Source organism: Pinus tabuliformis, chromosome 2_2, assembly GCF_031772625.1.
Source record: "Pinus tabuliformis cultivar Carrire ecotype Pingquan chromosome 2_2, CPIR1, whole genome shotgun sequence".
Taxonomy (NCBI): Eukaryota; Viridiplantae; Streptophyta; class Pinopsida; order Pinales; family Pinaceae; genus Pinus; species Pinus tabuliformis.
Window position 1 is genome coordinate 305,181,609 of NC_142300.1, and position 72,089 is coordinate 305,253,697.

At 37.4% G+C, this 72,089-nt stretch overlaps 2 protein-coding genes across 2 annotated transcripts; both read right to left on the reverse strand.

Moving 5' to 3' along the window:
* Positions 1-17,805: 17,805 nt before the first annotated feature.
* Positions 17,806-39,691, reverse strand: LOC149192508 (protein DMR6-LIKE OXYGENASE 1-like). The gene is made up of 3 exons (XM_089404629.1): positions 39,053-39,691; positions 38,541-38,865; positions 17,806-18,302 (listed from the first exon to the last, which is right to left on the reverse strand). Exons 1-3 carry the CDS (start codon positions 39,556-39,558, stop codon positions 18,030-18,032), a joined length of 1,104 nt encoding a protein of 367 aa, XP_089260755.1. The 5' UTR covers positions 39,559-39,691; the 3' UTR covers positions 17,806-18,029.
* LOC149192509 (uncharacterized) lies at positions 32,496-33,636 on the reverse strand. Its single transcript, XM_089404630.1, has 2 exons — positions 33,289-33,636; positions 32,496-33,164 (listed from the first exon to the last, which is right to left on the reverse strand). Exons 1-2 carry the CDS (start codon positions 33,414-33,416, stop codon positions 32,669-32,671), a joined length of 624 nt encoding a protein of 207 aa, XP_089260756.1. The 5' UTR covers positions 33,417-33,636; the 3' UTR covers positions 32,496-32,668.
* Positions 39,692-72,089: the final 32,398 nt, after the last annotated feature.

Genomic DNA, 72,089 nt, shown 5'->3' on the forward strand with positions numbered 1-72,089 from the left:
AAAAGGTAAGTTGGTGAAGCAGTATCTTTTATTTGAAAATCCCTGTCTATTAATGCCAAATGGTTGATTTCCAAGTGAGGGGATGATAGGGGTCTCACGTCTAGAGAGGTCTGGGAAGACATATTTAGGAGTATAGGTATGAATTAGGCTTGTGTTTTGTTATCACCTGGATTGAACCTTAGGCTGAAGGAAGGCAATGCCAGGGTAACCACAAACCATGCTTAGCCAAGTAGCTAGCCCTACTAGGTCGGGAGAGGGCTCTCTTCATAAGGATCTCAACCAAGGTGACTGGATCAGGAAAAGGATATTAGGCTAGGTATAGTAGCACAAGGTTTGATTTGATTTTTGAAGGGGTTTTGTTGGATCAGGAGGATCCAGACAGTTAGGGCTAGGGAATTAGGTCAAAATTGATGGGTGTTCAATGGGGCAAGGTAGGCATAAGGTTTAACACTCTATGGTTTGATGGGTGAGGTGTTTTAAGACTGGTGAGAAGCTAGTAAGAGCATGTAATTACCATGGATCCTTCCTAAACTGTAGAAAACATAAAATGGTGAATATTTCCCCAAAGTAGAGCAATGATGTTATGGATTCTGCCTATCAACTTGAAAACTTTCACTTAGAAGTAATGAAATGATTAATGAAGTACACAAAACATATTAACATATGATCACAAGAGAAGAAACTGAAATAAAATTCCATACCACATGGATCCCAAAGAAATAGCTGCAATTTTTATTAATCTCCTATTAAATTGCTACAAAATGATGTACCATCAAGGCATAACCATCCAGCTGAGTCCAACCTTTACAATGAGAAAGAAGAAGAAGAGCTAATCTAATATGAGGAGCTAATCTAACCAACACTGAACAAGAAACTGGAATCTAGGCATCCTAACAACTTGCCTCTAAAAGTGAGGAAACTTATTCATTTGTGCTCAAAATGACTTTTAATCTAATGAATCTACCCTCTACTATTAATTACCCATCATATTTATAAGCCAATTCATCATTTACATTAGTAAAACATCCTCCATGAGAGAAAATCCATGAACACAGTGAAAACACAGTAAAATGGCCATCCTGTGCAAAATTTGTCCTACGCGCAGCACCACTAGTCCAACGCGTAGCGCGACTTTCAGGTCCCTTTTGGAGGCCTTCCGGACATCCAAATTGAGCTCATGATAGCTCATTGGAAATATCTTCAAGTCTACTTTCCAAAACATCTATAATTTATTCATTTTAAGCTCATTTGACCCCTCAAACGTTGATTCACCCAAGGTTTCTTCTGTGTGTCCAAAAAGTGGCAGAAAGGTCATTCTTGGGGTGTTTTTTGACTTTTTGGTGGACCAGTTCTGCCCAAAAAACTTAGCAAATGTATAGGGTGCATGTATTCATCACTATGAATCCAAAAATTCAAGCCATTTTTCCGTTGGGTGCCCCTAGGAAAAGCACAGTGCCAGTGGCGTTGTGCGTTGAGCCAAATTTTTTGTGTTTAGAATTTTCAAAATTTGCAAAAACAAAAACTCCTCCAAATTTTACCAAAATTGGTGAGCAGCACCATCATCAAGTATCCTGATGAGACAAGGAAGCTTCAGCAAGAAAACTAATCCTATCCTCCTCTTTTTTGCCTTTTAGAGCCTATCTTAGCCTTGCTTTCATATGTTTGACCCTTATATTGCAAATCTTGTTCTGGGTCCTGTAGTGGTAGGCCATGTGCCTGATGATCTGGTTGTCCCTATCGGCCTTTTGCAATAGCTTTTCTAAGTTCAAACTGACTCTTTCAAGCCAAATCTCTCTATCACCCTCAATTTCTTTCTCAATTGGAGTCAAAGTGACCGGTGCCTCTTCCTCTTGCATTGCTGACTTACCCTTGTCACCTTGTCTTTTTATCTTGAGAAGTTCCAGCTCCATGAGGACTTGCTTATCACTTAGTTGCTTGTTCTATTCTTCCATACATGTGATGACATACTTGGCTCTCTCCAAATTGTCCATCAATGCTTGGACTTGAGCCTATTTTTCCTATATGATGATGTCCTTTATTCTTGCTTCATCCTGAGCCACCAAGTCAATTGTCTCTATGCCATGGTGAATATAATGCTATCATGGCTCATCAGGCTCCGCCAAATCAAAGTCTCTTTCCTCATCATCATCAAGATCTTCCACCTGCATCTTTTCTTTCCCTTTGTGCAGTTGTTGCACCTATTCCTGCTGTGTTGATGAAGAAGGAAAAGCCCCTTCCACATCTTGTGGAGCAAGCATTTTCATATGAGTGGATGAAGAAGGCAAGGTCCCTTCCACAACAAGTGGAGCAAACACTTTCCTATCAGGTGCAAAAAATTTTCTTGTGCCCCTCTGGTATGTCTTGTAGGTCTCAGGAACCTCAATGGTTCTAGTTTCGTTGACCTTCTCATCTTTCTTGACTTGAGCATTGGCAGAAGGTCCTCCTAATTCTTGAGACACTGATGGAGGAATTTGAGGACCCCTGAAGATTTCATGAGCAATATATGTCTCCCAGGAGATGTTGAGGAGGTTAAGATGATGAAGCACAAACATCTTGATCAGGGAATAATGATAAAGACTACTCATCTGCTGAGGGTATGGATTTTTTTGTACAATGTGGGCCATGCTCTCAATATTCCTGAACAAGAAATAAGGGAGATTTAACATCCTCACTCTAGTAAAATGCATGAAAAGCCTGATGTGAAAATCTTCCCTCACAAGTGAAATATTTCATGATGATTTTCATCATGGGGGCATACTTGTCTTCAAGGAACCTGAAAGGGAAAAGCCTTTTTGCTTCATTTCTGTACCTAGGTCTGATGTAAGGCTCATAATAGTGTTCATCCAGGTCCTGTGCCTTGTACCATCTCTCCCCCACATTTGGAATCCTGGTTGCATCCGCAATAATGGAGGGTGAAACTATAAATGCCACCCTAGCAAGAGTCACCTTGTTGTCCTGAAGATTGGCTACAAAAAGCATAGTGAGCTCAGGATGGTGTTTAACTCTGTCTACCTGCTCATGGAACTCATAGCACCCTAGATGCCTGAAACAAGTGACAGCCAAATGAGAGGCCTGCAACTCTCTGAGGTTTTATGGATCTTCTCTGATAATTCTTCCTCCCTTGTGTGGTTTTCTCTGATGCCTAGGTCTATCTTCTAAACTGTCACTGTCTCCTTTGTCCATGTTTGCAAATTTTGAGGTTGTGCACTCCTAGAAAAGGGATGAAGGGGGTGAGCAAGATAGATTGGGAATATGGGAATGAGAGATTCCCTTGTGAGGAATTTAGTGGGCTAGAAAATGAATGAGAGGGTATGAATCATGAAAATGAGGGAGAGGGGCTTAGGTCCTTTTTTGAAGTATTGTTTATGGGATCAAGGACAAAGGGGTATAAAATGTTATAGAGTGATATATGGGAGGGGTTCATGGCTTTAGTGATATATGATGGGAGGAATAATAGGGACTAGGGTTTCTAGGGTATAACTAGGGAAGAATCTAGTGTTTTACATTTTCCATAGTAAATTATCTTTGAAAGCATCAATTGCAAACCAATGATGAAGTACAGGAGGAAAACTTACTTGTTTGAGGGAAGGGAGGGAAATTTTGATGTTTTTTAGGTGGCAATAAGTATTTTGGCCCTTGCTATCCCAACCCGTAGCACTTCCTACAGGCGCGTAGCGCCCTTCTTTAAGCATAGCGCCGTTGTTTTTTACACAGGGAAAACTGGTCTACGCGCAGCGCTCTGGCCTGAATGCACAGCGCCACTTCAAGCCAACTTTTAACTGCCCTCCCGATGTCTGAATTGAGCCCATGATAGCTTTTTGGAAATATCTTCCTATCTAATTTCTAGAAAATCTTGAATTTTTCAATTTGGAGCTCATTTTCCCTGTCAAATGCTCAATCTCCCAAGACTAGTCAAAATGTGCAGAATGGCGCTGCCAAAATGTAGAGTGTTGTTGCAGTCAACTTTTGGAGGTCTTCCTCAACTCCAAATTGATCTCATGATAGCTCATTGGAAAGATATCTCTGTCTAGTTATCATTTTACTCACCAAGAAATTCATTTGGACACTCTAGCTAGGATACAACTTGATTTTCCAAATGTCATGCCATAAGTGCAGCAACTCTCCTGGGACACCTGTAGTTTTGACATTTCTCCAAAACCATGACACCTATGTAAAAAAGGAAGGAGGCTTTTCTTATTGGGTCTATGGTGGACAAAAACCTCTCTCACGTTTGTCAAATTCATCTTTTCTTGCTCAAAAACATCATTTGAATAAAACTTATCACGATATGTGGAATAGGGGATTTGTAGAAATGAAGGGAAACGAAGGGGATAAGGGGATTCTAAATTCTTGAGAAAATTTTTGGAAGTAGGGGGAGATGTTTAAGGTAATTTGAAAGTATCGCAAGGAGAACAGTGGGGCAGTAGGGGGAGATGTTAGGAAGTAGGGGAAAGTGGAATTTCAAGGATTGAGTGAGAGGAAGGGGTCCAAAAGGGAAAAACACAGGCCTAACCTAGTAAAGTGTCAAATTGTAGCAATAGGCTAGGGTTTGTGGGAAAATGATGAATTTGAGGGATATCAGTGATGGGAAGTGTTTAAAAAGGTATATTAAGGATAGGGGAAGGTGTATGAGCATCAGGATACAAGTTTTGTTGATGATTTGACCATCCAAAAAAAATTACCTTCAAAACCCTAGGAGAGGGAAATGAGCCTTACCTAAGCACAACTGAAGCACAAACAAGGTGTAAAATGACCCATTGGAACCTGAAATAATGATGAAAACTCTTTGAATGAGGGTGCACTCAGATGAATGGTGACATGAACCAATACTTGGAAGACTTTGGAAGGAGTGAAAACAAATCCTAGACCTAATACCCAGTGACCAAATTTTTACTTGAAGACTCACTGAAATGAAAAAAATTGACTTTGATACGCTAAGACCACTTTATAAGAGCATATTTGATCACTGGTGGCAGTATGCAAAGACTGAAACTAACATTGGCTCCATTGGGGATGGTAGCTCCTTGGAGGTGCCAAGAACACCGTAGACCAAGTAGCCTTATCCATTGAGCATGGAGTAAAAAAAACTCAATCTGAAATACATGATTGAATATTGATGACTCAAAGACACAAACTGACTTTTAATCAACTAAAAACTAACTTGATACTAAAACACAACTGACAAACTGGAAAAGATGCTCAAAATGGAGTTTATTCAATAAAACCTACTCTAACTGTTCCATTCATCACCTGATCAAGTGAAATGAAACAACCAATGCAACCAAGTAAATATTCTGGCTGTTGTTTGAATTCTTCACAAGTGTTTGCTTATGAGCAAGAAAAGAGAACTACTGAAATGCAACTCCCATGAAAACTTGTGAACATATCCAAATTTTCCCAGATTGGGTAATATGGATTCTCTATCTGACTCCAAAAATACTGCATAAGGATCTTGAAATTCATGTGCACTGGGACTTAGCTCATCCAAAGGATTACTTTGCTTCTCCTCATACCATGAATGCAAACTTTCATATGAGTTTTGTGACGAGACTCCTGCTAAAAATGACAAAGAAACCGGTTGCCAAATCAAGTTTGTATCAATAATTTTTTCAAGCTCAAAGTTAGCTAATGGAGAAGGACTTTCACTGCAGATATCATCCAACGCATCAACTATTGGATCATGAAAAACTTGAAAAGACTGTTGCAACCCATTTTCTATTGGTTCCAATGAGATTGCATTATTTTCTACAGGCTGCTCATCCTTTATTGAAGACATACTATGCAAATTTCCCTTCAAAAACTGAAATGATTCAAAACATAATGGTATAGAATCATCTTGCATCATTTGAGAATATGTTCCAGCTTCCAAGTCTTCATCTGCAACCTGACATTCAATGGCATTCAGAGGCTGCAAATCTAGATATGAGAAGTCTTGAACAAGGATTTCATTGCCCTCTAGATGGTCAAGATCAAAACTTATCAATGATTGATTTCTGATTGCACGAAAGTTGTCTCTGATGAACTGAAATGAAGTAAAACAAAAAGGAAAAGATCCTTCACTTACTTCAAAATTTTCTACACTTTCCTCCTCACTTCCATAGCTGATACGCATCGGCTGATCACTGTATTCGAGCTACCTAAAATGAACTTCCTCCTTCCACAAACCAGTTGTTGATTGTCTGCAAGACTAGCTTCTGTTTGGAGAACATAATCATCATCATACTGATCAAACTTAGGCAAATCATCAGTATAAAACACATCATCAAGCATACATGTCAAATCAACAAATCTCTCTTCTCCAAGATGATCTATAAAACAATCATTATCAGATCTATGACAACTGGGAGAAGAAATAAAATGTTTTGGATTAGCCACTTCTTCTTCAATCAACGAGCCATGGTCTTGAACATCATACTCATTCCTTGTGGTGATTGTTTGCATCATCTCTTCCACTTCACTTACCAAAATGTCGAACTTTACCTCTAAAGATATCGATTCCTATGGATCTATGTTCTTCATCTTTTCTTCCTTTGACTTTGCCCTTCTGATCAACAGATTAGCCTCTACAACTACTGCACTGTTTTCATCTCTTCAAGTGTTGCAAGGTTCCTTTCTCTCAGCTGCAACTCCATTTCCAGATCAAAGGCATCTGGGTAGTGCAAGAGAGCGGATCCAGGAGGAGGCCTTATATTAGCAGGCATCGAAAAATAGACTTGGTTAAACCTAGGAGAAAACTGTTGTACTGTCTCCCCTGGCAGTCTTTTGAGCTGGTTATACTCTTCTAGAATCAAGAAAGGGTTTTTCTTTACCACCCACTTGTCGAGGAAAACTTTGACGAACTATTGGAAATCTGAGATGCTCGCATCCGGTAGGGTTTTGAACCAACTCTTGAATTTGCCTTGCAAAGAAAGAGCAAAAAACCTAAAACTAACATCCTCTTCATCAACTTCAAAAAGGTCAAGAAAAGACTCAAAATTCAGTACATGTCTCTCAGCGGTAATGTTGTCACATTCACCATCAAATCTTGGTAGATATAGGTAATGATTTTTAGGGAAAGCATGGGATATAGGAGGTAAAATCAGAGGCTTGTATCTATCTAGAATTTTATAAGGTATAGGAGTATATACAAAGGCTGTAGAATTATTCTTGATCTCTTGAGGCTCATCAGTTTGAAGACAGTCATCATAAGATTCAGAAGAAGGGTCTTGATCAAGATTAAAGGCATGCGAATATTTTGTATTTACAATCTTCAAAGGGAAAGAATCAAATGCAGGGCTAGGATCTTTTCTCAAATACAATATACTTTGTAAAGCCTTCTTGACATTCTCGGGAAAAGAGAAAAAATAATTTATAACAAAGAACATAATTTCTTGGATGAAATTCCAACTTGAATACCCGATCTTTCCATATTGTCCTTTCATGTTTTTGCTGGTCAGGTTCATCCTCCAGTGGAGTCCTTGGATCTGATCTTAAAACTAATTTAGAGTCACCAGGTGAATGGTTTCAGCCTTCCAGTGTTTGATCATTGCCCACCATCAACAATCAGATCTGAACTTGATACATTTTGTTGAGGAACATAAAACTATGTTCCCCAGTATGGTCACCACTATGTTATCACCTGGATTGAACCTCAGGCTGAAGGAAGGCAATGCCAGGGTAACCACGCTTAGCCAAGTAGCTAGCCCTACTAGGCTGGGAGAGTGCTCCATCCGTGAGGATATCAGCTAAGATGATTGGATCAGGAAAAGATTATTAGGCTAGGTCTAGTAGCATAAGGTTTGATTTGATTTTGAAGGGGTTTTGTTGGATCAGGAGGAGCCAGATAGTTAGGGCTAGGGAATTAGGTCAAAATTGTTGGGTGTTCAATGGGGCAAGGTAGGCATAAGGTTTATCACTCTAGGGTTTGATGGGTGACGTGTTTTAAGATTAGTGAGAAGCTAGGAAGATCATGTGATTACCATGGATCCTTCCTAAAATGTAGAAAACATAAAATGGTGAATATTTCCCAAAAGCATAGCGGTGATGTTATGGATTCTGCCTATCAACTTGAAAATGTTCACTTATAAGAAATGAAATGATTAATTAAGTACACAAAACATATTAACATATGATCATAAGAGAAGAAACTGAACTAAAACTCCAGACCACATGGATCCCAAAGAAATAGCTACAATTTTTATTAATCTCCTGCTAAACTGCTACAAAATGATGTATCATCAAGGCATAATCATCCAGTTTAGTCCAACCCTTTACAATGAGAAAGAAGAAGAAGATATAGACATTGTTTCAACCTCCTCCCATCCTCAGGGTTCGAATCCCTAAGATGAGGAGCTAATCTAACCAACACTGAACAAGAAATTGGAATCTAGGCATCCTAACAACTTGCCTCTAAAAGTGAGGAAACTGATTCATTTGTGCTCAAAATGACTTTTAATCTAATGAATCTACCCTCTACTACTAATTACCCATCATATTTACAAGCCAAGTCATCATTTACATTAGTAAAACATCCGCCATGAGAGAAAATCCATGAACACAGTGAAAACAAAGTAAAATGTCCATCCTGTGCAAAAGTTATCCTACGCGTAGCGCCACTGGTCCAACGTGCAGCGCCACTTTCAGGTCCCTTTTGGAGGCCTTCCCGGCATCCAAATTGAGCTCATGATAGCGCATTGGAAAGATCTTCAAGTATTCTTTCTAAGACATATAGAATTTCTTCATTTGAAGCAATTTGACCCCTCAAAAGGTGATTCTCCCAAGGCTACTTTTGTGTGTCCAAAAAGTGGCATAAAGGTCATTTCTGGGGTATTTTTGACCTTTTGATGGACCAGTTCTGTCCCAAAAACTTAGCAAATGCATAGGGTGCATGTACTCATCGCTCTAAATCCAAAAATTCAAGCCATTTGTCCATTGGGTGCCCCTAGGAAAAGCGCAGCGCCAGTGGCGTTGCGCATTGAGCCAAATTTTTTGTGTTTAGAATTTTCAAATTTTGCAAAAAACAAAAACTCCTCCAAATTTTACCAAAATTGGTGAGCAACACTATCATCAAGTATCCTGATGAGCCAAGGAAGCTTCAATAAGCAACCTAAGCCTATCCTCCTCTTTTTTGCCTTTTAGATCCCGTCTCATCCTTGCTTTCATCTGTTTGACCCTTATATTGCAAATTTTGTTCCGGGTCCTGTAGTGGTAGGGCATGTGCCTGATGATCTAGTTGTCCCTATTGGCCTTTTGAAATAGCTTTTCTAAGTGCAAATTGAATCTTTCAAGCCAAATCTATCTATCACCCTCAATTTCTTTCTCAATTGGAGTCAAAGTGACCAATGCCTCTTCCTTTTGCATTGCTGACTTACCCTTGTCACCTTGTCTTTCTATCTTGAGAAGTTCCAACTCCATGAGGACCTGCTTATCACTCCGCTACTTGTTCTCTTGTTCCAGATATGTGATGACATACTTGCTCTCTCCAAATTGTCCATCAATGCTTGGATTTGAGCCTCTTTTTCCTGTATGATGATGTCCTTTATTCTTGCTTCATCCTGAGCCTCCAAGTCACTTGTCTCTATGCCATGGTGAATATAATGCTATCCTGGCTCATCATGCTCCGTCAAATCAAAGTCTCTTTCCTTCTCATCATCAAGATCTTCCACCTGCATCTTTTCTTTCCCTTTGTGCAGCTGTTGCACCTGTCCCTGTTGTGTTGATGAAGAAGGCAAAGCCCCTTCCACATCCTGTGGAGCAAGCATTTGCTATGAGTGGATGAAGAAGGCAAGGTCCCTTCCACACCAAGTGGAGCAAACACTTGCCTATCAGCTACAAACAATTTTCTTGTGCCCCTATGGTATGTCTTGTAGGTCTCAGGCACCTCAATGGTTCTAATTTCTTTGGCCTTCTCATCTTTCTTCACCTGAGCACTGGCAGAAGGTCCTCCTGATTCTTGAGACACTGATGGAGGAATTTGAGGACCCTTGAAGATTTCATGAGCAATAAATGTCTCCCAGGAGATGTTGAGGAGGTTAAGATGATGAAGCACAATCATCTTGATCAGGGAATAATGATAAAGACTACTCATCTGCTGAGGGTATAGCTTTTTCTGTACAAAGTGGGCCATTCTCTCAATATTCTTGAACAAGAAATAAGGGAGATTTAGCATCCTCATTCTGGTAAAATGCATGAGAAGCCTGATGTGATAGGTGTATAGTCTGGAAAATCTACCCTCACAAGTAAAATATTTCATGATGATTTTCATCATGGGGGCATACTTGTCTTCAAGGAACCTGAAAGGGAAAAGCCTTTTTGCTTCGTTTATGTACCTAGGTTTGATGTAAGGCTCATAATAGTGTTCATCCAGGTCCTGTGCCTTGTACCATTTCTCCCCCACATTTGGAATCCTGGTTGCATCCGCAATAATGGAGGGTGAAACTATAAATGTCACCCCAGCAAGAGTCACCTTGTTGTCCCAAATATTGGCTACAAAAAGCCTAGTGAGCTCAGGATGGTGTTGAACTCTCTCTACCTACTCACAGAACTCATAGCACCTTAGATGCCTAAAACAAGTGACAACCAAATGAAAGGCCTGCAACTCCCTGAGGTTTGATGGCTCTTCTCTGATAATTCTACCTCCATTGTGTGGTTTTCTCTGATGCCTAGGTCTATCTGCTAAACTGTCACTGCCAGTGTTTTCCTCCTCCTCATAGTCTTTGTTTCCTCTGTCCATGTTTGCAAATTTTGAGGCTGTGCACTCCTAGAAAAGGGATGAAGGGGGTGAGAAAGAGTGATTAGGAATAAGGGAATGAGAGATGACCTTGTGAGGAATTTGGTGGGCTAGAAAATGAACGAGAGGGTATGAATCATAAAAATGAGGGAGAGGGGCTTTGGTCCTTTTTTGAAGTATTCCTTATGGGATGAAGGACAGCAGGATATAAAATGTTATAGAATCATATAGGGGAGGGGCTCAGGGCTTTAGTGATAGGTGATGGGAGGAATAATAGGGATTACAGTTTCTAGGGTATAACTAGGGAAGAATCTATGATTTTACATATTCCATAGTAAATTATCTTTAAAAGCTTCAATTGCAAACCAATGATGAAGTACAGGAGGAAAACTTACTTGTTTGAGGGAAGGGAGGGAAATTTTGATGTTTTTTAGGTGGCAGGAGGTCTTTTGGCCCTTGATGGCCCAACGCATAGTGCTTCCTATAGGTGCACAATGCCCTTCTATAAGTGCAACACCGTTGTTTTTTACACAAGGAAAACTGGCCTATGTGCAACGCTCCGTCCCTATGTGCAGCGCTGCGGCCTGAACGCGCAACACCACTTCAAGCTGACTTTTAACTACCTTTCCGATGTCCAAATTGAGCCCATGATAGCTCGTTGGAAATATCTTCCTATCTACTTTCCAGAACATCTTGAAATTTTCAATTTGGAGCTCATTTTCCCTGTCAAAAGCTCAATCTCCCAATACTAGTCAAAATGTGCAGAATGAGGCTGCAAAAATGCAGAGTGTTGTGGCAGTCAACTATTGGAGGTCTTCCTCAACTCCAAATTGAGTTCATGATAGCTCATTGGAAAGCTCTCTCTTTCTAGTTATCATTTGAATCATCAAGAAAGTCATTTGGACATTCCAGCTATGATACAACTTGATTTTCAGAAGGTCACTCCAGAAGTGCAGCAACTCTCCTGTGACACCTGTAGTTTTGACATTTCTCCAAAACCATGACACCTGTGTAAAAAATGAAGGAGGTTTTTCTTCTTAGGTCTATGGTGAAAAAACACCTCTCTCACTTTTGTCAAATTCATCTTTTCTTGCTCTACAACATCGTTTTAATAAAACCTATCAGGATATGTGGAACAGGGGATTTGTAGAAATGAAGGGAAATGAAAGGGATGAGGGGCTTGTAAATTCTTCAGAAAATTTTGGGAAATAGGGAGAGATGTTAGAAAGCAGGGGAAAGTGGAATTTCAAGGATTAAGTGAGGGGAAGGGGTCCAAAAGGGCCTAACCTATAAAAGTGTTAAATTGTAGCAATAGGCTAGGGTTTGTGGGAAAATGATGAATTTGAGGGATATCAGTGATGGGAAGTGTTTAAAAAGGTATATTAAGGATAGAGGAAGGTGTATAAGCATCAGGATACAAGTTTTGTTGATGATTTGACCATCCAAGAAAAATTACCTTCAAAACCCTAGGAGAAGGAAATGAACCTTACCTAAGCACAACTGAAGCACAAACAAGGTGTAAAATGACCCATTCGAACCTGAAATAATGATGACAACTCTTTGAACGATGGTACACTCAGTGGAATGGTGACATGAACCAATACTTGGAAGACTTTGGAAGGAGTGAAAACAAATCCTAGACCTAATACCCAGTGACCAAATGTTCATTTGAAGACTCACTGAAATGAAAAAATTTGACTTTGACACCCTAAGACCACTTTATAAGAGCATATTTGATCGCTAATAGTAGTATGCAAAGATTAACACTAACATGGTTGCTGCAGAAGTAAGGTTTGGAAGCTCTGGTTCAGTGAGAGGGTAATTACAGTTTGCAAAAGAAGGGCTTTGGGTATTCAAGTGAATTATTCTTCAATTTAGACAAATGTTAATTAATTTCAATTAATTAATCTTTTAATTGGAGTGTACACTTTCAAGTTAAAGAGTCGTTCTGGTTTTCCTAAGAATTCCTGGAATTTGGTGGTATGGGCTACAAACTGGTTTCAATGGTGAATGCAGAGGGTACGGTTGCTTCAGTTGTGAACTGGATGCTCTAGAGCTTCTTCAGGTGGCATACGATAGTCAATTTTGGTTGCAGAGGTTCAGGATGTCGCAGAATGGCTTGAGTGACATTCACAGTGAAAACAAGCGAAAAGGGTGAAATGGGGCTTCTTCGGCCTTTTAACCGGCAACGGTTACATTTTGGCGTGGAATTTACAAATGAACAGTGGATGGCTTTTGGTCTGGGTAGGGAGGCGGTTTTTTTGGGCCATCGCACCGCTTTTGGAGGGCAGGCGGTATTTCATTGCGAGCACGTGATCTAACCTAGGGCTGCCACGTAGCAGAATAGTGCCCAGGCAAAACCATGAATCTCATGTGCTCTTGGGCTACTAACGGTCGGATGGTGAACGTGTGCGATATGGATGCGCATCGTCGGATCTAGGGGTGGGAGATCGGATGGCTGTCGTGTGGTTGAGCTTCATGGAGGGAATTGGGAAAAGGATTTGTGGGGCCCGGAGTTTAATTACAAACAATTGTAATAAATTAATACAATAAAGTCGGGGTTTAATATAAGCCGCGGGTTTATTAAAGTGGGACCAAGGGTTATTGTGGCGGGGTTTTAGCCATTGAAACTTAATTTTCTAATATTCTATTGCTCACAGTGTATCTTGGAAGCAGGGCAAGGCTCTTCTAATAGAATATCAACGCAAACCCTTATGGCATAAGGTTCGACAAGACTCAACTTTTTCCTATTTCTACTACACCTCATAGAGGCTCCTGTGTGCTACCACATTCTCTTTCTCTTTACTGGTGGAGCCACAGCTACCAACCAACAAGAAAAAGACTAGCATGGTAGAGGGAAAACTTTCTTGAGGAACCTTCTATCTACTAAATAAAATGACCCAGAAAAATGTTTCTAACCATACGCACAGGCATCAGTGCACTTGTAGAAATGTGATATTTGCAAGGGTTTATAATGTTATAAGGAATTGAGAGCCACTGGATATATCCACAACTCTTCCTTTCTGTACCATCTTTTGGGTGTGGAGCCTAATTATCTTTTGCATTCAAAGGTATCAGCGCATTGGACCCCAGTTCGTAATGGGGCGGCAACGTCGCCCGTAAAATATTCCCTGCGGGGGGGTCCAAGGGGGGCGGCTGCGACCTTTGGGAGCCCCCCCCTGATGAGGGGATCTGGGGCAGTGCCCCCGAAGTTAAGAATAGAAGTAAAATTGCCTTGTAAAATGTTGTAATTTCGTAATCAATCTGGGTCGTTCATTGGGCAGAGATCTGATGGTAGAAGTTATGTTTAACTTAGAGTTTTTTGCCCTAAAAGGCAACCCCTCGCTATATATGAGGGAATTGTATTGTGTCTATGTATATCTGTATTCTAAGTGAAGAAGAGAAAGGAGATTGAGAGCGAAGAGGGAATTACAACGGATCTGTGGTAGGTTGTATCTCTTTAGTTTGCTGGATAATATAAAAAGCACTGGTTGTTTCTCCGTGGACGTAGCCCAAACTGGGTGAACCACGTATATCTGTGTCTCTCTTGTTTTATGTGTTTTCTGTGTTTATATTTCTGCAATATTTTGTGTGTTCCATTGCTCTGTAATATAGAATTCTCTAACACCATCTGTGAATTAATTGAAAATATGTTTTGTTTTTATAGAAAAACAAGTGCCCTTCTACATCCAACTAACATCAGAAAACCCTACGTTGTATAACATTATTTTGGCACTTTTGAATGTACTACTAATCCTCTAAGAAAACTAGTAAAACAATGTCGCTGATTGGTTGTCGTGATTTCAAGTGTCATTTTATTAATAGAGAATATCTTTTGTTTTAATTGAAAAATAAGTGCCTTCTGTAGCCAAATAGAATTGGAAAACACTATGCTCCATAACATGATTTTCGGACTTTTCAATGTACTTCTGGTCTTTCAAAGAAACTAGGAACATTTATGGATAAGAAAGAGCATGTCAAATCACTGCAACTGCCTCATGTGTTGAAAAGAATTATGCATTATCAGATTTTGCTAACTAATCCTCTAAGAAAACTCATAGAACAATGTAATTGTTTGATTACCATGCTTTCAGTTTCTATTATATTACTGATAGCTTCTATACTTGGAACTTCTCCATTACTGAAGTAATACTACTGTTTTCATGGTAATTGGTGAATGGATAATTTCTAAGCATTTTTTGGGCAAGACTCAAGATCGAATCACAACCGCTACCACTATTCATCTCAATATCAAGATATTCAAATTTTTCCTCTCCCTAGGGCTTATAATATTTGCCATACAAGCTGATGTCTCTCAAGAGAATAGAACCCCTGTCTAGAGGGAAAATTAAACCCACTAACTACCACTCGAGCTATTGTCCTTGACTTCCATAGTAATAATACATTTTATATATGGACTTGTATTTAGTTTACTCATGTCAGATGGATTGAGATCATAATATATCACAGATAAATTTAAGAGAGATAGAATATAGAGGAAATGAACAACTCTCATGTGAGCCCAGCTCAGCCTGATTAGATTTATTCACCAAATCATTTGTACATAAAGAAGATTAGAAATCTGTTGAGGAAATTAAACAAGTTCCTCAAAAATAAGATCTAATCTAACTAATCACAACCAATAGCTAATAATGAAATAATCTCTAGAATTATACCTTTCTCCATTATTCTAAGTATTATTATTTCCCAATTCAAAATATCTTTCCCAACCAAAATTAACCATTTGCAAGAAAATTAAACCTCTAACTACCATTCGAGCAATTGTGCTTTACATTCCTTGATAACAATGCATTTTATGTATTAACTTGTATTTAGTTTACTAATATCACATAGCTTGAGATCATAACAGTTCGAAGTATTATTTAACCATTTGCAAGACGAACTGATTTTTTAGTTATAAATCTGTACCAGATAACAGAGTACTAACATGACAATTTTTAGTAGTCTATAGCCCTCAAATGTAAAAACTATATACAATATTGAGTTTACTAATATCACATTGCTTGAGATCATAACAGTTCGAAGTATTATTTAACCATTTGCAAGACGAACTGATGTTTTAGTTTTAAATCTGTACCAGATAACATAGTACTAACATGACAATTTTTGGTAGTCTATAGCCCTCAAATGTAAAAACTATAAACAATACTGAAGGAAAAAAAGCCATGTCAAATCAACGGCCTCATGGATTGAAGAACGCTGTGAATTTTGAAATTTATAGTTTTTCCAACCGATCTTCTTTAAAAAAGAAAATTAAGCTTGGACGCCAAAATATAGATCATACATAATATATGAGATATAATGCAAATTATACATATTGTAAAATGATACAGATGATTGGGTATCATCATTTCAGTTGTTATTATCAATGATAGGTTCTATATTTCAACTTTTCCATCCTCCTTGGTAATGCTACATCGTATCTGCAAAGTTGTATCTGGTTTATTAAGTTAATCACGCTACATGGCTTGAGAGTGTATCCTATTAGTATTTCCATATTCCAACTATTGGTCCCCAATCAAAACCAGCCATTTGTGGGATGAACTATTGTTTTACTTCTAAAACTGTACCAGAAATCACACTACCAAAAGCATTCACACTACCAAAAGCATTTTTGACAGCTTTCAGTCCTCATTTGGGGAAAGATTGGTCTATCTGAGGTGCTTCTAATCATATCAGGAGATTGCGGCCTGGAAACAATTAAAATAAAATACATGAACTACAAAGTAAACATATTCTTGGCATAAAGTTTTCTATAAGATATATAAACTATTTATAAGACACCTTTGTCATTCAATGTAGCTCTGATTTATCCAAGCAACTAAAATACAAATAAAGTATTGCTTCAAATGATGTTTCACTGGTCTAGACTGTAGAGAGTTCTTCATATTTCTTTTGACGAGTGCGTTAAAATGTTCGTTGACAAGCATCAATGTGTTTGTTCTATATTCTTGCTCAGACTGACTATTCTATGAATTAGAGGGTTAAATTATGATCCGTCCCCTCCCCTCCTGATTACTAGGGGGCTTAAGCTCTTCAGTGGACACAAGTTTGTCTATCTTTCACGGGCTATGCAACTCAGAGTTCCAATGACATCCATCTTTGCCTACTTCGAATCAGATAATAATATAATTTTATGAATGTCCACAAACAACCAAGGGATAGGTCAATTGGACTAGAGAGTAGAGTACAAATTTTGGTTAATCAGAAAAGAAAAATGGGAGTTTTTCAATCAGAGATCAAGCTTTGGTACACAACATCTTCCTTCATTGTGAATGTCTCTTTGATGTCTTTCTAACATGCAGTTAGATCTGAAAAGGAAAATGTGACAAATCATAAAGTTTTACCAGTGATGAACATTTGACAATGAAAAATGTTGGAAAGTGAAGCTGCTCAAAGATGCTCTACTGGTTTATTTCCTTCCATTAGGACTTCTTTGTCACTATCAGGAGCCTTCAATGCCACCCAAGATTACTCCTCAGGGACCTATTAGTCCAGACCACTCTCTAGAGGACATTATTCGTTAGGCACTCAGTGCTGACATCTACACCATTCACTCAGATGATGAGCAGAGCCAACTTCATCCCTCCTCCCATGGCAGCTACAACTCAATCCATGATATGTTTCTTGACAGGCTGTCCTTCACTTTACAGAGTTTTCTTTCTTGAAATATAGTTATGTCAATTCATTTCCGGTTATTCTTATACTCAATTCTCCTTTCATTTTCACTCATTTTAGTGGGCTGTCTTTTGCAATCCCCTGTTTTGCTGGGCTACTTTTGCTGGTTGTAGACAGCAGTTCCTTTGACCTATGTTGCTCTTGAGAAGGCATTAATACAATTTTCAACTTTCAAGGTTTTAATGAAAAAAGCTTTCAAGAAAATGGACGATAAAAGGAATGAAAATTTTCAAGTTTGGTCTTTTTTAGAACATGTCAGAGCCAATACCCACACCCCAGGATTGGTACCACTTATCTGAAAATTATTTTCCAAACAAATAGTTAAAAATGTGATCTATTTCTACTTCGCTAAAATTCATGTCCATCAAGAAATGGATTTCAACAAGCTGCCAGAAATATTTACCATAAACTGCCCACGTCATCATTAATGTGGCAAATGGGACTATTATGTATTAGTTCATGAAGAAAAACAAACAGTGAATTCCATGTACAACAGTATTTTAACCGATGAATGATGCAAACTATAAGAGGTTACCAAAATTACAGAAAGTGGTACGAACAACCAATTATAGGGGGTTAAATACAAAAGCTTAAAAATACTAAACATAGTAAGATAACGATCTCATTCAGAGGAATTTTCGGAAATATAAAAGTGATGGATTTGAAGATTCTCAGTGCCCAAATTCTTGAAATTGCTGTGGCCTCTGCTCTCGATGAACTCCCCCCAACAGTATTCTCTATATTTGGGTGGATTTTTCTCATTGACTAAATCAGGTACAGGTCCCACCATCACATAATGCGAAGGATTTAAAAAGAATGGGATAGAAAACCTTTCCTTCTTGTCATTCACCACCACCCTATGTTCTACACTTGCATATTTGTCATTGCTCCAAACCTGCACAACACAAAATCCCCAAAAAGGCTTATTTCTATGAAAAATGTAGGGTGCTTAAAACAAAATAAGATACTTCTAACGCAACGCTGACAGAATGAATGTAAGCTATATATGAATTTGTCATTGCTCCAAACCTGCACAACACAAAATCCCCAAAAAAGGCTTGTTTCTATGAAAACTGTAGGGTGCTTAAAACAAAACAAGTTACTTCTAAGGCAGCACTGACAGAATGAATGTAAGCTATATATGGCCATTCACTCATAGACCAATATCTTTTACTTCCAAACTAATGCATGTACTTAGCCAAATATATCTTGCACAAAACATTTTGTTGAAGCTTGTTTCTTCTGGTTTCACTTGTAAATAAAGAAAAACATCATCATTTCATTAACATAGACAACTGATTATTTAAATTGTGCAATCTATTTCAATTAAGAACGAAATTTCTTGTTTTGGTCCTTGGAAATGGCAGTTCTGTTATGCTGGACAGTTACATCATACATGGCTTTGAACATTTCAGATTGGAGATATCCCGAGGACTATGCTGCATATCATGAATTTGTATTGGGAAAGAGTAAGAAAATTTTGCTGCAATTTATACTACTCCACAAACCCATCCAATCATAGCATACTTTCAGTCATAGGATTCTCCAGAATATGGTTATGAATTTCCAATCATCCAAGGTTTCTGATTTTCCAAGAGTTTGCCTTGCTCATGCTTTACACTTTCTTAAGAGGCAGTACCACTGCAGGCGCTGGTGTGGGTGGGATTCTTCCCACAGCAGTCAGTCATTCTGTTTTCCAAACAAAAAGAATAAGAAGATAGCCATGCCTGTAAGAGGACGTCTTTGAGGTAAAAAAATCTTTGTCAATGTATCATCGGTGAGAAATTCTGCTTGTTCCAAACAAGGCAGCGTCCTTGTCACTGCTACAGTTATATGAAACATAAAGAACGATCCTTTAAAAGGAAAAAATGGCAGCAACTACCATCTCTCATGGATATGAAGGAATTTGTTTATCAAGGAACTTAGAACACTACTTTATAACTTGGTATCAAAGCGACTGTTGTACTCCTGGGCCCTTATGGTTCAAAAAGAAGAAACATGCCCTATCAGCAACTCAGAGTAATTCAAAAGGATGAAACATGCCCTGCCAGGATAACTGGAGACAATCCTTCGTCAGGATGTTGCTAGGTTCACTGAACTATTCAAGGCTTGTCTACTTGCTATATAAAGCAAGACCAATGTGCAACAATGGAGAAAGTTCACTTGAAAATTATGTTACGACAACAATACAACCTAATTTAAATATCTAAAAATATTATATATTTCTACCCATTCAAAATTGAAATTAAGTAAAAGAAAGATGCCACAACTAATTATTGTCAGTGCTATCACATATACATGAAACACCAAACATATAAATTTATAACTTTTTGCCTATACAAAGATAGTTATAAGTAATTGATTACTTTCATATAACTTTTTTCCTATACAAAGATAGTTATAAGTAATTTATTACTTGTATGGTCGTAGGGAAAATTACTTAATTGTACGTGGGCTATGTTATCGAAACAATGTCCATGATTATTGTAAGAAAATTTCTAGCTCTCTACAAAGGGATAATGCAAATTTATTTGTAGCTGATGACACACTATGATCTTCCCTATGCCAACGACCACGCCAATGGACAATTTGGCTATTCATTCCACCCAACAATTCAAACACAAAGAAATTAGTGTGTCAGCTAAGAGCACAGGATTCTAGCAAATAGATTTTAGTGTTGCATGTGTCAATTGGGTGTATAATAGCCTATGTGCTGCTATTAATTAACAATTGAGCAAACTCATGAGAAGTATATTGTGTATTAACTATTAAATCAACTATAGCTTACTCAATGACCAAAAATTTGCAATAAGGCAAAGAAAAACTAAAGTGAAAAATGGAAACAATGACCAACAACACTTCTGCTCAAGAGTGGATCTCCTTTGGCTTTGTGATGTATGGCCTTTGAGTATTCCATTGTTGTAGCCATCAAAGTGTATTGGAGAAAGGACCATGTGCCACATACAAAAAAATTGTTAAATAGAATTCACACAATAATACACCAAAAAAAACAAGCAAACATGAAATCACAGTGATCATATAGCAATTAAAAACCATAAACAACATGGATTATCTCAAAGAAAACTGAAAGAAAAAACTCTAGCATTAAATGACTCTGTTCAATTTTTATTTCTTAGCAATGACATAAATACAAGTTTCTTTGGAACATTACAAGTTATAGACTTCGAAATCATTTTATGCATTCTCTCTCTTTTAAATGAAAGAACTATTTGCAATCATAGCTTGAATGGGAATTTTCTCATACACTTAGTGCAGTTTAAGATTTTTTTTAATAAATAATTATATTTTGTAATTTACTTTAGTAAAAAGAGTGAAAGTCTTATTTTTTGGAGTTGAGTCTAATATTGTACTAGACTCTGAGGAATATTAAAAATATATTCTTTGCTAAAACTCTAATGACAAGTCAATGTAGATGGAAAAGACACTCTAATTATTCATGTAGACAATTTTCTCTGGAGGTGAGGAAAAAGGTTGAGGAAAGGAGAGAACAATGCAACAGTGAAAAGAGCAACTAAGTAATGATTGCAAGTTGCATATCTACCAATATAGTTGTGTGGACAGGTCATATGAATCCATACAATTGTACAGACATTTGATACAAATTGTATAGTCCTATGGACATAGTCATACTACAGGTTTCTCAAACATGTTTTGTAATTTTCTCATTTCACGTGTAGGAAGGCTCATTTGTTAGGTGTCCTTGTAAGTTTTGAGTCATTAATGATAACTAGTGGATTGTAACAACCCTAGTGAAAATTCCATGTAATAAAAGTTAATAAAGGAAAAATAATAACCACAGTTGATGGGACACTTATTCCAAGTTGAATGTTGGGCAAGACATCCTAGTGTGGTTGCTCATTTGGTTATTAATGGCTAAGGCATTGGAAAGGAAAAATGGCATTTTTGGCACATTTATTTATGAAAATAATGGAAATTAGGAGAAAAGGGAGGTGAAAGGTCACACGTTGCATGTGAGGAGGGAAATAATGGAAAATGAAGAAAATAGAGGCCTCATTCATAAAAAGGCTTATAAGGATCAGTACACGAACTTTTGTCAGTTCAATTTTGGGGCTCTCTCATTATTCTCTCTCATACTCTTAGACACTTATAGTTTTCCAGGAGCACTCTTGGAGAGTGGCACACTTGGATTTTTGGTAGAAATTGGCAAGACCCGGAAATTTGTAGAGCTTTTTTAAAGTAGTCAGGGTTGGCCAATCCTAAATAACTTTTATCTTGGTTGGGTCCACATGCACACCTCGCTCATTAATGATCTACCCAAATATTGAACCTGGGTCATACCAAAATTGCATTTCTCCAAATTGGCACACAATTTATGGTATCACAGGGTTTTGAGGACCTATCAAATATGGTGGAGCTACTCTTACCAACTCCGGCTAAAGATCAAGATGTCGTCCAAATACACTACCATGAATGATCTGGTGAAGGGTCGCAAGAGGTCATCCATTAGCCTCATGAAGGTTTTGGGGGCATTCATCGACCCAAAAGGCACGGCCAGCCATTCGAAAAGGCCTTCCTTAGATTTGAAGGAAATCTTCCACACGTTGGAGGGTTCGATCGGTACCTAGTGATAACTGGACTTCAAGTCAATCTTGCTAAAATATTCCCCCTCCTTAAGATGGTCTATAAAGTCATCAATCCATGGGATTGGATACCTATTCTGGACAGTGATATTATACAACGCCCGATAGTTGATAAAGAGTCTCCAGGTCCCCCCCTTTTTCTGTACCAACACGAACAGGCTCCCACAGGGTGATGAACTTGGCCTAATGTGCCCTTTCTGTAATAGCTCCTGAATCTGCATCTTGATTTCATCATTCTTCATAATAGAGCATCGCTAGATCGGCCCGTTGGGTAGCGCACACCCAAGGTCATATCGATGGAGTGCTTGACGTGATAGTGTAGGGGTACCCTTGTAGGTGAGGTAAAGATGTCCCTATACTCCTCCATGACCTTGTCCATTTGTTTTTGTTATGAAGAGGAGCCTTGTATGGAGGTCGTTAATGTTTCCATAGTCTTCTTCTTTCCCTGGGGGCGAACCATAAGGAATACAAATTTCCCGGTCTAGGAAATGATCTAACTACATTGCTTCACAAAGATCAAAGAGATTGTGTAGGTGGTGCTACCTCTGGTATCATGCACAACTTATTTCTCAAATAAATAATAACAGTGCGAGGCCTAGACTCATACATAGTATGACGCTTCCACAAGTATGGTTGGCCTAATAATACATCAAAAAATTCAAGAGGATAAACATCACAAAGTAGTACCTCAGTTGTGAAGGGCTTGATGGTGTAGAAAAAGGCGACACTACTGGCTGACGCAAAGATCTCATCTTTGGTGAAGCCACCGGATGGTGTGCAATTGTGCGTGTGGTGTGGTGGGTAGGCCCAACCACTTCATGACCTCTGCTAAAATGAGGTTCTTTTGGCTTCTATTGTTAAAAATGAACTGCAATGGAGAACCCTTCACCTACATCTCTGTTAGTGGAAGAGTCGCTCCCCCTCCTCTAGAACTTCGAGCTCAATCTTTTGGATCTTGGTGGTGGAAATGGTGGCACCGGGCTCCGCATCAATAATATTCTTCCCTTTGTCATTCCCTTGCTGGGTTCTAACTCAAAGTCAGAAGATGCATCTAATTTGGAGGCTTTTAGCTCAGCCACCAATCACGGCTTGACTCAACACTCACTTGTGTTTGGAGTGGGCCTCTTATGGAACTCACACCATTTCCTTGTGTCCTTCTTTATCTTTGTGGTGTTTTTCTTCGCTTGCAGCTTCACAAGGTTGTCCTTGGTTTCCATGCCTTGGCTTTTTCTTTTGTTCCGCAGTTTGGGGGCACCTTTCCCTTGCTTTGGATTCGCAGATCCAAAGTCTTGCTTCCTCAGTTTAAATTTTTGCTCAATCTTAACAGTATATCAATAGGAAGCACTAATCAAGGAGATGTCCAAGAACTCCAACTCATTCTTGAAGTACTTGTGTAAGAAATTGTAGTACTTGAGTACCAAATTCCGCTCAGAATCATTGATACCCAACTTTATGTGAAGTTTATGAAAAATATTTGTGAACTCTGACACATCTTGGTCCCTTCCCTACCACAACGTGGTCCACTTTATGTATTTATCTTCATAGCTGCAGACAGGGTAATATTGTTCCTTGATGGCATCTTGGAAAGAATTCCAAGTGGGTGTGGATGAAAATAGTGAGGGCTCCCTCGTCCTTTTGTTCACGGTAGGTTTCCCACCAGTCCATGACATGGGGGGAAACTTTGAGAAGTGCAAAACTTAAAAGTAATGTTTTCTCAATTAGAAAAGTCATGAACTAGAAAATCAATGTTGCATGAAGCGCCCCACCCCACGGTTCCAAGCCCCGAAGCGCGTCCCGTACGGAAGCGCCGCTTCCGAATTTTTTGCCGCTTCCTAGAAATTCGAAAGCATGGTACGGAAGCGCCGCTTCCAAAGCGCGCTTTGTATGGCGCTTCAAGTGTCGGAAGTGTGGCGCTTCGAAGGAGGAAGCGTACGCTTCCCATACGCTTCCGGAAAAGCGTTTAGAAAATCTTTTTTTTTCATTTTTTTTTTTTTATTTTAGGTGAGTTTGCTTGTTGGGGGTGGGTCCACCTTGGGTTAGGGTGACGAATGAAGGCAAAAAAAAATATAAATATAGCAGATGCTCCCTCATCGTAATGTTAAATTCTTAAAGTAAAAGTGACATTCTCCTTTATTTTTCATTTTCATCCTTTTACTTAAATTTTTAACATTACCATGAAATGACTCAGGATGTTTGAGAGTGGTTCCAGCCTCATTGGACTTCATATGGAGAAAATAGAATTTCATATCCTATTCAAAATTCAGCAGACTTAACAGTTTTCAGGAATTCAGGATCAATGGGATTGTGGCATTTCATTAGATTATATCAAGTATGAAGGTATGCGATTAGCATTTAATCAAGAACACCAAGCCCTATATGTACCCTAGTGTTGGTGGTGTTAATTGTTGAACTCCTTTGTCACGTGGCACGCCCTTAGCAAAAAATTACCTTTCAATCAAGTCAAAATCATCGATCAAGCATGTTAAGCTTTTTCTACCATATTTTAAGTCTTGAATTAGGTAGTTTGATCAAAATTGGGCAATGTTGACTAATATCCCTAGACAATCGAGGTAGAGGCAAAGGCTAGACAAGAGGAGAAGAATCTAGATTCTAGATGGTTGATGTACATATAATTAATCATTAATGTACAATGGATGTTATATCTATCTTGATTTATGCAAAAAATATGCATGTTTTCATGTTTTCTACAATTAATTTTCTATTTGGGATGTTTGTTTTGAGTATAAATGCAAAAAAATATAAATATATATATATATATAGCAGACGCTTCCGCGAACGCTTCGCTTCCTAGATTTTTGGAAAATGACACTTCCGCGTCCCTGCTTCCAAAAAACGCTTCCGCTTCGTCCACGCTTCGTGCAACATTGTAGAAAATATCCTTCCAATAGATTTAACCATATATCTACCACATCTGCATCTATCTGGACTTCAAATATAGGAATATCAAATTTGACTTGTACCTTAAAAGGAGTGACACCTCCAGATTGACTTTTGGATGAAGATGCGTTGCTTGTGCGTAGCCACCGAAGGATCTGGGCAAAGTTATCTATCATCGCATTCCTCTGTCACTCGAGGGCTTCCTCGAAAAATATTTTGAAAGGATCCCCTGCTCCCTCATCTTTCTTTTATTCTTCCATGGGAGGTCGTCAGGGTTTGCAAGGCTGGTATTGTAAAGGTTCAACCAGTTTGAGCCATAACTCCTTATACCCTGACCTCGTTAGCAACATGCAAAGAAAAATAGAGAAAGAGAAAACCACTCTAAAACCACTAATATGGACTTATAAATGAACACAACAAAATATATATAAAAAAAATAAACATCGAGATGTATCAGAAATAAAACTTCATTTCATTAATATCAAAGAAATGAAATATGCTTACATACAAAATGGAAGTAAACTAGCTCGGGTGATGGTAGGTTATCTCTGAGAAGAGATGTTGCAACTACATGCCTCTGAACTTCTGAAATATGTTACAGTAAGGCACAAGAGCCTTTTTATTATTGAACAATAACAGAAAACCCTAAACAACCAAAACCCAAATCGTAGGAGATGGAACGCCAAGATTCTGTGGGCCCTATTGGGGTTAGTTGGGTAGCTAACATCCCGGGGTTGTAACTTGGTCATATTGTCTTTGTTTGGCGCGTACAACACCTTCTCTGAAATAACTCTCTGAGTACTATAGTATTTTCCATAGTCCCTTTCCTATGGCTATGGGCTTAATACATACCTAAAAGAAACACCGTTTAGGGGGTCAAAACAACTCCTAAAGTTCAGGACCTAAACAACTAAAAATAGTAAATGTTGCTATAGCCAAGGAAACGAATAAAACTCGCTGGAGGTATAGGCAAAATAGGCGGGTGGCCACCAATATCCACCTGGATCATAACAACCCCTAACATCACTTTCCCACCCAAAATAAATTATTTTCCCTCAAGTAAAAAAAACATATTTTGTAAATCAAAGTCACAAACTTACAAAGATGTAAATTACTCAAAATTTTCATTTTCTAGACAAAATATCGACCAAACAATTCCATTATAATAATAGAGGAAATATTAGAATGGTTACGGTAGTGTGTTTATTTCCTCATTTACTAAAACATCCTCCAACAATGAGCATTGAACATGTAGAGGATGTATCAAAAATCTAAATGAAATTATATTCTTGCAACAATTTCTCTTGCTAATCATCTTGAGTCTATATTTATAACTCAATGTTGATATTCATCACTAACATCCAAAGGGGATAAATTTTCTGAAAGGAATTCATTTTTGGAGGGTTCAAATGGTTAGTTGACCATTATATTTTCCAACCAAATACTTTTCAAAAGACGATATCCCCAAGAAAAAAAAATATTATCCTTTATTCTTATAACTATTCAAAGGAATATTTGGGTTCGTGGAAGAATCAAACAGTGGTTGACTAAAGGATTTGTGCATGATGAAAGTTCCTTCCAATTTTTTGTGAAGATATGGATGTAAATATTAGCTACATACAAGCTCAATTAAATAAGAATAATGCTTGCACCAAGTGTTCATAAGCTCAGGAACATTAATAGAGTGCATCAACCTCAACTGCAAGGTGATGACACAACCTAAAGATGCAATTTATGTTGAGGTGTGCACAATAGAGTGATGTGAATGGGAATTTCATAAAACTATTACAAGGAAGTTCAACCACGATAATAGATCACATCTTATTTATTCATATCTCTATCTTCTCAAAATTTGTACATCACTATATTGTGGGATGTGAACATACAAGATGTGAAACACTTCATATCCCCTTAAGCAACTATTATTATTTATACACCTCTGGTTGAATGTAATTGGGTTGGTAGTTTTGGTGATTTTAGATAAAAAATGGTTAGTTGCCTTATATTGTTCATATCATTGTTGTACATACTTATTTCTTAATGGAAATCCAAAGTTTATTTTCTGGAAAAATACTTGCAACAAATTTTGTTTTTGTTGTCTTATTTCATTTATGTTTGTTTATTACCTTCATTACTTTCCTTTCCATAACCTATAGATTGTGTATGTAAGATTCTTGTTGTTGTGGATACATTATTTTTTCTAAGCCCACCACCTTACAAGTCTACCTACATTCAACTTGTCATTAGCCTCACATATTGAATCTTAAAAATAATCCAACATTAACAAAATAGGGTTGTGTAGCCACTAAGTTATATGTGTCCTAGTTGCATGACTTTGAATTTGAAAGTAGAAAAAGAAGCTCAATCACCAAGACCATGCAACCCTTCCTATAACTAGATTTCATTAGCATGTCAATGTCTATAGATCCCTACAAGGAGCATGATGGTTTCCATTCACCCTCTTCCTCTTTATCGTATAGGGATAACATATTGTTACCTAGACCTAACTTTTTATCAGAAAATAGTTGTGAGATAAATTTTCTAAACTCCTAAATTATGAGGGGTTACACACTAAAAAACATTTAGTGCATAAAACATTTGGATTTGAAGATAGCCCAACTCAAGAGACTTCCTTAAACACATGGCATTGAATCATAGGTATAAAATTGGATATTATATTTGATTGAGCTCTTTATAACAATCCAAAAGAAAACCTCAATATATACTCTTATACTATTTTCCTTAGTCAAACACATCATTGTAAAGCCTAACTTAGTATATGCAATGATACCTAATTGCAATGTACAAAAATGTAATCCTTTAAATCTCAAGATTGCAAGAATGAATGTTTGCTTCTTTAGATTGAAAAGGAAGAATTTAGATTCCATAATTTTTTAAAGGGATTATTAAGAAGATAATGGTAGGAGGAGAGTATGTGCATATGGAGGAGAGAGGGTGTATGAGGTGGACAATGATAGAATGTCATACAACTAATGGCCTACAACAAGGCAATATAGCCAATGGGTAGCAATAGGGAAATAAAAATGGTGGCAAGTATCACATACAGATCATGGATGAGGAGAAGCATCTTCCCCAATGACTTCAAGAAATTGATGAGGAACTTGCTTTTAATAACGGTAGATCACAAGGAAGCATTGCAAGGCTAGAGAATGTTATGGTGAGATATATCGCCTTAAATTGCTTTCATACTAATGGATCCATGGATGTTGTGATGAGATCATTTTAAGCCAAGTTTACAAGGAGCAAGTTGTCCTAGGTCTCCCTGCCTTGGCTTTGTCCTTTTTTTTGCAGTTTGGTGGTGCCTTTCCCTTAATTTGGATTCACAGAACCAAAGTCTCGCTTCCTCTGTTTAAATTTCTTCTCAATCTTAACATCATATCGATAGGAAGCACCAGTCAAGGAGATGTCCAAGAACTCCATCTCGTCCTGGATGTACTTGTGTAGATAGTTATGGTACTTGAGTACCAAATTCCACTCAGAATCCTTGGTACCCAACTTTGTGCGAAGGTTATGAAAAATATTTGTGAACTCTGACAAATCTTGGACTCTTCCTTGTCACAACGTGGTCCACTTTATGTATTTATCTTCATAGCTCCTGAAAGGGTAATATTGTTCCTTGATGGCATCTTGGAAAGAATTCCAAGTGGATGTAGCTGAAAACAGTGAGGGTTTCCTGCCGTCCTTCTATTCAGAGTAGGTTTCCCACCAATTGTTGACATGGGGGGTGGCTTTGAGGACTTGAATTCTACCCTAAAAGGAGTTCCACCTCCAGATTGACTGTTGGATGACTATGTGTCGCTTGTGGGTAGTCGTTGAAGGATCTGGGCAAAAGTTATCCATCATCGCGTTCCTCTGTCGCTCGAGGGCTTCATCAAGCAATATTTTGAAAGGATCTCCCGCTCCCTCATCTTTCTTTTCTTCTGCCATGGGAGGCCGTCGGGGTTTGCAAGGCTGGTCTGGCAAAGGTTCAACCAATTTGAGCCCTAACTCCTTATACCCTGAGCTCGTTGGGAACATGCAAAGAAAAATAGAGAAAGAGAAAACCGCTCTAATACCACTGATCCAGACTTATACACAGACACAAAAAAATACAGAGACAAACATAAACATTGACATGTATCAGAAATAAAACTTCATTTCATTAATATCAAATAACTGAAATATGATTACATACGAAATTGAAGTAAACTAGCTCAGACGATGGTAGCCTATCTCTGAGAAGAGATGTTGCAGCTACATTCCTTTGAGCTATGTTATAATTAGGCTCAAGGGCCTTGTTATTATTGAACAATAATGGAAAACCCTAAACAACCAAAACCATAATCTTAGGAGATGGAACAACAAGAGTCTTTGGGCCCCGTTGGGGTTAGTTGGGAAGCCAACTTCCCGGGGTCGTAACTTGGTCATATTGTCTTTGTTTGACATGTACTATACCTTGTCTGAAATATCTCTCTGAGTACTATAGGATTTTCCATAGTCCCTTTCCTATGGCTATGGGCCTAATACAAACCTAAAAAAACAATGTTTAGGGGGTCAAAACAACTCCTGAAGTTCAGGACCTAAACAAATTCTAAAAATAGTAAATGCTGCTATGGCCAAGGAAACGAATGAAACTCACTAGAGGTATAGGCAGAATATACAGGTGACCACCAATATCCACCTGGATCATAACAACCCCTAACATCACTTTCCCACCCAAAATATATTATTTTCCCTCAACTAAAAAAAACCATATTTTGTAAATCAAAGTCACAAACTGACAAAGATGTAAATTACTCAAAATTTTCATTTTCTAGACAAAATATCAACCAAAAAATTCCATTATCAAAATAAAGGAAATATTATAATGGTTACGCTAGTGGCGTTTATGTCCTCATTTGCTAAAACATCTTCCAAATATGAGCATTGAACATGTAGAGGATGTATCAAAAATCTAAATGAAATTACTATTCTTGCAACAATATTCTTGCTATCATATACAAAAGTTGCGTATATATTGAAATTGTGCATATACAGAAGATATGTGCATATCTTTTGTATATACATAACTTTCTTATATGTGCATATCTTCTGTATATGTGCGTCTTTTATGTATGTGCATCTACAGTATATACGCAAATTCCATATATAGAAATTGTACATATATGCAATATATGCGCATATTTTCATCTTGAGGATATATCTATAACTCAATGTTGATCTTCATCACTAACATCCAAAGGGGATAAATTTTATGAAAATAATTCATTTTTGGAGGGTTCAAATGGTTAGTTGACCATCATATTTTCCAACCAAATACTTTTCAGAAGACGATATCCCCAAGAAAAAAAAAACCTTATCCTTTATTCTTATAATTATTCAAAGGAAGATTTGGGTCCATGGAAGAATCAAACATCCATTAAGTTGTTGACTAAAGGATTTGTGCATGATGAAAGTTCCTTCCAATTTTTTGTGAAGATATAGATGTAAATATTAGCTACTTACAGGCTCAATTGTATAAGAACAGTGCTTGCACCAAGTGTTCATAAGCTCAGGAACATTAATAGAGTGCATCAACCTCAACTGCAAGGTGATGACACAACCTAAATATGCAACTGATGTTGAGGTGTGCATAATAGAGTGATGTGAATGGGAATTTCAGAAAACTATTACCAGGGGAGTTCAACCACGATAATGGATCAAATATTATTTATTCATATCTTCATCTTCTCAAAAATTTTACATCACTATATTGTGGGATATTAACGTACAAGATGTGAAACACTTCATATCCCCTTAAGCAACTATTATTATTTATACACCTCCGTTTGAATGTAACTGGGTTCGTGATTTTGTTGATTTTATATAGACAATTGTTAGTTTTCTTATATTTTTCATATCAGTGTTGTACATACTTATTTCTTAATGTAAATCCAAAGTTTAGTGTTGTACATACTTATTTCTTAATGTCAATCCAAAGTTTATTTTCTGCACAAATACTTGCACCAAATTTTTGTTGTTGTTGTCTTATTTCATTTATGTTTATCTATTACCTTCATTATTTTCTTTTCCAAAACCTAGAGATTGTGTATGTAAGATTCTTGTTGTTGTGGATACATTATTTCTGTTAAGCCCACAACCTTACAAGTCTACCTACATTCAACTTGTCATTAGCCTCACATATTGAATCTTAAAAAGAATCCAACATTAACAAAATACGGTTGTGTATCCACTAACTTATATGTGTCCTCCTAGTTAGTGTATAGAGGCTAGACATTGAATTTGAAAGTAGATAAAGAAGCTCAATCACCAATGCCATGCAACCCTTCCTATAAATAGAGTTCATTAGCATAGAAATGTCTATCGATCCCTACAAGTAGCATGATAGTTTCCACTCACCCTCTTCATCTTTATCGTATAGGGTAACATATTGTTACCTAGTCCTAACTTTTGATAAGAAAATAGTTGTGAGATAACCTTGCTAAACCCCTAAATTATGAGCGGTTATTCACACTAAAAAACATTTTGTGCATAAAACATTTGGACTTGAAGATAGCCCAACTCAAGATACTTCCCTCAACACATGGAATTGAATCATAGGTATAAAAATGCATATTATCCCTAGTTGAGCTCTTTATAACAATCCAAAAGCAAAGCTCAATATCTACTCTTATACTATTTTCCTTAGCCAAACACATCATTGTAAAGCTTAAATTAGTATACGCAATGATACCTAATTGCAATGTACAAAATGTAATCTTTTAAATCTCAAGATTGTTGGTATGAAGGTGTGCTTCTTCAGATTGAAAAGGAAGAATTTAGATTCCATATTTTTTTAAAGGGATTATTAAGAAGATAACGGTGGGAGGAAAGTTGTGCATATGGAGGAGAGAGGGCGTATGGGATGGACAATGATAGAAGGTCATACAATTGATGGCCTACAACAAGGCAATATATCCAATGGGTAGCAATAGGGAAATAAAAATGGTGGCAAGGATGGCATACACATAATGGATGAGAGGCATCATCCCCAATGATTTCAAGAAATTGATGAGGAACTTGTTTTTGATCACAACAGATCACAAGGAAGCATAGTAGGTCTAGAGAATGTTGTGGTGAGATATATCGCCTTAAATTGCTTTCATACTAATGGATCCATGCATGTTGTGATGAGATCATTTTATGCCAAGTTTACAAGGGGCGGGGCTTCTAGCTCAAGTAAGGCCAAGGAGGGTTGGCCGATGTTTCTTCAAAGGAAATTTTTTTCCATGTAAGATGAATTTGAGTTGGGTTTGAGCATGCATATGATGATTAATGGTTGAAGGATGCAAGGGTGTGGTCATGGGTTTGAACCAATGTTGCACACATCGCAATCGGGATTTAATCGGCGCCGGGAAAAAAGCGGAAAAAATCGTTAAAATCGGGAAAAAATCGGAAAAAAGCGGGAAAAAATCGTTTGGCACAAAAATATTCATTTTTTTTCAATTTTTTTCAATTTTTTTAATATCTAAACCATCTACAACATAAAATAAATACATTGACACATAAATATGATAAAAAAACTAATATATAAGATGTTCAATATCATTTCTAGCGCTAAAATCACACATAACATTGAATCATGTCCTGAATAGTAAGTCCTGAGTCCCAAGTCCAACTCAGCCTCAAAATATCAACAAAAAATATGATAATGTATCTCATCATGTCATAATGTCATATACAATAAAATGAAAGTCTAATCCTATTGATTTCCTCTGCCCCTCTTGCGAGAAAATGGCACAACTTTCTCTTTCCCTCTAGATGTAGAAGCTGGTGCCTGTGGTGGTGGAAATGGCAGTGGAGTCTGACGTGCTCTAGAAGCTGAAGAACTAGTAGTAGCAGCTACAGGAGGCTGAGGTGGACGGAGACCACGTCCTCTACTGGTGGTAGTGGTAGCCCGGGTAGCCCGGGTAGGCGGTGTCACCTCCTCCTCCTGCTCCTCCAACTCCTCCTCCTCCTGCTCCTGCTCCTGCTCCTCCTCCTCCTCCTCCTCCCCCTCCTCCTCCCCCTCATCCTGCACTAACCAATCCTCAGTGGGATCCATGAGAGGCCTCTCGGTCTCAACCCTCCATTCAGCAGTGGTGTCAATCCCATCCAATGAGATGGCTTCCGTATCAGGTGTCTTCTCTAGTTGTTTCACCCACAATCGAAGATTGTAGTAGACATAGACCATGTCATTAAGTCTATGGGACTCCAACCTGTACAAAGTTCATGAAATAATAAATTAATAATTAATATTATAAAAAAAATATTGTTTAAAACTTTAATGAATTCAAAAATTTATTTGGAAATTTGCAATATTTTAAATGTTTAAGTGTTAACCTATTGCGCTTCTTGTTGTGTATTTTTTCAAATACACTCCAATTGCGCTCACATCCCGAGGAGCTGCATGTTTGGCTGAGGATCCGCACGGCAAGATTTTGCAAAAGGGGGACTCTGCCACCATACATCTTCCACCATGCGTCTACAACAAAATTACAAAGAAAATTTTAAATAAACATAAGAAAAAAATGGAATTTGAAGAAACAATGAAATTTGAAACAAAGTTACAAAGTACATACTACATAGTACAAACTAAAAAATACCTGGCATTTTAACCGTCCTATCAATGACAGCCATCTCAAAGCCAAATGTGCCAGCTGACAACTTATATTGCTCAATTTGTCTAGAGACCTCCATACGTTCTTCTAAAGTTCTCACCATCTTCTGGACACAGGTTAATAATCCTTCCACGACCTCAACATCAAAATTAAACCCACATGCATAAGAAAATGCAGGGTTCAGGAAAAGGCCAGCAGCATGAATGGGACGATGGAGTGTGTTGTTCCATCGCTCATCAATGACCTTCCATAGAAGGAGTTGTCTCTGGAACCCATCATCTCCCTTGTCATCATAGTAGGACCGAATGGCTTCTTTGGCCCTATCCATGGCTTCATACAAATAGCCCATTGCGGGCTTCTCACCATCAACCAACCGAAGAACCTTTACCAAAGGTTCTGTAACAGCGCACACCTCCTGCACTCCCGCCCAGAAGTCCTCCTGGTATGAAACTAGTCTGCAGACGGCCTCTCCTTCTGGTTTGCGGCTCATTGACGAAGCACGCCACTCCTCTGAAAGAAACATTCTCTTCAAATCCCACATAGAATTCAAGAGGGATTGAAGAGATATGAAACTCGTCGCAAACCGTGTAATGGCGGGGCGCACCAACTCTTTGTTGTTGGTGCATTTTCTCATCAAGCTAAGCACAGATGTGTGATTGTAAATAAATTTTGTGATGCTTTTTGATGAGTCAACAACCTCTTTGACAAAGGGAATTTTCCCAATGTCCTCTAACATCAAATCAATACAATGGGCAGCACAAGGTGTCCAAAATAAAGTAGGATGCCTGTCCATAAGCATTCTACCAGCAGCAACATAATTTGCAGCATTGTCCGTTATGACTTGGACAACATTTTCTGCACCCACCTCCAAAATAAACACATCCAGCAAATCACATAAAGTTTTTGCATCTTTCATTTGATGAGTTGCATCAACAGATTTGATAAACATAGTCCCCAAGGGACAACTAACCAAGAAGTTTATAAGGGTTCTCCCCTTTTGGTCAGTCCAACCATCTGACATAACAGTGCATCCTGTTTGTGCCCATGATGCCCTAAAATCCTCCAATCTTTGGGTGCAGTCACGCTTTTCATCTTGAAGAAGCCGGCCTCTGAAATCATGAAGAGAAGGGAGTTTGTACCCCGGGCCAACACTGGCAACATCATCAAGAGTAGGTTGGAAAAATGGATTATTCCTTATAATGCTGAAAGGAATATCACTCCAGAGGAGAAATTTTGTCATCAACTTGTCAGCTTTTTCTTTTTCAGTTCTTTTTAGCATTGAACCAATAGTTGGTTGTGAACCAGGTGTGGTTCGAGGAACAAAATATGATGATGCAGCTACCGGATTGACTGACGCTGCAGTAGAACCTGTGCCACTTGGCCCACTTCCTTCAACTGACCTTTTTAGTTGCCTTTTGAGTTCTTCTTTGGCGTCTCTAGTGTGCTCTAATTCTCCCAATGCTCTCATGGCTTTTTGGATAATTTCAGCATTTGTCTTTAGACAGGGCCCCACATCACGTCCAGGGATTTGTGCAAGGTGGAACTTCAACCTGTACACCCCCCCGAATATTTCCTTTCCACACAACTTGCAATACAAGTTTTGTCTATCATTCGGAGTTTTAGGGTCACCATATTCCCAGAAAGGATCCAATTTCCTTGGCATGTTTGTTTTTGAATTTTGAATTTGCAAACCTATGGAAAAATAAGGATTAGGAAATAGGAATTTAGGATTACATAAATGATAATAGTAAATACAAATTACAATTTAGCATTTGCAAAATTACAAGCTAATTATTTCCAAAATCCCAATTTCTAAACCCAAGTTACCCAACCAAATGCCAAAAAACAATGAAAAATAAAAAAAAATAAACAATGTTTAAAGAAAATGAGAAAATAAAAATCAAAAATTGGTTCTCATAGTCATAACAAATAACCCATCCCAAATCAATGAAAAATTTCCAAAAATTCTTTAAAAACAATGAAAAACAAAGTTTTTATAGAACCAAAACAAAAAAAAATTAATCTACATACCTGGTTTATGGACAAATTGGCGATCTTGGCTTGGATTCCTCCTAAAATCGCTTCGATTCGCTCCCACAACCGACGGCAACCCTCTCCCTCACTTCTTCTCCTTCTCCTCCGCGGCGGACTGCTGAATGAATAAAAAAAAATTCGTTTTTTTTCCATATAAAACCCCGCTGCCGCGCGCCCTCGCGATTTTAAGCGAAAAAATCGCGATTTTATCGAAAAAATCGCGATTTTTTGAAAAAATCGCGAGTTTTTCGATAAAAATCGCTATAAAAAAAAGAGGCGATTTTTTGGATAAAAATCGCGCTTTGAATCGACGATTTTAAAAAATCGCGATTTTACGATTTAATCGCGATTTTATCGCGATGTGTGCAACACTGATTTGAACTGAGTCCAAACCTTTACTTAATAGTTATAAACTTATATATTCCTAAAACAACTACAAAGCTAGGGGAAATTTAGGAATGTTTCTCAATATCATATTACCATTACTTACTCTCACTTTAGGTCAATTCTATTTTAACACGAAGAAAACCCTAAGAAAGATTGCTTAAAATTTTCTTGAAGTAAATGGGTGAATGAATTGACCCATACCAACCCAATTAAGCAGTGCAACTAAAGATCAAATTCGAGCAAGATTGAACAAAATGGATAAAGACATAATTAGATTGTTATTAACACACTCTAATCAACCACATGGAATTTTATAATATAACAAAATTAAAGAGGGCCTTCCAAAAGTGCACTTTTTTAAAATTCCTAAATTAATAAGAACGACATGTAACCATGAACAATAGAAGATAACAATAACTTGCTTTGTTACATGAACAATAGAAGATAACAATAACTTGCTTGAATAAAAAAAAGACAATAACATACCAATTATTGAACAATGTTACAAGTGACTAAGGAAGGTTTCACCTCAATAGTGTTCTTTCTTTTGGAGCAAAAATTGAGATTATATCACAACATTGTTAAATAAAATTCAAATTGGTTGAACTAAAACAAATTCCAAGGGTTTTAAAGCGAATTCAAATTAGTTGAACAAAACAAATTCCAAAGGTTTTTAAGCTGAATCAAATTGGTTAAATTACAAATTCCAAATATTCTTAAGCTAAACCAACCCACCAAACTAAAATTACTCATTCCAGATGGAACAGATCTTTCGAGTTTGAACTATTTGCTAATGTACAATTCTATTCGGCAAGTCTAAATTTATTAGAAATTCATTTATATATATATATATATATATATAAACTAAAATCCTTAAAAGGGGAACTTTGCACACTTGTATTTAATAGTTTGGATTTTGGATTTATATAATATATAACATGTTTTTTTGAACAGGTTTATTTAAATATTTTTGGGTCAATTTTTTTTAATTGTTTTATTTAATGAATTAATTTTATAACTAATCTTGTTAACTTATTTATATATTAAAAAAAAATTAATATTTAGAAAGAAAGAAAGAAATTTTTTTTAACGTTTACGCAGTTAAAGATAACCTATATTAATGTATTAAAAAATTAATATTTAGGAAAAAAGAAAATTCGTTTAAAATAGTCTATGGAACAAATTGCTTCTTTATCTGCTTGATGTATTCGACCCTTTTTCTATAAAACCTCATAATAAATACATGCTCCCAACTTCTGGACAAACCCCTCGCTAAATAAATTATCCCAAAAACTAACTGTCAACATATCTTCACACTAATATACATTATAATATATACATCATTAAATATTATATAATAATATAAATTCCTACAATATATACAACAATATACACAAATATATATAATATATACGTCCACACATTATACATACTTAAATATACACAAATGTATATATTATAATATATACGTCTACACATTATACATACTTAAATATACACAAATGTATATATTATAATAATATATACGTCTACACATTATACATACTTAAATATAATATAGGGTAGTACTAGTATGTACACTGCAGGATGCTACACATCAAATATCATACACACTAAGCGGGATGCTTATTGTATACTCAGCAACGTATTAAAGCTGCATATACATGCATATATTTAATCAGCAACGTATTTAATAAATATACATGCATATATTTAATCTGCGGGGTGGGCCCTGCACTAAGCAGACGATGGGCATTTGGAGCTGTGAAGATGGACATAGATGTAGTGGACAACTTATATATACGGTGTTATTTATATTTTTTAAAATTATAAAATTTTAGTATATTAATTTATAGGTAGTTGGATGTATTTTTGGTGTTATAATGGCATTTATGAGGATTGATCTTGGGTCTCCTATAAATTAAAATTGGCAGTTACCATTTCACCACATGGTTAAGAAAAAAATTTATCAAGTGTTATTTATTGAATGCAGTATATACCATTTATTAGATATAATAGATAATTAATATATATTGTATTATATCATTTATTAGATTTTGAACTTGCTTAAATCTAATTGATAATTTAGATTAACCGAATAGATAACATAATCTATATTGATAACGGATGTAATTAATAAATAAATAAATAACACAATATATATTGATAGCCGATGTAAGTAATAAATAAATAACACAATATATATTGATAGCAGATGTAGCTGCACAGGAAACTAAATCATTCTATATAAAATTATTGACCCATTTATGATGCAGTTAGATACAGGGTGCTTATATTCATTTAATGATCTTCGAATTTGGATTTAGAGTACTGGTATGGTTTTGATAAAATTTAACATTTAGAGTACTGGTATGATTTTGATACTGGTATGATTTTGATCAAATTTAACAGAGATTTTTGAAATTTAAATATAACTATAAGTCTATTAAAAAAAAGTTAAACATTCAGAAAAACAGATCATGTTAAAAAAGGGTTAAATATTCAGAAAAACAGATCATGTACTTGAGTGAGAGATGGAACAAAAATGCTAACCTGCATGCAATCCCCAATATTGATCACAAAGGAATTGGGGATAGGCTTCACTCCAATCCATTCTCCGTCCTTTCGCTTGACTTGCAGCCCTCCAACGTCATCCTGAGCAAGCACAGAGAGAGCCCCCGGATCCTTGTGGCGACCCACTCCTAGAGCCAGCTCAGGCACGGGGCATGGTGAATAATGATTCAACCTCACAACCGAAGTTTGTTCCTCAAACTTGGAATTGAAATAATCACCCGGCAACCCCAAGCTCCGAGATATGAGTTCCAACAATCTGAAAGCAAGTTTCTCGATGGCCTCTGCATATTTCTCGCAGGCCTCCCTGTATCCACAAGCCATTGCAAACTAGTCAATAACTTTTAAAACTTTAGTAGCCATTTCTCAAATACATACGGTTAGGTAATTGTGCTGCGAGATATCAAATCCGTCGAGGTGAAAATCTTAAACTATTTGCACCTCCCGGGAATTGATGCCTCGCCATCCATAACAGCTCCGGGATTAATAAGGACCTTAGGCCAGGTGGGTTCTCCGGCCATTGATTTATCACTGTTCGATTCTCATCGGACTCGAGTTCGAAACTCGCAGGAAGAGAAATTGCCCCTCGACATTTAAAGTCGAAAACTTCTTTCCAGTCCCTTACATTTTTTGTACGCTCTGCGTCGTAATAGCCCATTTTCTTATCCAAGTCTCTCCTCACTTTGTTTTTTTCTTGCAAGGGGAGGGAAAAGAAATTGGCTGCTTCGGATTTGATTGTATGGTAGAGCTCAGGGGAGACGCCATGGTTGATGACTTGGAAGAATCCCCAGTCCCTGCAAGCTGCCTGTATTTGAGCGACGAGTGAGTCCAATGTGGAAGGGTGGGCTGGAGCAGTGGAGTTGAGAGGGGAAAGATCTATGAGGGGAATTTGATCTACGAGGGTAAAGTCGCAGTGTTTGGCGTTTGGGCGATGCTCCACGGATTGGATGAAGGCTGCATCGATGCCTAAACGGGCTTCGGCTGCGCTATCTAAACCCATTTCTTCTCTGGTTTGATTGATGCTCTCTTGATTGTGCTGGAGATTATTAATATTAATATTAATATTAAGCGTACCGCATGGTTCTAACTTTTTCACGGGAGAACCAAAGCTTTCGGCCCTCCGCTTGGTCCAACGGAGTAGGAATCCAGACAAAAACCAATGCTCACGTCATGTATGTTTACCCTTATGGTGCATTGAATCCAGATGGTTTATTGTCTATTCGTATGTGATGCATTGAACTTAGATGGTTTAGTGGGCTGTATCCAAATTGTTAGATTTTTTGGAATTTTTTTGATAGGTTTTTTGGGTCAAAATTCGGCAGCAATTTATTGAAATGGCAAATTTGATAGCTAATTTCTGTACAATCAAACCGTCCTATGGGGTTTTCAGGGTGCTGAATCCAAATATATAGTTAAAAACCCGTTTTAAATAATACAAATCAAAATTTAACCTTAATTTTTTCCGTTGAGTTTTGTCACCTAAAATCTCCAAAAAAAATCACATTAAAAACAACTCCAGTTATAACCCCAAAAATATTCACATCACATCACATCACATCATATATGTTTATCTTTATGTGATGCATTGAACGTAGATAGCTTATTGTCTATTTATTAAACCTAGATAATTCACTGTTGGTGCATTCAAGTTCCAAACACAATGATGTTCATGCAATGCTTTGATTTCACTGTTTTCACTTGTTATTGTGTTTTTCTTTTTTAACTAATTTGCTTTGAACTTATAGAAACAACATTGCTCGAATTATATATGTGTTTTATTGTGTGCCTTATTGCATTTAGAAAATCTACCAGTGTAGATATTTATATCCAAAGTACACAAATATAACAATAAGTATATTCATATTCATATTCATATTCATGTAATATATTGAATTTAAATTTAATATTGAATCTAGATATTTTTAATAAGCATATTGCTTTTTTATATTAATAATTTTTTTCCAAAATATATTTTAAATTTAATTAGTTTAGGATAATTATGAACTATTTTAATGGTACTTTGAATTTAGATAAGATATTTTGTAATTTCTTTTTCTAATTCATAGAAGCATGAAAGGTTGGGAGTCATATTCTATCTAGATCTCATGGGTTAGGTTATTTATAGGAAAATGGGGTCAACATAATAAATTAATAAATAATTAAATAAAGGTGCTAAAAAATCACTTTAGAAAAATAACGTGGCCCATAGTTTTTACTTACCACCCATGGTTTTCGAAGGAGGAAAGTATTATGAAAAAAGAGGCGACTCAAGGGGAGATATGTGAAGAATTATTTGTGAATTAACAAGGAGCTCGAGCAACTTACTAAGTGAAGGAGAAACCCTCAATACTTCATAGTTTTGATGTTACAACATACACCATAGCTAGTGGTGGTTTGTTTCGATGGTTGTAAAGCCACCCTCTCTAATCATTTGTAATCCTTGCAGGTATCTTTGCAAGGATATTGAGTTGATACATCAGGAGGATGATTTGTCTATTCAAGGAGAGGGCCAAAATTATTGTTGGAAGTTATCGATTTCCAATTGGGGGAGGCCAAAATGCTCAATTTAGTGAGGATGAAATGCATATCTTGTCGAGGATGAATTTGTTGTGCTCCAAGAGGTCGAATAAATTAAATTACGGGGGAAAAGCATCATATTCTCCAGGGCTCAAATTATTGTTGAATTGCCAAGGTTATTTAGGGTCAATATTCCAGTCATAGGGAGGCTGAATTACTTGAGAAAATTGTTTCTTCATTGGAGGATGGGTTGTTGATTATACAGGTGGCTAAGATAAATTGTTGTAGGCCAATTGGCATCTTCAAGAAAATGAGAACACGTTATTTGGAGGGTCGAATCAACAATCTTCTTGGGCATTGAATTGCTCTTCTTCAAGGGGTTGAGTTAACCTTAAACAAAGAATCGAGTTGCCCAAATTCCGGAGGTCAAAAATTTGTCTTCAAAGGAGGGCCAAATTACATTAATAAGGAGGGTCAAATTGGATGTCGCAAGAGGGATGAAATGTTTTGTTGAAGGGTCGAATTATAAAGGAGTTCAAGGGGTAGCATTTTCATGTGTCTATCCACCAAGTTTTGTCTAAATAATTTATGTAATATTTCCCCCACAAATCCATTAATAAGAAAAGCTAAGGTTTGCATTATTCTCTATCATTTCTAGGGTTTTCAATTTAATTGAAGTGCTAGTAAATTTTATTGTAATTTTTTTCGTCCCTAGAAAAATATTTATGGTGTATTTCTTCGAAATAATTTCTGAGTAAGTTAGCCATATAAATTGAAAAGGTATATTACCGTGGTATTAGAGTTAAGCATTCTGCCAACCTAAAAGGGTTACCACATTCTATGACTCTAGAGGATCGAGAATTTGTAACCTATAAGAGGAAGAAGAAAGAAAGTTTTAACCCCTACCCAAAATCAGAGGAAGAAGAACGAAGACTAGGAGATTGTGTGGATTAACCCTGGGAAAGTCTCAGACATGCCCTGAATGACTATCTAAAGGAAAATATGATATATCTAAAGGGAAATATGAGATGGTCCAAACCATGAAAATCCTCACTCAATCCATGGGAAACCTTCATGGAAATTAGCCCAACAATGACGCTGAAGGCTCAAATAGAAACTATAGCTTACTTGGAGGATAAAATAATAATCATGTTGAGGCTAACAATTCATCCAATCTATTCCCTTCACCAACAAACAAAGCTACATCAAGGCCACTATTTCCTAAATTTTTAGAGGAACCATCAAACAATCAATGACAATGGGATGGAAATTCATTGGACTATATAAGGGAGTATGAGGCACTAGGGGCACAATTTCATACAAAAATGTCACTCTAATATTACTGTGCCATCAAGAATAGGAATAAATCATGGGATCATAACAAATGGTGGTTGAACAGTGAGGTCTTGAAAAAGGGCAAAAAGATAAACATCCCAACCTTCAGTGGAACTTCTAGTAGCGCAACTAGAGCATGGGTGCATAAATTGGATACATATTTCTAGCTTTACCCCATGAGGGAATAAAAGGAAATACAATATGCCATGTTGCACTTTGAAGGAGAGGCATATGAATGGTGGTATCATTGTTTGTCCACATTAGGGAACATCAACATCCCCTCCTATTTGGATTGTGTTGATAGCCTCATCCAAAGATTTGACAAGAAAAATATGGAGCTACATTTTAAGGATCTAGCATAGCTTATGCAAATGGGGAGCCCAAACAACTACTTCATGGAGTTCTAGAGATTAGAAATGATTATGACGGATATATCCCATAATTGATTGGTGATTCTATTCTTGGAGGGGCTAAGTGATCCACTACGTGGTTGGGTTAAGGCTTTTAAGCCTAGTACACTTCAAAACGTTATTTCTATAACCAGGGATATGGAAGATGCAATGCCAAAGAAGGCACCAACCAAATTCATTCCCCCACAGAAGAATAAGGAGAAGAAGCCTTAGTAGGGGAAGAACTAGATGGAAGAAACTAAGGATGAGATAAGAAGAAATAATCTTTTCTATAGCCACAAAAATCCTTGGGTCCCAAGACAAAGATGCATGGGCAAGGGAAAGGTCCATTACATAGAAGTAACGTTAGATAATGAAGAGCAGGAAGAATAAATAGCAACACAAGAGGAGGGGCATAACAACAATGAAGAGAAACTGAGGAAAGAGACCAAAGGGGCCACCATAACTAAGCTCTCATGCGCTGCCATATACAACACCTTTAGAGTAAGGGGAGCAATAAACGCGAAACGGGCCATGATCCTCATTAATGGATGACCCATTCATAATTTCCTAGATACAACCTTTGTAGCTAGGAGGCATTTGGTTACATAATAATTTGAGGTTTTTGACATAGATGTAATAGGGGGACGAAGGATGGCTTATTTGAGGAAGGTTCCTCAAATGGCATTGAAGATGGGAAATTACACCCTAATGGATGAATTCTATGTAGCAGAGATTGCTAAAAACAATGTGGTGTTGGGGCTACAATAGTTCATTTCCATAGGAAGGCATTTGGAGGACTATTTTACCATGGAACTGAAGTTGGTCACAACACAAGGAAATGGTGCTTGTAAGAGGAATGACCATTGATGCTCCAAGAGTGGTCACCGCTAAGAAAATGGAATCCATTTTCCAACACGGAGACATAACATGGGCTACATAGTGCATGGTAATGCAGAAAAAGGCATCAACTAAAGATACACATTACTCAAAAAATATATGGGCTTTGTTGAATAAACACGTAAGGGTCTTCGGGAATATTTTGCCAGGTAGGGCACCAAACAAGAGTTTCAAGCATACAAAATAATTATAGGAGGGGGACAAGTCAATCATCACCAACCATATAATCACTCCAAAATATTTAAGGAGGAGATCAAGAAGGCCATTAAATAATTGTTGGATACGAGGCACATAAGGCCCAACACTAGCCCATTTGAATCCTTCGTAATATTGGTTAAGACACAATATGGGACAATGAGGATGTGCATAGATTACAAAGCCCTCAACAAGAAGCCAATAAAAAATATATACCCAATACCACAGATCAATGAGCTCTTTGATGAGTGGCATGTGGAACTGTACTTATCTAAATTTGATTTGAGGTTGGTCTATCATCAAATCAAGGTTCAAGAGTAGGACGTATAGAAAACAACCTCCAGGCCATGCCATTATGGGAACTATGACTTTCTTGTCATGTGATTCAAACTAAAAAATGCACTAACGGCTTTCCATTCATGTATGGACCATATATTTAGGAGGTAGCTACAAAAATTTCCACATGTTATCTTTCATGATCTCCTCATTTACAATAGAAACTTGGAGGAGCACTTTCGACTCTTAAAGGAGGTGCTAAGCATATTAGAGGAGTAGTCTCTCTTTTCCAAGGAGTCCAAGTGTGAGTTTAGTATGAACTATTTATATTAGATGGCACGAAGCTGACCCCGAGTACCAGTTATCATCCATAGAAAGATGGCTAGACAAAGATCGTCAACAAGTGGGTGGAAGGATATTTTAGGAACTTTGTGGTTGGGAAAAAAAAATGGATTAGGTGGTTGGACTTGGGTGAATAATGTTATAAAACCACCTATCATGTGTCTATCATGACAACACCCTTCATAGCATTGTATGGGTATGATGCTCCCACATTCATTGATATGACACTAGGAGACAACATGGAACCGATGGCTATGGATTGGTTTGAGGAGTGTCATGATATTCATAGAATCCTCAAGGAAACCCTATAGGTAGTCCATAATCAACAGAAGGTGTATATAGATTTCCATAGGGTGGATCACAACTTCCAAGAGGGGAATCTTTTTTTCTTGAGACTTCATCCATATAGGAAATCATCCTTGAAGAAGAGTGGCTCTCGGAAATTAAATCCACAATTCTTTGGACCTTACAAGGTGATCAGGAAGAATAAGGGAGTTTTTTCTTATGAATTATAACTACTAGAAGAAAACAAGATTCACAATGTTTTTCATGTATATTGTCTTAAAAAGGTGCTTGGACAACAAGTCAAGGCCACAATAGAGCTTCCACCACTTGATGAGGAAGGGAAATTGGTCCTTGTTGTGGGGAAAAATGCCTATGCAGGACGATCCTATCCACCTAAGGTGTGACAGTGCCTTAGCAACAAACAGAGACAGCTATTCTAGTATTCTTCCTTTATGAATTTAGAATGAAGAGAGATAGATGGACTAACCGGTGTCTTCCGTTTGTCCCTCGATCCGGTCCCTCTCCTCTTTGGGTGTTCACAGCTACTTGCCTTCTCGCTCGCCCAGCTTCAACCGGTTCCTGCAAGATCACAAGAGAACAACTACTTGTGACAAGAGAACAGCTACTTGCGACAAGAGAAGAACACAACACAAAGACAGATATTCACATTCATAACTGATTCAGGATTAGAAATAAATCAAATACACTAATGCAATCATACATCAAAGATACATCAGTATATAGGAGAAAACCAAGATAGCTTTATTGATGAATAACAAGGTTCAGGAAGAGATACAACCCAGAAGGCTCCAATCCAGCATCTCCTTCCTAGCAGAATGGAATTCCTATCTTCACCTCCCTTCAAAGCACTAAGCACCCAATGATTCCAGTCTCAAACCAACAACAATTCTTTGCAATAACAAAATTCCAGCCTCTAGATCTCATGGAGGAGAGATCCATATATAGATGTTTTGGAGAGAGGATGAGTCAGCTTGAGATCTGACTAGTGTCCTCTCCCTCTGTCAGTTCTTGATTCCACTTGGAGGTTCTTGCTTCCACTTGGAGATTTGGAACCTCTTACTCATCACCAGTCGAATTCCCTGAGGCAAGTGTCATTTTGGAAGCTTCCTGGGTTTTGACACCTTGAGGAATGAGCCTGCCACATGTCCACTCTCGCTCAGCGCAGGTAGCCAGTGTTGGCTTTGACATTCAGCGCAGGTAGCCAGTGGAGCCATTGACATTCAGCGCAGATGGTCAGTGGAGCCATTGACATGATCCTGATTTGACTTGTTTTTGAGCAGTTTCTGGTGGAGAACTTCTGTGAATTGCTGTGGTTTGTTAGCCTTGTTCCTCTAGGGGTAGGAACAACATGTTTAGGGACTTTGGATCCCTTAAATTATGGACATTTCATGCTCAATGCTGTAAGGCACAAAAATGTCTATAACAGTTGCCCCATAAAGTATGAGGCCGTTTATCGGGTGAAATGCTTTATCCAGGAGGGTCCGAAGTTCATCCAAATGCTGGGAGGAGACCTGTAATAAGATACAATACAATACATTATTTTTCATACTGCTTTCATGATCTAGCTGAGGCGGGCATTCCCATGCTCAGCTTTATAAATTCATTTTCTGTACATAGAACAGACAACCGTCTGATGGTAGACTGATAATTTTGATGAAATTATCATCCTTTGAGTAGGATGATCATTTTCTGCAATGATGTACATGTCAAATGTCTTTATCTTTCCTGAATATATATCGCAACCCGGATGGATGAAACTAGATCCGGGGTCTTCAAACTCATTCGATCTTCACTCTAAGTACAAGTCGATCCATGTGAGAATTGTTCTGAAGTCGAACATGGAAAGACATCGCTTGATTACCGGTCAATGATGTAAACCGTTAACAAGCGCGAGAGGAATCACCGATAATGATAATGACCCTCAAGGTACTGCAGTACAATCCACGTGGTGTGAATAAAGGACTTGGCGTCGAACACCACGCAAAATCTTCTGGTCGAAGGTCATTGATGTATACCTGTCGCCGAAAGTGAGAAACTTGCCATTGAGGCATGCAAGCTTCAAAGTACTGAAGGGGTTGTTCCTAGATCAACTTCTTGGATAATGAGCTGATGTCGACAAGAAGCGATCCGTCAAAGGAGGGCCTTAATGAATCCCACATCAGTGACATGGAACGGAGCTAATGATTTTGATGGAGGTGAAAACGATCTGTGACATATGATTCAGGGTGGCGGTCATGAATGGATGAAGGATAATGTATGGCAGTGGATGGGACTCGGTTGACTCTTTCTGAACGACTTCTCTTGAACATATGGCGACACTGATGCGATGGATCGGTAGCATTACCCCAATTATGGATGGTATGGCGAGACCATGGTGATGTGACCGGTGAATGAAACAACCCAACCCGATTGTGGTACGGAGGAAAAGTGTCATGTTCAAGAGCGACTTGCTACCATCAAAGTTTTCTTTAGTTTCTCCCAATTTTTCCCCAGTCATTGCTGACCAGTACCTCTTTATTTTTGTCAAGCTTGAGGAGGATAACATATGCTTGTTCTATAACTTGCCCTTCGGGCAAGCCCATCGCTATGTTTTAACGAGCCTAGCGATAGTGAAACTCGTTCTCGTCTAAAGACAAGTTTGTCGCTATTTAATGATTTTAACGAGTCTAACGACAAAGACAACTCGGTCCCTTTTCATTTTTAGAGAGTCTGAAAAGGTACGTAAATTTAACTCCAACATTCCTTTTTCGTCATCTAATCCCTTAAGTCCGAACAAGTATAAAACAATACAGAAGGGATGAGTTTTCGATAGTTTTAACGAGCCGAACAAAACAAGCGCTCGATCTTTTTGTGCAATAATCCCTCAGGTCCAAAAAGATTAAAATCTAGAGGAGGGATAGCACTTCCGGTCGCTTTAACGAGCTGGAAGGCCAAAACTCGGCAATCTTTTCATATTTTACGAGTCAGTTGAAAAGAGCTTAAAGAAGACTCGTCTTTTGAGGAACGAGTGATAAACAAGGTTAGCAGCTGATTCCAGGTACAGGTTGGAATTTTCCAATCACGGCAGTGTCACAAGGATGGCTAGGTGAAATCACTCTTCGCAGCTGTTGCTCAAAATGGGTAAACAATCATATGGAGGTGAACAATCGGCCAAATGAAAAGTGGAGGTGACGGTGCAAACACGACCAAGGCTTTAATGGCTGATAGAGTTACATTCACAGTGGTTATTTACCGGGGTAGGTTCATTTTTTAACGAGCTTGAACGCAGAAAAACACTGCTCAAACTTATGTTTATTTTTTAACGAGCATGAACTATGCGCTAAAACTGCTCGGATCTTGCGTTTATTTTTTAATGAGCATGAACTTTGTGCTAAAACTGCTCATTCTATACCAGTCATATGATAAGAGTGTCTCATCAAGATTCTATTTTTTATGGAGCTTCATCTCACTAAGCTTTGCTCCGGATCCTTTCGTTATGCAAGTTCGGAAACGACTAATCCTACGAGTTTAAAGGGTTAGAGGTCCTAAAAATTTAAAAAATAAATAGCCGCCCCTTGCTTGCACTCCAAAAGGTTTGCATGCCCCCAGGCATAAAGTATGATTTCAAAGTTACCTCTACTTCTTTTTTGTCAAAACATTTGTTTTAACGAGAGAGGCTTACCTCTTTCAGGTTACCCAAAGATTGTCTCGTTAATCTTTCAAACAAAACACTTCCTCGGCAATATCTACCGAAATAGACAAAGGTGAGTGACGATGCCCGCCAACTCACATAACTTTGACAAAACAATCTTATTCTAGAACAACCCCTCTTCCTAGACGGACGGGGTACGAACTAGTCATATTCTCCCGCGGAAACCTACCCTATACCCAAAGTTTCCCTGCCGAAGCAGACTAGGACGCATGCCCCCTGGGTTCCAATCATATCCTCCCAGATTACTCGCGCTCATCAGGAGGACAGACCGTGGGTTGAGACACTTCTTGCGTGAATAGACCATTTAGGGATGGTTCATGACTATTTGCGATGCGTGATCCGGGGAATGAAAGTTGGTCCACGAGCTTGACCATTCTTCCTTCATGCGGAAAACACATTACTCTAAAGAGTGATGAGACGATGGCTCCCATGCAATATATATAGTCTCGTCCAAGGAGTAGGTTATAATCCAAGGGTCCTTGAACAACCATCACGTTCATTTGAACGGTCTTCCCTTTCAATGTTATGGGCACATTGGGGAGGATCCCTAAAGGTCAACTGGTTCCTTTATCAAAGCCTGATAGATTTCTCATTTCAGGCAAAAGCGCTGGCGAACCAAGCGCTTTCCAAGCAATAGAGGAAAGGATACTCACAGATGCCCCCTCATCAATGATAGTGCCAGCCATTACCATTCTGTATATTTGAACAATAATTCTGAATGGTATACTGGCTGGCAACCGGGGTCTGCCTAGTTGGTTCCAGTCGAACGAGACAACTAGGTTGCTTGGTGGTGGGACCGAATAGACGGCCGGATATCGCTCTGACGAACTTCCTTCCTGTGATAAAGGAATGGGGGCATTTCCCCCTTGTTCATCAGAGTCAGTGTTGATGAAGAGAATTTGGACGGTGTCGTCTTTATTCTCCTTTGTGATGGTATCATTCGAAGATAGAGCCTCTGAAGGCAAAACCGGGTCAACTTCCGTTTCAACCTTTAGACTTTCGTTAGGTATGGATTCAGACGGTTCATCTTCAATGACAGGTGCTTCGGCTGACCATCTGAGCGAGCCAGCCGGATTCTCAACTAGCGAAGGACTTGGCAGGAGTTTTTGATATCCAGGAGGAAGTTGCGCTCGTAAAATCGGGCGATCTTCCAAAACTCTTTTTGCCTCGTCTAAGAAGGGACAACGGTGGATGGCATGATCACCTTCACATAGTTTGCAGGGGAATCTAGCTTTCCCTCTCTGTCCTGTGGCTTCACTTCCACTAATTGACGGTGAGCTGTCGACATGGCTATCAGAGGTCGACGCTACCGAATTGTGCAAACGGGGAGACCAGTCCCTTAGTATCCGAGGGATGCAGGGACAATCTCTGTGGAAGTGGTCTCCCTTGCATATGATGCATGGTGATTTAGGCCTTGCCAGTGCTGTGTGTGGATTTTTGTCAGACGACACTTGTTTGCCCCCAGTCACCTTTGGCTCCTTCTTCTTCTTCTCTTTCTTCTTCTTCTCCTTCTTATCCTTAGGAACTCGGTTTTTGTTTTACCAGTTCCGTCAAGTGAAGAGGAAGGAGGAGAGGAAGATGAAGTAGAAGGCTGGTGGGAAACTCTGGTCTGGTCTAACTGTTGACTCGACTGTTCAGGAATGGTGGTGTTCTGAACGACATTGGTTGAAAAGAGCCAAACTGGTAGGCCAATTGTCAGTCCTGGAAGCGACAATGTGGCCATGTGGGGCGCACCAACATCTCCCCAAGAGGAGAAGGGACTAGGATTTCCACCAAAGGAAATTCCTTGGTTGGTGTGCTCCATCTTTTCAACCTAAATATCAACGCGGGAATAAAGGGTGATTGTTCCGTTTAAAATAAATTGTTAACGACGCTTTAGACCTAACTTGCTTTTTCACTTTTAAAGAGTCAAGAAAAAGCTAAAGATGACTCTAGTCTCCTTCGATGTTTTAACGAGCCCGAAGTGACAAATGCTTGGATGGACTTTTTCTGTTATAGAGTCTGAAAAAGGCCAAAAGAAACTGCTCTGGAGTTCTAGGCAGAGGGTGTGCCAAACTTTTCGCAAAACCGTAGAATACTTTTTAGGGTACGGGTGGTCGATCTTCCTGAATGCTGTGTTCAGTGCATTGCGATCAGTAGGGCGGCCGACACGGCTTCCTAAGGATAAAGGTTTTATGCCTATAGGGGTCTCCCAATATATACGCGACGGTACGTGGGAGCACAATCCGTACTGGCGCTATCGTCCCTCAGGAGGAATCACCCACCTTCCACGAGATCGACAGTCACCAGGCTTAACGACGCCGGAACACGTCTCTAGCCTAGACCTCTATGTTGTGCGTTATGTTGCAAAGCGTTGTTAAGTTCATTCAGTTTATTTTAAGTTGATCTTTTTAGAAGTTTGCCTTTCTGGATCACCACGAGATGTATGGTACAATTCCTAAATGCAGTCTAAGATGATAAGCAAGCTTTATATCTTTCAACTTTGAAAATCCTAGCTACTAAGGGAAAAGAAAGACACCATCTTTTCTCAAAGAGCAATCAGCACACTCTAATGCACTGTTCCTAAATCAAGCATGCAAACTTATCAAAATGCAAATGCACAATGCAGGTGTTTGTTTTCCGCTTTCTTAGTATTGATGCCTACAAAGAAAGCTTTTTGTACAACTTTGAATTTGCTTTTAAATGACAAGTACAAACAAGTTTACTTTTTCGAAATCAACAAGGGTAGAAGAGATTACAACACTTTGCGACTTTCGAAATAAACAGCTTGTTTCGACACTTAAAAGAGACAAACTCAAACCAATAAGCAAAAGCAAATGTATAATCAACTGTAAACAGCCAATGAACTCTCTCCTAAGATCACTATCAACAGATCTGAATCAAGGGCTACATGATGATTATTTCATTCATGCAAAGGAAAACTGTAAATGATGCCACAAACACATAAAAACACTCACAGTATTTTTGTACAAAAGGAGGCGGAATTTAAGCAGAGAAAAGGAGTTATCAGACTGGTACCTATGCTGGTTACAGGCTGCAAAAAACATAGATCAAAACAGGGCAACAGAGAGCAGAGAACCCCAGCTGCACAAGGCAAGACTGGTTCAGCGCAACCTGAACACTGTGGTTTTGAAATTCAGCGCAGGTAGCCTTCACGGGACCTGTGTTGAAATGCAGAATGCCTTCACAGCAGTTGCGCTGAAGGAGAAACTCTCGTTTCTCACTGGGTTCTGGGTCACAGATTGCTCAATAATCAACGGTTTCAGGCCAAATCAGAAACACAAGCAAGGTACAATCAAAGGGATGCTTTGAGGGGGTACTAAGATCTATCACAAAGGATCATCAAATCATTTGTGAGTCCATTTTTCAGATCATAGACAAATCCAGTGATTGGATCAAGGCAGCAACTGTCTACTTTGCAACTGAGATTAGCAGAAGCAGTTCGATTGTTGCTGTTGAGTCTATGAAACAAACAATGATAGAAACACAAATAAAATGACTAAAACAAATCTCCCCAGCGGAGTCGCCAATTTGTTGTGGGGAAAAATGCCTATGCAGGACGATCCTATCCACTTAAGGTGTGACAGTGCCTTAGCAACAAACAGAGACAGCTATTCTAGTATTCTTCCTTTATGAATTTAGAATGAAGAGAGATAGATGGACTAACCGGTGTCTTCCGTTTGTCCCTCGATCTGGTCCCTCTCCTCTTTGGGTGTTCACAGCTACTTGCCTTCTCACTCGCCCAGCTTCAACCGGTTCCTGCAAGATCACAAGAGAACAGCTACTTGCGACAAGAGAACAGCTACTTGCGACAAGAGAAGAACACAACACAAAGACAGATATTCACATTCATAACTGATTCAGGATTAGAAATAAATCAAATACACTAATGCAATCATACATCAAAGATACATCAGTATATAGGAGAAAACCAAGATAGCTTTATTGATGAATAACAAGGTTCAGGAGAGATACAACCCAGAAGGCTCCAATCCAGCATCTCCTTCCCAGCAGAATGGAATTCCTACCTTCACCTCCCTTCAAAGCATTAAGCACCCAATGATTCCAGTCTCAAACCAACAGCAATTCTTTGCAATAACAAAATTCCAGCCTCTAGATCTCATGGAGGAGAGATCCATATATAGATGTTTTGGAGAGAGGATGAGTCAGCTTGAGATCTGACTAGTGTCCTCTCCCTCTGTCAGTTCTTGATTCCACTTGGAGGTTCTTGCTTCCACTTGGAGATTTGGAACCTCTTACTCATCACCAGTCGAATTCCCTGAGGCAAGTGTCATTTTGGAAGCTTCCTGGGTTTTGACACCTTGAGGAATGAGCCTGCCACATGTCCACTCTCGCTCAGCGCAGGTAGCCAATGTTGGCTTTGACATTCAGCGCAGGTAGCCAGTGAATCCATTGACATTCAGCGCAGATGGTCAGTGGAGCCATTGACATGATCCTGATTTGACTTGTTTTGAGCAATTTCTGGTGGAGAACTTCTGTGAATTGCTGTGGTTTGTTAGCCTTGTTCCTCTAGGGGTAGGAACAACATGTTTAGGGACTTTGGATCCCTTAGATTATGGACATTTCATGCTCAATGCTGTAAGGCACAAAAATGTCTATAACAGTCCTCATTCCAAAAGAGATCACAAACATCAGGGAGATTAATTTGAGAAGTAAAGCCATCAGGGAGTATTTAATTCGATGCAACGGGTTACCAATGGAAGTGCTATATGGGAAGGTGAAAAGGTGTTGCAACACCCCAGTTTGCAGTTGCTTAAGGATAAGCAAATTTGGCAAGGGATGACTATAATGTCCCTTTATAATCCATAGAAGAATGAGAGAGTTGGAGTCATATCCTATCTATATCCCATGGCTTGTTGATAGAAAAAAGGGGGTCAATAGAATAAAGTAATAAATAATTAAATAAAGGTGGTAAAAAGTCACTTTAGAAAAATAAATTGACCCATGGGTTTGCTTACGCCCATGGTTTTTGGAGGAGGAAAATAATAAGAAAAAAAGGACACTCAAGGGGAGATATTTTAAGGGTTATTTATGAATTGACAAGGATCTTGAACAACTTACTGGGTGAGGGAGAAACCATCCATACTTCACTATTTCAATGTTGGAACATACACCTTAGCTGGTGGTGATTGGTTTCAATGGTTGTAAAGCCACCGTAGCTAATAATTTGTGAACTTTGTACTGAGATCGAGTTGATCCATCAAGAGCTCGATTTGTCTATTCAAGGAGCGGGTTGAAATTATTGTGTAGAAGAGATTTATTTCTAGTTGGAAGGAGGAATTAATATTGAACTTAGGGACACTGAATTGCATATCTTGCCAAGGATGAATTTTTTGTGATATGGGAGGCTAAATAAATGAAATTTATAAGGGAAAAGCATTATATTTTCCGGGGACCGAATTATTGTGGAATTTCTAGGGTTTTGAAGGGTCAATTTTCCAATCATAGGGAGGTTAAATTACTTGAGTGAATTGTTTTTTTAATAGAGGATGAGTTGTTGATTGTGTAGGTGGTCGAGATAAATTGGAGGCCAATTGACATGTTCAAGAGGCTGAGAACGTGTTATTTGTAGGTTTGAATAAATAATCTTTTTGGGGTCTAAATTTCTCCTCTCTAAGGGGCCAAGTAAACCGTCAATAGAGAATCAAGTTTCCCAAATTATGGAGGGTGAAGTTGTCTCTTCGAAGGAGGGTTGAATTACATTAATAAGGAGGGATCAATTTCCTACTATAAGAGCTAAAATATTTTGTTGAAGGGTTGAATTATCAAGGAGTTTAGGGACCAAGATTTTCAGGGGTCTATCCACTAGGTTTTATCTCAAGAATTTTTGTAAAATTTCCTCCAGAAATCCATTAATAAAGGAATCTAAGGTTTGTAGTGTTCTCTATCTCATTTTTGGGTCTTTTAATTTAATTGAAGTGATGGTAAAATTTATCGCAAAATTTATTAGTGTTCTTGGAAAAATATTATTGTGTGTTTCTTTGAAATAATTTCTGAGTTATCCAGCCATATAAATTGAAAAGGTATATCACATATTTGGACATGTTATATTCAATCTAGTGTATAAAATCATCTGTTAACCTATGTATTATATTGAGTTGTGGAATACAATGAACACACTAGGTTCATAATAGAATTTTATTTGAGTATATCCATTTTAATTATTGCATGGAATGATAGACACCATGAAGTGATATTTGGTTATAACGATCTCAATTTCAATATTCATAGAAAACCCTTGCTTTAAGTGTCAAAGGCTTTTACATAACCAGGGAAAATTTGGGTGTGACATGCTTTATATGTAGTTCATGGATGTTATAAAATGGTACACAACCTTTCTTGTATGCATTATTCATGGAGGCATTATAATGGACAAATCTGTAGATTTTTAGCTGCAAGGAAGAAACCCTTTGCAATATTGATAGAATTATGCAAAGAAGAAAACATATACCTAAAGAAAAGTCAAATGCGTGTTCAACATCAACAACTATGACTAAGTAATGGATTGGGACTGACATTGTTGGCTTATTGGGGCCTGACCCAAGTTCAGAATTATTTAGCCAAACAAATCCTGAAACAACCGGCCCTTTTGGCAACAGTCCGCGGAGTGTGGACTGAGGTCTCACCCGAGGTAGTGTGGGAGGGTGCTAGAACCAGGTTTCTGCACCCGAGGGATGTCTTGATGAGGTCTGAAGAGTTCACAGACTGATCTTTCGCACTTGTACTGCTTTGCATAGCCCTAGTACTGAATGCGAAGAGGCGCAGTCTAGATCCCTTATCCTTAGTATGTGTTTATTATAGATCTAACTTACTTCAGTAGTTTTATCAATCATTCAATATTTGTAACTAGTGCGTGCAAACATAAACCTTAAAGAGATGCATAAAACCATAATAGAAGAATAACCACAAAGATCTACAAGCAGATGCACGATATTTCAGAAACACTTATCTTTTATTAATCTTCTGTTTCAGTACAATCCAATTCCACCCTGCGCACTCAGCTGCAGGGGTCCGCGCACAAAGCTGTGGACACTACCAAGCCTCTATGCACATAGCTGCAAAGCCTACTCTTACTACTACCACCTACAACTCGGACTTATAGACTCAGAGCGACTATCACTTCCAGAACTTCTTACCCTTAAGATCCAAGACAAAGCTTCCCAAAAACTGCCTTCTACACCTAGAGCCTCGCTCTATTTATACATTCCCATGGTCCGCGGACCATGGGTAGGCCAACTCACTTTCTATTATCTTACCTTATTTTCGGGCGGACTACCCTTTGACTCGACTCATTAGAACTCACGCTCCGCACACTTCGCGGAGTCATTACAATACCAATACCCCAAAATTGTGGGCTTTAAGCCCCAAAACGCGGGGGATCCGCTACCCAACAGGCCCCCAACACAAACATCGTGACTCTTCCCGAGTCACTTGGCCGATGTGGCGATCTTTGCTCGGAGTCCATCCAGCTGATGTGCGCAGCATCTGCTCAACTTCGACTATACCTTCCGCAAGGTGCAGTGTCATCATTCCTAGGGGTCGCACCTGTAATGCCTGCAACTGCGCTCTGAGCTCCCCCAACACAGTTTTTTGCTCCATCATCAACTCTGCCAGAGCATCCTTATTGACATCACGAATGGGTTTGCTACTGTTAATAAGGGTTCCTTCCACGGTCTTCGTTGTCTTTGTCTTTTTTCACGCGGGTGGCTGCTCCTAGAAGTGCAGCCTCTTGAGGTGGGTCAAGTTTGTTGTAAGGTCTGTGCATTCCTGTGTCTCCACCTCCCTATGTATGTCCTGCTCCGTGGACATTCCATATCCTTCCTCGATCTCCTTAGTGGGCACGGTTGTGGTTTGTACCATCTTCTCTAGTGTTGTTGCCTCAGCCGCCTTCTGCTGCATGGCTGCTTCCTGTTCCTAACGATTTCTTTCTGCTAGCTTCATGATGCGCAGTTTGATCTCCCTCTTCCTCTATTGCGCCGTGATCTTTTCCAGTTCTGCCAAGTCTGGTGCGTGCCACTCCGAAGACCATGACGCCGTTACTTCAAAGATTGCACCATCTGTGGCAATGAACGACAACTTTTCCCATGCTCGGGCTGGATCCTTGCGCACCCGGATATACAAGTTATGCATATCTGCCTTGAATTTCGCGGCACTCTATAAAGTCTTATATACTGTCGGGGACAAGTGCGGCCTACAATTGATCCATGTTCATAAACTCACCTCTACGAACATCCAAAGTACCTTTATCTCCCAAATCCTTGCCACGTCTTTTGTTTCCCAGAGCGAGGTGTACCTCACGGCCTCGGGTAGGTTCTGCTCCATGGAGGGAAATTGGATGTACGTCGGAAGCTCCCTCGCAACGAACAGGATGGATAAGAGCAACCACGCGTAGTGGAATGTCTTACCCTAGTCCTGGGCTTCGCTGCAATTCGTCAAAAATTCATCACAGAGAAACTGCGCCCAATTGAACTGGACCCCTTTTGCACACTTCTCCACCAACACAACTACAGATGTTGGCACTTCGTCTGCATGACATTTCCTCATGAGCTTGCTGGCCAGCAGCTGGGTGGCGACGCGCACCCCTCGGTCCTTGATGCTTGCTATTACATACCCTCACATCCTTTTCTCTAACTTATATTTGGCCTTCAAAGCTTCCGCGAGGCCCCAGTCGCTACTCTTTCCGACGATGTCTGCGGGATTGCTTCCTTTAAGGGGAAACCACGAAATTTGGTGATTTAAGTCGGCCGTGATGGGAATCGACTCCTCCAGCCAAAGATACCCATCTTGTACTAGACACAATAGCTGCCGGATGACAAAAATTGTGATAGGCACGAGGTGGTAGTGGGGTATCCACCACAGATCGACTAACCCAACCTCCTCCACGCCTCGCGACCAGTAGTTTTGAGATTTTTTGGCTTATTGGGGCCTGACCTAGGTTCAGAATTATTTAGCCAAACAAATCCCAAAACTACCGGCCCTTTTGGCAACAGTTCGCGGAGTGCGGACTGAGGTCTCACCCGAGGTAGTATGGGAGGGTGTTGGAACGAGGTTTCCACACCCGAGGGATGTCTTGATGAGGTCTGGAGAGTTCACGGACCGATCTTTCACACTTGTACTGCTTCGCGTAGCCCTAGTACCAAACGCGAAGAGGCGCAGTCTAGATCCCTTATCCTTAGTATGTGTTTATTATAGATCTGACTTACTTCAGTAGTTTTATCAATCATTCAATATTTGTAACTAGTGCATGCAAACATAAACCTTAAAGAGATGCATAAAACCATAACAGAAGAATAACCACACAAATCTACAAGCACATGCACAATATTTCAGAAACACTTATCTTTTATTAATCTTCTATTCCAGTACAATCCAATTCTGCCCCGCACACTCAGCTCCAGGTGTTCGCGCACATAGCTGTGGACTCTACCAGGCCTCTGCGCACACAGCGGCAAAGCCTACTCTTACTACTACCACCTACGACTCAGACTTACAGACTTATAGCAACTATCACTTCTAGAACTTCTTACCCTTAAGATCCAAGACAAAGCTTCCCAAAAACTGCCTTCTACACCTAGAGCCTCACTCTATTTATAAATTCCCATGGTCCGCGGACCATGGGTAGACCGACTCACTTTATATTATCTTATCTTATTTTTGGGCGGACTACCCTTTGACTTGACTCATTACAGCTCCCGCTCCATGCACTTCACGGAGCCATTACAATACCAATACCCCAAAATTGTGGGCTTTAAGCCGCAAAATCGTTACGCGGGGGACCCGCTGCCCAAAAGACACTCCTACATCCAGACAAATTTATTAGATTTGGTGCCTGTGAGAATGGCTTAGTATCATTATCAAAAGGAAGGATTGACATGTATTTAAGGAAGAAGATGATGTATAATAATTCATTAATGAAAAGCAAGAAAGTATGTTGTGCCAAATTACAAACAAGGGACAATGCAATTTTTTAGATGGTGAAATTTTTTATAATGCAATTCTTGAGGTAGATCCTTAACTTGAATGTGTGTGTGCACACAAACTAAGTGTCTTTTTCTAGGCTAGTGTTTTGGATGGGGTTGTCTTATGATTGTTGAATATGTATTCCTCTCGAAAGTCCACATGTCCACGTATGGAGGAGTGGCCTACTTTTGAGGAGAAAAGTGAACCTATATTATGCTCAAATTATGAATCTAAGACATGACACAATGTTTTAATATCTTCTTTAAGATATTTATGTCGAAAGGACATTAAAATTTAACCCACTCAAGGGTACATCATATAATTAACACCTCGCAAATAGTTAGTTACCCTATTTTGAAAATTATATGAGATCTATAGGATATGGAATTTCATTGAATCAAGAAAGGGATATCCAATATGAAGTATAGCTTGAGTGGGGATGATTACTAAGTACATGTGTTTCCTCTTGAGATATTATAGGTTCAAATCCAAACGGGGTTAGAGTATGTACATCACCATGAACTTTAGTAGTAAAATAACTATACAAAGGGGGGTTCCTTTTCCCACAAGCAAGGAGGTGTCATAAACCAATTTGGTATATGGCTTGGCCATGGCCTTAAAATTATATTATTATTATTATTATTGTTGTTGTTGTTGTTGTTAATATGTTTGGGTGAAAGTGCCCAGGATAAATCATTCCTTTGATTTGCGCATTCAAGGGACTTTGTTTCTCTATCATTGAAGAACACATCCCACCCAATTCAAGTCATCACATGTTTTTTTTTTTAAGTTGGATGGATCAAGAGCCCCTTATTTTAAGATAACATCCCACCATTGGGAGCTTTCAATGTTCATTTGGGGGAATATTTAAAGTAGCTTACTTGTATGCAAGGTAGAGTGGTTTTGAATACTTACTCTTTTGAGGCCTTAAAAGGATGAATGGTTCATCTTCATCCATTCACTTGTGGGTATTTCCCTTTCCCTTGGTGTTTTTTTTTTTTTTTAATACATGTGGCTTGGCCATATTAGTATGTTATATTAATTAATTAGAGAAGAGGGTGTTTTACCCCTAACCACAAAAAGTATAAAATTTAGGGAAATTCTTGAATTATTATTATTTTTTTAATTATAAAGTTGATCATCTCTCTATACATAGATATGGACTTCCTCATTTTGAATCATGCATGGACTAGAGGATAAATCCCTTAGCATTTTTGAAATTTCGATTGGACATATTTGTCTTCCTTTTTGTTCTATGGATGGTTAGCTAGAGTGCTCTCATGAAGGTGTTATTTGTGGATGCTTCTTAATGAAAAATAATAATTTATCATTGCATGCAAATTTTTGCACGTATTTTATAGATCTCCAATTTCATCAATTAATGAGAATATATGACTTATACAATGCCATGATCCAGGGAAACCATTGCAGGAAGAGCCTCCTTTCTCCTAGACTCTTCCTTGATGAATTCAAGAAAAGAGTTGATTAGTTTGAAATATTTTTTTTAATAAATATATAGATTTTCTCTATAATAATGGATGTTCCGGATGGGAAAGGATAATTCCTCCTAAGATATAAAAAGAAGTTTTTTCTTAATTCCATTTAGACATAAAGGTATTCCCTTTAATATTATGAAAGAAGTTCTAAGTGATGTTGAGCTTAAACTGTGTTACTATAACATTGGGTATATACATTCTTTTGTATACAATACAATACCAAATTCCAAAATCAATTAAGGGTGGTGTTATACTCATTTTGATAATAAAAATTAAATAAAAAATATTTATTTGAATAAAAATAGTATTATTTTTATGTTAAAATAAAACCATAAAATTTAAAGATAAAGTGTCTATAGGTAATAAGTTTTTCCAACTCAAGGACTTATATGTTACTCAAGCAATGAACCATAAATGTCTTATTCCTTATACATATTATCTTATTTCATTAATCCAAATTCCATATATTATTTGTTAATTAATCAATGTCATGAAAAAAGGAATTGTAGAAGTACATTCTAAATATATTATTTTCCTATAAAGGATAATTGAGGGAGACACAAGGGAAGAGAATAGGTATTACCATATACTTGTTTAAATTTCATACTACAATATACATTTTTTTTAAAAACATAGAAATGAAAAACATGGTAATGAGATGATTGATGGTATAAATGTTCCTCTACTTGAATAGAATATGCTAAATTCTCCACAGAAGGTATATTGTTTCCTATACGTGATTCTTGTTAGCTTTCTATTTTTTTTTTTTTTTTTGTAAATTGATTTGTATTACCTTAAAATATCCATTTTTCCATTATCAATAAGCTCAATACATAACAATACATTCACTACCTCTATGATTTGACTACCTATCATTTACAATACATCTATCATGGGAATAATCATAGATCTCTTCGAGGATCCTTTTCTCCTTTTTTCCTTGCATAAATCTATCCATCTTGATGAATTTTTAAGAGCAAATGTGGATGGTATAATTGTATCATTTTCTTGAGAAAAATACAATTATGGGGGGTCTGTGTTTATAGTTTCTTCCTTATCACTATCAAAGTGATTTGATTCATGGAAGCATTTGTGGTTGCTTATTCGCAAAGATAAAACCATAATTGTGTCTCCTCCAGTTTCATTCAAGGGGTGTACCCTAGAATTTGTTGGATGTGATGGCATTACATGTGGCCTTGAGTTGTTTGAAGGTGTTTTTATTTATTTTTTACTACCTTGTAGAGGAGTATAAGGTTTCTTAGAACTCATTGTAGGATTAGTATCTTGCAGCACTCGGGTCCTTTTCCTGGCTATTGAGGTTGGAGAAGGTCGTTGAGAAGAAGGGCATAAAATTTAAAGGTAATTTGATTCTTGGAAGATCCTACAACAAAAGGTTGTGTTATAGTAATATAGTGGCTACGAGTGTGCAACTCCCCTACAATTCAGGAGGATTTTATCAAGTAATCCCTTGTTGAGATCGTCTTGCATGCATACTCGTGCAAAGATTACAATGTCCTTTGCTATCATTTCTATGTATATATAGGTACATCAAGTCAAGAGGTGAATTAGGATGCTGAACGCATACAGGAGCGGCCAAATATGACATAGTTAGGGGGTTAAAATATATAAACCATGGTTGAATGGAAAGCCCAAATTAGCCCCAAAAACATGGTCCAAGATCAAGGACCCCTTATCAATCCTTCAAATCCTTGAAATATACTATAAAGTAACATTTAGAGTAGAAGAAGATATTCATGTTTGTATACCAGGTTTTAGACACGTAATCCCAAAGTGAAAATGTTGAAGGCCATAATCCATTAAATCAACAAATAAGAGCATGCTCCATGTAGTAAGCATTACGAGAGTCAGATTGATCATTTGGCACACAAATGGATATGATTTTTCCGATTTGATCCATAATGAAGTCTGGCCCTGGGAGCTCTTTAGGAGGCTAGTGCATGATCCCTATATATAGGGATCATTTAAAATATCTGTGATCAAAGGAAGAGTGTACAACCCTTCCTTGAGCTCCACCTCACATTTAAGAAATTATATTCTTATGTTAACTTTTGAGTCCAAAAGGAGGTACAATATGTATTTTCCAGGTTCATCTCATACGTTAATCCCAACTTCCTTTCTCACAAGCTTACTAATGTGTGTGTATGGTGGATGCATACCCACTATTGGTAGCTTCCTTCCTTATAGCTTATCCCATCCTAGCATGCTTCCTTGGCTTAGGTCTTACTTGAATTATTAGAAGTTTCTAAGGTCCTTATTTCTTAGGGTATTAGCCTATAAGTAGTTGTTCCTACGGTTGTCTTCTTTGTTTAGGTCCTATTTATTCTTTGTGTTTATGGGTACACATGGTTACATAAACATCTCATCCATGAGGAAGTTATCCCGTTATAATGTCTTAGCTTATGGTTTTGTGTGGGATATACTCTCATCTAATTAATAAATATATATTTTCAAGTTTTACATTTCTCCCCATGGTCATCTACCTTTTTAATAATAGAAAATAAAAAATAACATATAAATGACAAATAACTCAATTTCCTTTTCTTTGATTAGTTCAATATCATTTCATGTTTTTTTATTTATATGGTATATGAATTTTTATTTTTTTTTCATTTCTCTTTATACGTATTTCAATTATGACTCATTATATGATAATGTAGAAACACTTAAAAAAGATAGTTTTAGATTTGGATTTTGTTCAATAGTTAAGTTATTAATATAATGTCCTTGTCCTACCTCTTTTGGTCATTATTCGTAAGAATGACTTAGGAAATATTCAAAAATGGATTTTTGTATGTGTCGGCACATCACATTTCCACTTGCTGCAACAGATATTGGTTGTGACATTTTTAGTTTGTTTACACAACACTAATCATTACACAATGCTTCAAAGTCATTGTTATTAAGCACTCAAATGATGTCCTAATTATATATTGATTTGCCCAATAAATGTTGAAAAGGCTTACATTTACCGACAAGGTAGCTTTTGTTAATCGTAATACCAAGCCTTGATTAATTTTTCGATATGCATTAGTCCATGTCATGGAAGTTTGATTTAGTTTATGTGACATTTCACGAAAACATTCTTGCAAAACAGAAAAATATTTGTGTTAAATAACCTAAAATTTGACATTTTATAGTTTGTATGGGATGGTATTGTGTATTAGTGTGAGGCGAGAAGAATGTGTGTGCAGGTGCATATGTGGGCATATAATGGTTCTACTAGACATATCACTCTTTGCACATCCTCTATTCTAGATACTAAAAATTTAAAAGATTTCCACCCTATGGAGTCAAGTTACAAAATTAATTGTAAAGTTATGGGATTAGTTTTAAAATGCTAATTTTTAGTATGGCGTGAAACAATATAAAATTAAATTATGATTTATTTAATATTGAAATTAAAGTATGGTAAGGTAGTTTTTTGTGGCGTGAAATGCTCATTTAAATGCTTCTTAAACCCGTCATTCAATGTAAGTTGAAATGGATTTTTCTACATGTCGACACTTCCAGTTACTACAACTTGCTATGACGAATACTAGCTGCAGAGCTCTCTATAAGTTTTGGATTTGTTTAAAACCAAGAATCATTACACAATTATTTAGAGTAAATTTTAGTAAGCATTGGAACAATGTTCTGATTGCAACTCAATTCACCTAATGAATGGCAAAAAGACTTAATTCATGTCGTGTGAGGTTGATTGAGTTTATGTGACATTTCAACAAAACATTGTTGTGGAATGGTAAAATATGTATGTCAAATAATGTGAAAATTGACATTTTTCATTTTTAAATTAACATCTATTAGTAGTAGCCACTATGGAAACTATAATATGAAAAGTGATGATATATCACCCAAAATAAGGAAATGTGGTAGTTGCAATATGTGATTAATGGATGTTGATATGGAAAATATAGGTGACACATGGCAGTGCAACACAAAGCCACATAAGCCTTAGTGATTCATTTCTTGGCGTGAATTGATAGTGTATCATTCAGAGTTGGCAGAGGTTGCGACCTAACAGAATTCGTGAGATGAAGATCTTTATGTCATTTAACAGAAGCATTAGTGTGGGTCTCATGTCATTGTTATATGGGCTATGTGGAAATGATTGTGGAGGTGCAATATTCTATTTTTTTCTTTTCTGAAAATGACCTTTTGTACATGGAGGAACCTCCTTTCTTGGAAACTTGTTGCAACGCATACTAGTTGTGGAGCCCTCTACACCTTCTTGATTTGTTCACAACTAGAAATCATTACAAAATTCTTCAGAGTAAATGCCATTAAGCATTTGAACAATCTCCTAATTAGTACATTCACTTTTTATTTAACATGTGTCATTGTATGGGATTTACATGTAAGGATTTTATCTATAGCATATGTCAACATCAACAGCTACAACAACTCATCATAAAGCATTGAAGTGGCATATATTGGAGTCATTTCACACGTAGATGGAATTCACCACCACATTTGTTAAATGAAGAGTTTGGTGTTAGACATATTTTCATATCTTAATGGAAGGTGCTATCGAAATCATAATAAGTTGTACCAGAGTAATGGTGAAATGATAATGTATTTAGGGCTTAAGTGAATGAAAAACTATTAAATCTTGATAATGGTTATTCTTTGTTCACGTTGCATATTTCTTTCATTTCTTTATTCATGTTATAGAATTTTCACATGTAATACAATGTTTATGCCAAATACATCAAAAGATGGGATAAATACTTTGTATTGAGAGAAATAATTATTGTTAAGAAGAAATTGTAATAAGTTCCTCTCATCTAAATGTTGTCCAGGTCAAAATGAATAAGAGAGTACAAGCCAAGGAAATATGGACTCTCATTCAGAATACACAAGTGAAATGGAAGATGAAGCCTAAGTATTCATGTTTCATTGTTGCAGGAAGAAGCATTGGACAATACACATCACTTAATAAACCCATAATATTTATGAAACCAAAGGCCAAAGTTCGGTACACAAAAATGCATGAAACAACAAGTTCAATTGTCATTCCTGAGAAACTCATAGCTTATAGATGTAATCCTTATGGAAAGAGCATTTAATGTACTCTTTATCTTATCTTCTTAGTCATCAACTTGTTGTTAATGAGGATGATGAAGAATCCGAGAGACCTATATAATGGAATAGGAAAAGAGATAAGTGATTGTGATTGTAGTTTATTCAATACTCAAAGCTAACAATGAATCCAAGAGAATGCAACAAGCATTAGGCACAATCGTTCCTACTCATCATATCTAGTTGAACATACGGAGAAATCCAAGCACTATGTCTGCATTGAGGATTCCAGAGTCATCACTGGGGTTGATCACTTCCACCATAGGAAGCTATGATAATCTATTGAGATTGAGAAGCATGCAATCAATCTCAACATGGATGATAGTTATAAATTATGTAGGAGCTATATTTCGACCCTCTCTTCTTGATTTCACCTCCCTGTTCCCCCTCTTTGTTTTTTATTTTTTATTTTGTTATATATCTTTTTAGTTATTAATTAAAAATTCATAGCTTAATAAAATTTTAAATTTTATTTTATTTTAATAAGAGTATTAATCTTAGTTTAACAATTTTTCTTATTATGAATTCTTAAATTCTTAATATAATTTTTAATTTTTTTTTTAATGAATTAATTTTTTTTTAATATTTAAAATAATATTAAACTTATTCCCTAGTTCTAATACTTTCCCTTATAACATTATTGATTTTATTTATTTAATTCTTATAGTATTATATATATATATGGCTAATTCCTAAAATCTAGTTTGTAACTAAATATTATTTTAATAATTAATTTCTAACGTCTAACTGTGGACCCTGATGCATCCTTGCTATTTATTATGTAGGATTGATTTATTTTTCACCTTTGCCCTGAGGATGAACCACATTAGTTGGTTTGAAATTTTGACCAAATCCTAATGATGTGATTAATCCAAAAGACATTCTCATTTGCAATATGGATCACAAAAGTCTAAGATCTAATAAAGTCATAAAAGGTAACAAATTAGATAATGGGGTCACAACATCTCCATAATTTCTTTCAAGGAATATGTGAGTATAGTAAAGTAAAAGAGTGAATCTCAAATTTCAGTTTGCTTAGGTTGTGTGTATAATAAGTTAATTTTTGAAGAGAAATAATGGAAGAAATGTACATACGAAAAAAAATAGAAGCAAGGGAATCATGTTGAACGCCTCAGAAACATTGTCTTAAAAGCGACTTGGAAATACTTCTATCTGGTGGACCAACTATTTATATATAACCACATGGAATGTAATAAAACATCAATTCCATCATGATAACTCTAGTATGAATGTGTAATATTGACATCATTGTTCATAAAAAATAATTGTCCAAATTTCATCAATTATGGCCTTTGGATCTTGGAAAATAGTTATTTATTATTTTTTTGTAATTGTTCTAATTGCATGTAATCTAGTTATTGTTTACTATTTTTGGTATCTAAATATATGTCAATGTTGCAATTAGAAATAGCTATAAAAATATAATAATTATGAATTAGTTGTACTTTTTCCATTGCAATTATTCCTATAACTATTGAAAGAAATATGAGTAGCGCAACATATAGACTTATCGTGCATATTAGGTCTTGGAATAGATAATTGATTAAAAAAATATAGTTTTATTATTTTCAATATTTATTTAAGTGTTGCATCTGTTGCTTGAAAACATAAGAAATATCTTAATCTAATTAATATGGGTCAATTCCTATCAAATTTCGTGTTAATATTCATCACTTTTATATTTTTTAGTGATACTATCCCTAGTGATAAATATATGAATAATTATATCAATAACTTTTTAGTGCTTGTTTGTAAGTTTTTGTGGTAGTCAAAATTTGAAGTTGAGTCTGGAAATTGATACATAGTAGTCATATGATGTCGACTTCTCGAGTCCTAGACTCATCATGAGGACATATTGTCTTGATGATGGGTCCTGTTCTAGACTCAAAATGTCGACTTCAAATGACTAGTGTGGATCAATTTCTAGACTCAACTTAAAACATTTTGGTGCTAAAATCATGGACAATGATCCACTATGTTTCACTTGAACCAATGTGGGTTTAATATTGAATATGATGAATCCATGATTAAGGGAACTTGTGATTAGATCTACCTCTACCTTAGTTAATAGTTGCTCTCCAAATCTAGCATTCAACATAGCATTCGTTCAAGTGTGTGGAAGAAGTTTTGTATTTGTGTCTTTGTTCATGTATTCCACCACATAACGTTTCTCCCGCACAACATCCTCCAGCTATTCGGGAGTGGGTGCAATAATTTTAGGCTATTGATTTTAACGGGTGATCAAAATCATTATATCAGTGGGGAACCACACCAACATAGGGTATAGCCTCAAATTTATCTATGTGTGTGTGTGTGTGAGGGTTGTTGATAGGGATTAACTAGGGGCATTGGATTTCATTGGAGGCACAAATAAACTTTGGCATTAGTGCGAGTTGGAAGGTGATATGTGGTTGGGCCATCAAATTAAAGAGATCATTAGAATTGGTGTTATCAACCTAATTTACTCCTTAGAGTTTGTGTACATGACCCTTTATGCTAATGAACTTTTTAGTTAATGTTTTTCCATTATTTCTAGCCATTTTTATGCATCTTCGTTAGGACCTATTGTTGATAAGAGAGAAGATACCTTATATTTATTGGGAACCCTTATTATCCTAGTGAAGATCATCCACATATGTTTGTTCTCTCCTAGTGAAGATGGTTGATCTTCTAGAGTCTTACTTTCCTTATGAGATTGGATTAAAGGATGATGTCTTTGAGTTGTCTTGGGCTCATTATTGGAGAATCTTCCTAACTTCTCTTCATCCCAAGTGTTTAGATTCAGCCTTTGAGAGAGGTATCTAAACCTATTTATTCTAGTGATTCCAAGGGGTCAAGCTAATAGTTAATTCTTGGATATATTGAGAGAATTATACTTCCTTAGATCTGAGAACTTGTGCCTATGTGATTAGAGATATTTTGTTGCACTTGGAGGAGGAGGTTATGATTCTATCTTCAGGAGAGGTCTATCTTGATTGAAGGTATATCTTTTATATTCCCATTTCTAATTAATAGATCTATGTTCCTTTCCTATATTTATGTTATGATCATGTTTTATTCTTGTAAATAATTTTTTAGACTGATAAGCCCTTTGCAAAAGGCTATCATGGGTTTGTTTGGCAGTGTATGTGTGCAGGCTCTTGTATTATTGAAGGAGGAAGTAGGATGTTCGAGTAGGGGTAGGTTTTTCTCTATATCAATCCTAAGAGACATCACTGATCTGCAATGGTTCTTGGTACCATCCACCCTTCTCTTATAGCAACTTGTATGAGTGTAGAATGTGCTTTCTTGTGTAGGAAATAATAAGGGCTAGATCCTTTGATCTATTTTCTCGATCACACACACAAATCTAGGTAGATCATTATCTAATCTACTGGGTTAAAAGTAACCTATGACTCCATTAGGCAACAAAACCAGAATATCTGGTTTCGTCATTATGTGTTCAAGGGAAGTCTCAACCTATGTTGGCCTTCTGGAATTCTCATTCTCTGTTGGCCTTCTAGAATTCTCATTGAAATTTTTGTGTCTTCCATTCCTATGTCAATTGTACTTCATCATATATGACTTCATCCATTCACATCATCTCCTTATATGTTCCATGTCAATTAATAGGGGATACATCAAGGTCATCCTTCACCAAACCTTCTCCTGTCGACTTCAACTCATTATCTATGAGCTTGATTTAGGAACCAGTAGTACCTTGGATCTTGCAAACCTCAATGGAAGGCTTCCTCGCAATTAACAATAGATTTACATCATCCATTGGTGTTCGATGTCAGCTCATATATTCACACTTAATGTACTGTACTAGTTACCTTGGGGTCCATTTTCATTATTGGTGGGTCTCCTCATGTCTATTAATAGTACACCTCATTAACTAGTAATCATACAATTTCAACCATGCTCAACATTAGCACATCTATTTGCATGACATAGATTTGTACCATCGAGGTTATGTAAAGTACCCTAGGTTATGGAAATATCACTCTTATATGACATCGTTTTGAGGTTACCGTGCAATTATGTATCATTTATGTACTTTCAAGGCTATTATGGGGCACCTCTTGTCTTATGTGTCCATAATTTTACTAATGTATACTGCGACATAGATCCACTCTATATTTGTTGGTGGATTTTATCTTTCTGATGTGTTGCATGGACCCACACTGTATTATTTGTGGCCATGTATTGAAATTTCATGTCGTGGATCTGCAACGTATGTTTAGAAGTCATTTTCATTTTTCTCTTTATGACTGAGCATAGCTATGCCCAACTTGGGGATGTTATTAGTAGAGATGTGACTCCAGCATTTGAGTTCCTTCAATCTAGATTGACAGTCATGGCTCCTTCCTCCTATTTTGACCTCTCAAACTTGTTGAAATGCATTTGGATCATCAGTTTCTCTTATGACCTCATGCATTAGGTGGAATTTGTTATCAACCTAATTTCCTCTTTAGAGTGAGTGAACATGAGCCCTTATACTGATGACCATTTTTGATGATATTTGGTCCTTGTTTCTATCCTTTTTTATGAATATTCACTTGGACTTAGTGCTGATAAGAGTAAAGATACCCTACTTTCACTAGGATTCCTTGTTATCATTGCAAAGATATTCCACATTTGTATGTTCTATCCTAGAAAATATGGTTGAGCTTCTAGAGTATTACTTTCCCTATGAGACTGAATTAGAGGATCATGTCTTTGAGCTGGCTTGGGTACATTATTGGAGAAGCTTCCTAACTTCTCTTCATGTCAAGTCTCCATATTCATCCTCTGAGAGAGGTCTCTAAGCCTATTTATTCAAGTGATTCCAAAGGGTGGGGCTAATAGTTAATTCTTATAGAGGGTGAGAGTTATACTTATGTAGGTTTGAAATCTTATGCTTAGGTGATCAGAGATATTTTTTTGCACTTAGAAGAGGAGGCTATGTTGCCAGCTTCAGGAGAGGGATCTCTTGATTGGAGTTATATCTTTTGTATTTGCATTTCTGGTTAATATACCTACATTCCTTTCCTATATTTGTGATCTGATCATGGTTTATTCTTATACATATTGTTTTTGGAATGATAAGCCATATGTGGAAGGATACTGTGGGTTTTGTTGGTGGTGTATGTGTGAAGGGTCTTGTCTTATTGCAGGAGGAAGTAGGATCTTCGAATAGGAGCAGTTTTTTCTTTGCAACAGGCCCAAGAGACATCATTGTTCTATGAGGGTCCCTGGTACCATCCCTCAAATGCTTCTCTTGTAGCATCGTCTATGAGTGTAGAATGTTCTTGCTTGTGTAGGAATGAATAAGGGATATACCTTTGATCTCTTTTCATGATCACACACATGAATCTAGGTAGATCATTATCTGATCTATTAGGTTAAAAGTAACTTGCAGGCTCAGGTGAAATTCTCCTGTAACAATTTGTTATCATCAGTCTGCAAGTCCATTTTAAACAGGCATGGTAGTAGAAGCCCGATGTAAGTTATATGAGGCTTTACAACAGTACATTAATAATAACTAGCATAGCTTATGGTTTTAGAATAGTAATTGAACCCTATAATAAGGTTTTCATTAATACGTTGGCACAAATATTGAAATAAGTGTATCATGATTTCTCTAGCCTTCCTTGAAAAATGTGATATATTAGATTGGATAAAATATTTAACATGTTGTGCTAGAGATTCGGAAAGGAAGAAAAGCTTTCTAGACTAAAATAAATCAATTAATATGTGTAGAAATTCTCACCTTCATAGAATTGGAGAAACATTCTTTGAGATGTGAATTTTTTCATGCCATACAAAATTGGATAATCCTTCTTTGATATGTGAGTTTTGTTATGTGATTCAAAAAGACTTAAATGGTCATTCTTAACTAATTTAATAATTTGTTTTATATTGATTTTCTCAATAATATAAAGTCAAATTTCTCACAATTGTAAATTGACATCAATATAATGATTAATATGACGATGATGATTAACAACTCAATATTTTTGTAACCCAATGTATTGCTAATCCTTAATATGACCAATTGTGCAATATTACCAATTATTCTTGCAGCTAGTAGCTAAAACCTTCTTCCATATAAATATTCTAAGAAAGAGGTAATGTTATCAACAACTTTTGCATTGAGATCGGTATTGTTATTGGGTGAAAAACTGAGTCTCTGATGACACTACCCTTGGTTTTTGATAGATGGAAAGTGATGGGCTATGGGTTTGACAATTGTGATCAACCCACCATAATAAAAAAATGGCATCAAGTGCACCGTCGCTCCACTTGTGATTTTAGTAGAGGGGATGGGTCTCTTGAAATTTGTAGCTATGTTCGACCTTCATAATTAATATGTTGGCCATTAATGTATTTCCAATGATAAATGTAAAGAATTTTCTTCATGTTACTATCAAAAGAAAAAGCTTATTAAATTTTCTTCATGTTCTATTCAAAAGGTAAAATTTGAATTTTGAAATTAGAATTTTTGGCTCCAAGAAATCCAAGTTGGCCCTCCTAGTCAAGTTGGCTTGGTTAAAGGGGCGCCAAATTAGCTAGCCAATCCTCTATTTATATGAGGCATTAGACCTCCTTCTCAGGAATAATTCAGATGACACTGAAGATGTTTTCTCTATTTATTCAAGTAAAGAAGAAGGAGGCTAGAAGGATGAAGAAGTTTGATGATCTCTCTCTCTCATTTGAATTCCCACACAAGGTACTTGTTTTTTTGTTGTCCTAGCACATGTGGAAAAAAGGGACCTAACTTCTAAAGTATGATAGAGTTATAGGATCAACATTTTAAGTGCAGAAGAAGGTCAAAATTCATCCCTAGCTAAGAGGAACAAATTGAGTCTCTTGGGAAGATAGTTAACTTGACTAGGAAGGAGTTGGACCAGGTTCAACCAATTCGCTTTGTTGGCCAGTTTGATCTTATGGTTGAATATATAATATAGGTGTGTCTCTTGTTGAACTTAAGAATTTCTCTAACGAAAAGGTTGTTTGG

Coding starts and splice junctions, on each gene's coding strand:
- LOC149192509 (XM_089404630.1), bottom strand. CDS start 33,416: ATGTATGGTGGCAGAGTCCCCCTTTTGCAAAATCTTGCCGTGCGGATC. Junction 33,165..33,288: donor CACAACAAGAAGCGCAATAG/GTTAACACTTAA, acceptor AACTTTGTACAG/GTTGGAGTCCCATAGACTTA.
- LOC149192508 (XM_089404629.1), bottom strand. CDS start 39,558: ATGGGTTTAGATAGCGCAGCCGAAGCCCGTTTAGGCATCGATGCAGCC. Junction 38,866..39,052: donor GAGAACCCACCTGGCCTAAG/GTCCTTATTAAT, acceptor TTGTGGATACAG/GGAGGCCTGCGAGAAATATG. Junction 18,303..38,540: donor ATATTGGGGATTGCATGCAG/GTTAGCATTTTT, acceptor TGTGTTGTGCAG/GTTTGGAGCAATGACAAATA.